The sequence below is a fragment of the Crassostrea angulata genome, chromosome 8 (genome assembly GCF_025612915.1).
Source record: "Crassostrea angulata isolate pt1a10 chromosome 8, ASM2561291v2, whole genome shotgun sequence".
Lineage (NCBI taxonomy): Eukaryota > Metazoa > Mollusca > Bivalvia > Ostreida > Ostreidae > Magallana > Magallana angulata.
In genome coordinates, this window is record NC_069118.1 from 18,646,179 (window position 1) to 18,718,267 (window position 72,089).

General features: G+C 31.9%; 4 protein-coding genes and 2 pseudogenes across 5 annotated transcripts in view; 2 read left to right on the forward strand and 4 right to left on the reverse strand.

Moving 5' to 3' along the window:
* Nucleotides 1-1,196: 1,196 nt before the first annotated feature.
* On the reverse strand, nt 1,197-11,812 carry LOC128158519 (uncharacterized; annotated as a pseudogene).
* A 3,374-nt stretch (nt 11,813-15,186) lies between these two features.
* On the reverse strand, nt 15,187-16,809 carry LOC128158524 (uncharacterized). The gene is made up of 4 exons (XM_052821393.1): nt 16,703-16,809; nt 16,521-16,573; nt 16,058-16,195; nt 15,187-15,362 (listed from the first exon to the last, which is right to left on the reverse strand). The coding sequence occupies exons 1-4, from the start codon at nt 16,807-16,809 to the stop codon at nt 15,187-15,189; spliced, it is 474 nt and encodes a 157-aa protein (XP_052677353.1).
* A 10,972-nt stretch (nt 16,810-27,781) lies between these two features.
* LOC128158514 (macrophage-expressed gene 1 protein-like) lies at nt 27,782-33,095 on the forward strand (annotated as a pseudogene).
* Nucleotides 33,096-35,849: 2,754 nt separating this feature from the next.
* On the reverse strand, nt 35,850-41,575 carry LOC128158516 (uncharacterized). The gene is made up of 5 exons (XM_052821386.1): nt 41,420-41,575; nt 40,701-40,765; nt 39,114-39,251; nt 36,550-36,609; nt 35,850-36,383 (listed from the first exon to the last, which is right to left on the reverse strand). The coding sequence occupies exons 1-5, from the start codon at nt 41,497-41,499 to the stop codon at nt 36,130-36,132; spliced, it is 597 nt and encodes a 198-aa protein (XP_052677346.1). The 5' UTR covers nt 41,500-41,575; the 3' UTR covers nt 35,850-36,129.
* Nucleotides 41,576-56,322: 14,747 nt separating this feature from the next.
* LOC128158512 (macrophage-expressed gene 1 protein-like) lies at nt 56,323-59,119 on the forward strand. The gene has a single exon (XM_052821382.1). It carries the CDS (start codon nt 56,445-56,447, stop codon nt 58,551-58,553), a length of 2,109 nt encoding a protein of 702 aa, XP_052677342.1. The 5' UTR covers nt 56,323-56,444; the 3' UTR covers nt 58,554-59,119.
* Nucleotides 59,120-69,834: 10,715 nt separating this feature from the next.
* Nucleotides 69,835-72,089, reverse strand: part of LOC128158522 (uncharacterized) — a 4,840-nt gene continuing 2,585 nt past the window's right edge. Inside the window, exons 3-4 of one of the 2 annotated variants that reach the window (XM_052821390.1) lie at nt 71,885-71,944; nt 69,835-71,758 (exon numbers count right to left, since the gene is read on the reverse strand). In XM_052821390.1, the coding sequence (XP_052677350.1) occupies nt 71,541-71,758; nt 71,885-71,944 (278 nt within the window). In that variant the 3' untranslated portion in view covers nt 69,835-71,540. The remainder of the gene's footprint in view (nt 71,759-71,884; nt 71,945-72,089) is intronic. The other variant, XR_008240009.1, reaches the window with a different exon arrangement.

Below are 72,089 nucleotides of genomic sequence, written 5' to 3' on the forward strand. Positions count from 1 at the left end.
CAGTCTTGTCAGTTTCTACAACTGTTCTATAGACCTATGAACTTACTATAAGTTTACGTAGGAAATAGAGGGAATCAAACTCGGTAGATGTAATTATACTGCAATATATGTAGTAGTACTCTTTAAAAATACTCACATTTTCGTTGAGTTGCGTAATTAAATTAAAAATTCTTCATAACCCGTCTGAAGACAAAAGTATTGATCTGATAATTGGGTTTAAAAAATGTTTGACTTTACAAATATGAATAAGGCGTCAACGTTTTGATTTTAATAGAGGTAATTATATATTTTTTTTAAAGATAATCTAGATTGACTACATACTATCAACAGCTGGTAAACAAAGTCACAGCGGTAATCTTGTACTCACCAGCAGTAAATGGTACGTTTTCTTTACTTGAACCTTTTTTACATTAGTTATTACATTAGTTTATTTTCCACGATGACATCTTACACAATTTAGGCAAAATACAACAGGTGTTAAATTTTTTTCTTTACCATCACAGTATTAAGAGATCTTATGGTCTTTCAAAGAGATCTTATAAAAATTCTTTAGTTACTAATTAATTGAAGATAACTTTAATATAATCAACATCATTTCGATTTTTTTTTTACAAGTTCATGAAGTGTTTAGGTATTTGTATTATTTGTATGCATGTAAATTAGTTAAATATTTTTGACATAGCACTTTTATCTATGTGCTAACCTAAATTGGAAGCAAGCAAACAGGACAAAAGGTTAAAAATAACGGCTGCAATTCAGTGTTTTTCCGAACAAACAATATTCAAAATCAAAAAAAGGTCACGTGTTGCAGTTCTCATACACGAATAAGCAATGCAGTTTTTAATTGTTTTTAAATGATTGAAATTAAAAAAAAACATGAACTTATTCATTTCACATATAATTTAACTCAAACAAATTTCATAATAAAGTCTCGTTTAGCCACACACTCTCTGAGCAAAGCTGCATTGAGTATAAAAAGTATCAGGTTAAACAAAACATCCATTATAGCTCCTCAGAAATGCACAGCTACTTTTTACTTTCATGCCATAAAACCGACCGCCATCTTATGCATATTTTCTTAATAATGAACAAAGGTACTTCAAAACCATTATTTTCATTCAACTAAATAAAACATCAATCATTGAATACTCTAAATTATTAAAATCAAAAGTTTCAAATTGTTTTGAGGCACATAAACAATAAGATTTCAGTCTGTTCGTCTATTGTCCATTTCAGCAATATCTGTATAAACGTCACCAAAGGTAGTTCGTAGGCCAGTAGGCCGAGGAAATCGTAAGCATAGACATATTTCTCGTAAAATAACAAGTATTAATATAAAACTAAATACAGATCCAACAACAAAAACAACTACATTCCAACCAAAATTGGTTTTTGGTTCTGGTGTTTTGTTTGTGTATTGTATTTTATCTCTGTCTTCATTTTTAGAGGCTAATTCTGTGAAAACAGGAGAAAAAAAGTTTGGATTATCTTTTACTTCATATAATAGAAAATGGTTCTTCTGGGGTAGAAACAACTTAGAAAATAATGTTTATGTTCATTTGTACCTTGTGTTTTTGTTGTGTCCTTTATTTCATCTTTGGTCTAACATTCATGGTTCGTTGTTCCTATTATATACCAAGTTATTTACTAAAAGTGTTTACTGTATTTAGTAGTGCAGTAGTTCTACCAATGTAGGACCGGTAAAGTTAAAAAACAGAAAAATCAATACATCGCGAAAAATATATAGTTTAGAAGATTCCCCGATTATGATACAACCCTTTTAATGACGATAAGGCTGACATTTGATATCAAATAAACAAATTCATAATTGATGAATATAAACTGCTAGAGGAAATGTATATCTCTTTGATGTTCACAGCCCACGTTTATATTGTTGCCGTATTATTTATAAAGTGCACAATTTCATGAAGGTTGTTATAATTATATATTTTTGCTCTACGTGTGTCAAATTTATTTTAAATGTTAGGCATTAATTTCTATAATGTTTATGCTCTGACTGAAGAAATACCATATATTAGTTACAGACCCTGAAACGTGCTACTACACCTCTAAAACGAACCGTACCGTTCCGTGCAAGAAACGAACCGTACCGTTCACAAAACGAAACGTACCGTTCACAAAGCGTACCGTACCGTTCACAAAACGAACCGTACCGTTCACAAAGCGAACCGTACCGTGCAAAAAGCGTGCAAGATAATTTATGCAAGACCCGCCTCTAGACGGACAAAAAAGCGTACCGTATCGTGCAATAAGCGTGCAACTTCCATATACGGCTTATTGACCTAATGTCTTTAGATGAGTACGGACGGAGATAATCGCTGACCAGGCCCCGAGGTTATAAAACTTTTTTCATACTCGTACTCATACTCATACTCCGTACTCCGAGTATGTGCTCCACTGAGTACGACTTTAAAAACCGAGGTTATAAAAGTTTTTGAGTACGTTCTCCGCTGAGTACAATTTGGAGTATGCTCCAAAAAGGCGATCGATGAAATTTTACGTCTCTGAAGAAAGACAGAGAACGGTAATTCATGTAAATAGTCCTGGCATGTAGGCAAACTGTACATGTATTCAGATTAATTATTTATCAACAAAATATAGCACATTATTTACATGTACATATTACCTTCTCCATCTGCAAGCATGGAGATGTGTCTGCATCTATAACTTATGAATTTTTGAGCAACAGAGACGATAAATCCAGTGTAATTGGTAAAATTATCAACAAATTGTGTTCATGTCAAATCTCAATCTCTCTCTCTCTCTCTCTCTCATGAGACTCAGATAGTGATTCATGCATGTGATGATTAAGTATAATTATGTTGTAAGGAACGATATGAATATAAAAGAAAGAAGTAAGAATTTACACGGATATGAAGAGAGTATTTCAACATAGAATTTAGTTCGATATATCTTAAGTGTTCCTGGCTTTTACACGATTTTGAAATTTTACATGCCAGGAAAAGGTCAGAAACGACGCCAATACAAAACTGGAAAGTCACTGCCCCCAAGTGGGTATCTCTTAAGATATTTAGTGAGCAGTCCCTGTATTAGGGAAAACAGGGAAGAGTTTAATTCAAAAATAGAAACATATACTTGGGAAAATCACAAAAATACTGAGAAATCCGTATTTTCACACTCATATAATATACACTAAGGAAATTATATGGGTATTCCAATTTAATTGCAACATACTTAGTACTATATTTGCCTTTTAAAATTCTTGTGAGAAAAAAAACATCTAATATCTTGAAGGGGTGGGGTGGGGGTGGGTGTTGGAATTGCATCAATGAACATATGCCAAAAGCCAAGGACACACGTAAAGTTTCTCATTTTAATATTTTTGGGAATGTGCACGAGAGTTTAAGAAAATTCACTAATTGAAATATTTTTGAAATTTCCAATTTGAGGACCACGTTAAACAGAAACAACGTGTTTAAGGAAACTGTGTACTAAAGTTGCTGTACCCCTTTTTGTGGGGTTTTATTGATGGTTCAAGTTTTTCTCACTTAGTCAAGGCTTGAACATGTGTGTTTAGAATTTTTACATACATACTGTGTCATTTTTAATCTTAAGTAACGTCCATTGATAATTTTGAGCAAGCCTTTTCCTATTCATCTTTAAAATTCGAAATACATGTGTTAATTTTGATGCATTTGACATAGATATTTGGTTACTTTAGATAAAAAAGGAATAGCTATATGAATTATCTAAATAGTTACTTGCTAATAAAATTAAACAATTTAAGAGATGAATATTCCCACAGCTAAGCTATATAGAGAAAAATCTCTCACATGAAAATGCGAAGAAGCTATTTTAAGTAGTACATGTATTTTCAATCGATTGCATAGAATAACAATAATCCTCTCTCTCTCTCTCTCTCTCTCTCTCTCTCTCTCTCTCTCTCTCTCTCATAAATTCTAGCTTCGATCATGCAGGTTATGATTAATTTAAGTGTTATCTTTTTTTTTTTTTTTTTTTACATAAACAAGCTTTTAATTAACTTTAAATTACCCGAATTCTCAAGCAGAATATATACGTCGATCATACTTAATGTTTTTCCATAACTGTGTATTTAAGAATAAAATTTGATGTCATTACACCAAATTTTATTTGTAGAAAGATACTTATATAATACTTAAGACTATGGGGTCACCGGGACCCACCATCCTTATATTCGAGCGTTTATAATCAAATGTTAAACCAAACAATGCATTTCACCTTACGTATACTTAGACATGTCTATGTTCTCGATGTTTTAATTCGAAATAAATAATAAAGATCGTAAGGTAGGTGATGTTCCATGGTAAAATTTCTTTAATATTTGGAAAATAAAAATCAAATACTGGTAGATGGTTCGGAATGGATACTCTACCTTCCCGCAGTAAAATTAAAAAGAAGTTGCGGCCTACAATGTATATTAGACAAAGAACACATCTAGATCTCTGCAGCTACATGTAGTATGTATGGTCACCTAGGAAGCCAAATATGTACGTCATAATTTTAAAAATATTGCCAATACAAAACTTAAAAATTCGAAATATTATCTTTATGTTTACATCTAACGCCCTTTAACCTGCGTTTTAATTACTTACTGCTGATTCTTGATTACTTTCTATATTTCCAAGTAAGATTGCTTTTTGTTAACTTTCAAAATAGGTTTTTATTATCGATATTTCGAGATAAAAAGAAATGAACCTTGTTCAAAATTACTCTAAATTTCACAGCGTTTTTGACACTACAGAGGAAAGGCGATTTATAAGCCAATATTTTCCACATGCAGACAGTAACTGTTTTATGAAAAATTAAAAAAAAACAACAATCGTATAGATAAACCACAGGAAGTAGGATTCCCCCCCCCCCCACTCACACACACCAACACCAACTCCTCTTAAAAATATTTAGTTCCAGGGGTAGATCCAGAATGTGAAGTTAGAGGGGGCGTCAGTATAAGACAGGGAGTATGGAGAGGCCGCTTTGTGGCCTCCAGATGGTCCAGGGCAAAGTCCTGTTGGTGACCCAGGGGGCAAAGCCGGCCCCAGAAGCTCCAGGATTCTAGAGATTTTGTAGGGTAAAAAGGAAGTCTTTAAATAGACGTTTAAGATATTTTTTTTCTCGTGATTACCTGTATACTTAAAGTATTAATATTATTTACAATTTTTAAAGGTTTGTAGATTTAAGACCTACAGTCATCAAATTCCTCTGTCTTGTAGAAATCCAAGAAACATATCCTTTTATTTTTTTTCTTTCGAATGACTGTAAATTAATCAGTTTAAAAATCAAGTTCAATGGGACAATGTAAATTAATGAAGTTTTAATAAAAGATAACTATATATACCAGCTTATATTATAATAACAATGGAAGAGTCGTTAAAACACTAGTTAGTATAACCAATTACTTAAAGGTGGGTATATGGGTGACTGGTCATATTTGAACCCAAGGACAGCGTAACCAAAATGTTTTTTCCTGGGTTTTTTTAGTTACACCATTGAACACACGCGTTTTCTTCATATTGAAACAGTCTAATGTAGAGAAATCCCCCAAGTTAAAAAAAAAAAGATAATTAAGACTCGCAAGTTGTACATTTTCTTTGCCAGAAGGAGTATGATTTAACTTTATTTGGACAATTTTTTTAGGGCTGTGGGGGGGGGGGGGGGGGACGCCGGGTGCGACCTCCTTTACTCCGCCACTGATTTACCGCTTATTCTATAAAATGTTTCCCTTTCCAAGTTTTGTGGCATGCAACATAAATGATAATTGCCTAATAAGTAAGTAATAGAAAGCGTTAGACTTTTATGCATCCCCCATCCTTTGTAATGTTTAGAACTAACCTACATTTTCACTATAATCAAAAAATGGACCCAGCAAGTACATCTGATTGAAATTGATTAATAACGATACATGTACATTGATTTCTTTGTTTTAAATGATGGGGTGTATGGGTCGTATTTGACAAAAAACAGAATTCTTAAAAAGTCGAGCTAGTCAACGGTAGTATTTTGTACGTAGTTATACATGTATATGTACATTAATTAATGAAGCAAACTATCTAAAAGTTATTTTGATAATCTTGGTTGCAGTTCGTCCTTTCTCTTATCTTAAATTCACCTCCTTTATATCTAGATATGTCATTCATAAAATGGTAAAAACTTTCCATTTTAATTCATATACATGTAAATATGATTAAATTAGAGCGTATAATACAGCAACGTTACAATATGAACAATATTATATGTTTGCACTGCATTTTATTTAGATTAAATGTCTTGAGTACGACTTTGAGAAAGCTTCAAAGCTTACTCAGAAAATCGCATTTTTGTACTCAGCCGGAGTACGAGTAGGAGTATGAAAAAGTTTTATAACCTCGATATCTTGAGTAGGAGTACGATTTGGAGCACGGAGTACGATTTGGAGTACGAGATCGTACTCAAGAAAGTTTTATAACCTCGGGGCCAGATAAGTTCAATATTTAGCTAGATTTTTTATACGGGATAAGATAACACATACTAAGATTTAAAACTGTTATTCTTATTAAAACAGCTACAAAAATATTTCCTTTCTTAGACCGTAATCATTTCTTTGTTTTTCGACAAAACTTGCATCGCCGATTTCTTAAACATTGTAAACTATTAACGTTCACACAATTATATTTATGAAATAATTTTATTAAATGCAAGCATTGAACGGGAAAAAGTACACGCATTCCATAAAATAACTTTCAACTTTATTTCCCGCATAGCTGGTAATGGCGTCGTGATTTCACATGAACAAAAATCACTCGCGCGAAACACGAGTACAGAAGCTGATCTTTGGTTCTATACACAACAGGTGTTATTGTCTTTCTTTGTTTTTTAGCAGTTATTGTACTTTACAACTAACTGTGTATATTTGGACGCTTAAACAGGTGTACACGAGATGCCGGTATTCACACCTTTCCACGGACACCTGTTAGGTAACTCATCACAATATGTCGTGTGTATAGTCTAAATATATCTTACTTATACTTTGTTAGTTTCATGGCTTTTCTTAATCTCTAGAAAACAAAAGAACTGTCTGTAGAAATGAACACAAACAACTACACGTAAGACTATCGGCGCGTGGATCCGTAGAACAATTCAGCGACTCTGTACATGCGGGATTTTCACATATTAACTTGCGATAAAATATCATTTAGCGGGTACATTAATGCATCAAAAAAATGATTAATTACATCATAAATAGTTGAATGAGATAACAAGTACATGTAAGCACAAACACAGCTCTTTTTAAATTTATTTTCAATCTAGTAATATCTGTGATGTGAAATAGCTTCGAAATTTTAACCGTCGAGATCAATATATGTACATCGTCCACTGTACAAACTTTTAGTCATTGTGTTGAAATCGTTGTGAAAACCATGAGTCTAAAATAAATGAATTTAATTCATACAAATAAAAATCTAATAATTAAAAATTGTTTGCACACAATCACATACACCCTCAAATTGAGAGAGAGAAAGAGAGAGAGAGAGAGAGAGAGAGAGCTTGTGTGTTGATTATAATACTTAAATTTAAGTTTTATTACTGAACTTTATTATTTCGCTTTAAGTTTCTATAGTTGGTCATTTGAGCGGGATTTTATCTCAGGACTCCACGTGCTTCGCCTGTCAATCAGTTTAAGTATAACAGTACAGATCACGCCATGCGCCGCGTGCTACTTGGCTCCTCCTCTAGGGCTAGAAGAAAATTATCGAGTGAAACATTTTTGCTTTATGTTTTCTTAAATCCCTATTGAAAAGAGTGTTCCTATTTTAAATTTTTCAACAATAATTTCTTTCCGATTTCATGATTTTAATTCAGGTGCTGGCGATCAGTGTCGTTTTCCCTCGCTGTCGTATTATTTTGTTACTTGATAAATTCTTATATATTTATCACTTTTAACATTCATTTGTTGATTACCGGGTATTTTTTCGTGTCCTATTTACAACAAGTTTGTGTGTAAAAAGGTAAATAAAATATAAACAGGTTAGTCAGCATTTGTATAACGTCAGCTAAATCGCATGCATACAGTGAAGAGCGGAAACTTGTTCAACAGAATGATAAATAGCGCCATTACATATATAAAAGTTATTAACTTGTTGTGTATATCCACTTGTGTACATATCGTAAGAATATGTTACATGTACATGTATAGTTTAACGAAAAATCAAAAACTAATTGTCATATTTTGACTATACACGCGATCTTAGATCAAATAAGAGAAGCGATGACGGGTTACATGTAGGTATCATCTGTGTATACGAACAATTACAGAAAATCATAGAATCAATATTTAAATGAATAAAATTCGTGTCAAAAAACTATATAACAGTTTAATTCAAGATTTCTTATCTGAAATTCATTGATTATCTTATCATTAATTTTACATCGTCTATTCACTAAGGCAATCGGCGATCGGCAGCAGTACTACAGTAGTACGCAATAAAGAATGATCATACGAATTATCAATAATAACAACTAGCCGAGAATCAAGACAACGATAAAGGAAACTGAAGAAATATCGGAATAAAGTCGGGGAAATTTTTTGTAGAAATTTTTAATTGATTAGAAATATTTAATGACTTCAACTCAAGTACATGTATAGAAATAAAAACTTAAGACGATTTGTAAAATTATCGACAGCTCGCTGAATTAACAAAAATATATGGGATTAAAGTCAAACAGTTCTTTTAATCTATCTTAATGATTACATTTATCTAAATTGAATACTAATAATAACAGATTGATCAAAATTAAAATTACCCCTGCTTCCCGGTTGTCACTAAGTACACGTTTCGCGCAACGTATCAAAAACGGGGGAACGGATGGAAGTCCTGATTTTAAATAGATCGATTGAAATACTTTTGTAATATATTATATAAATAAAGAAAAATTCTTGTCATAATTACCACCATGCTGAAGCAGATCGGGCAAAAACTAAACTAAATTATCTCGAGAAAAATCAAAGCGTGCAGGCCACGCCTACCTCATTAATAAAGCGCGCAAACCGTTCACAAAGCGTGCAGCTATTTTTAGCAAAGCGTACCGTGCAAGAAGCGAACCGTTCCGTTCACAAAGCGTACCGTACCGTTCACAAAGCGAACCGTACCGTTCACAAAACGAACCGTACCGTTCACAAAGCGAACCGTACCGTTCAAAAAGCGTAACGAACCGAACCGTGCAACTGGTGTAGTAGCACGTTTCAGGGTCTGTATAAAAGAAAATAATAAACAACCTTCATTTGCAATTTTTTTTTTACTTAAAGTTTACTTAGAGTAGACCTACCTAGTATCTCAACTGGTATCTGAGTAGTAGAAATACAGCCGTGGACATGGTGACATGTTAAACACTCACACTTCTGGAGACACATTATGCCGTAATATAATGGAGGACATATCTTTGTACAGTTGACACCAAAATACCCGGCCGGACATCCTAGACATAGCAACATAACGTTTGAATCTGAGTTATGCAAAGGCTACAAAGGCCTAAAAATGTAATAAATGTGTGGTTACTTAAAAAAACCAATGTGTAGCATATTTAAAAGAGCTTTACAACTCAGAAACAGGCAAATAGTTACAGGAGCTTGTGCGTAATAATGCTTTTTCAAACTGTTTTTTAATTTTTTTTAAAAATTAGTAATAACGTTTTGTGAGAGGCATCGTTTAGCAATCAGAACTAACACCGTTTTTTAGGTATTAAAACTCAAAGAAAAAGATATACACTTTCTAACGACGTTATTATGCTTTTTAAGAAAACTTAAGGTAGGTTTTAATAAATGATGGTTAAAACCATTTAGAAAGTGTTAAATTGCAGACTACAAAGCGTGTTACCAAACAGTGTATAAATGTAATATTTTATTTTCAAAGGTACACCGGTCTTTATAATCTTTATAACAATATCTAACTTTTAACCAAGGAACTGTACGAAATAAATTTTTCACAAAGTATATTCAATGCAATAAATTAGTTGATCTTCATTCACTGTCTTCGTTTATATTTATATCACAACCTAGATCGCCCTAATAATGCACGTAATCGAGAACATTCTAGATACATTTCTGTTAAAACTTATTTCTAGTTTAAATTTATTTTTAATGACCTGAGGTTTAGATCTTCCGTTGTATGAATAATGTTAAAATGTTTTATAGAAACCTTGGTTATAAGTTAATACATTTTTGTGTTATTCCTTTTTCTGACCTTCATTGTAATATACAAATATTCCTGTTTCCTGTTCAATCCAACCTTTTTCCTTTTCCTTTATTATTTTATTTATTTTTTTGGAATAGACAAAATTATCTTGTTTGCATTATAATATCACCTTTTGTAAGGACAAAACACTCATTTTATAACAGTTACAGCTTTTACGTCCCTTGTTTGCGTTATCTTGCCTAACTTTGCGTACCAACGTTCTACAATACAAGTTATTACGCCTTATATTTTTAGAAAAGATAAGTGATACTCAAACGCTCTAGTAACATTACTGGAAATCGGGTTAAAAAATGCAGCATTAAAATGTCAGTTACAAGGTCATTTGCAATGAAATCTTATCAATAACTCGTTATCTGCGTTAAATCTTAAAAATTGCATAGCTTTAATTCTTTGTAAATCATTGATATAATACATGCATGTTAATTGATAAGGCTAGAAATAGCTCATAAAATATTACAATTTCATAACAAGTACACGTCATTGGATAACAACAACACTTGATTTATCACATACAAAGCAAAGACATGCATATGATAAGAAAATAAAATTGTTCATATAGGAAATGTTATTTAAGTGTTTCCAAATGTTTTTAAGTTGTATTCTATTATAAAAGTGTTGCAACGGAGTTGTAAATGTAAATGTGATGTCATGATCAGCTATATATATGTGAACGTGCATATTGATCTTTTTTCTCTTCTATAACTTAAAAGTACAATACCTTTGCAAACAACTCCATCATGGTAATAATTGATCAAACATTTATGACTTTCTCCTGCAAAAGCTCTGAAAACAATGAAGTTTAAACGGTTCTTAACATTTTAACACGCTCTCTCTCTCTCTCTCTCTCTCTCTCTCTCTCTCTCTCGCTCTCGCTCTCTCTCTCTCTCTCTCTCTCTCTCTCTCTCTCTCTCTATTACACAAAACAAACTAGGAAATTGCACAGTAAAAATATCTACATGTATATAACATTTCTTTACAGGACAAGGCAAACTTAATATTAATCTAGAAACACAATTTGTAAAAAAATGGCAGGCCTCAACAATACGCATTGTTTAGGAATTATAGTATTTTAACCGCCAAAAAGTTGACCAATTGCTTTTTATTTATTTCTTTAAAAATCAATACATGTAAAATTCAAGTGAAACACCAAAGCCAAAATGCTATGACATACATCAAGTATATCAAATTATTTTTGTACAGTAATAAATGCAAGTGCAATAGAACAAAACATTACAAATTCAATTAAGATGTTAAAAATTACTTTTCTACTTTAAAACATTTGAAGGTCAAATACAAACCCATTTAATTGTACAATTTACTATAAAACCCCTATTTTATTTAGCTGTTCATTTCATTTAAAAAATATCCAAATTTATATCCAACTTAGCATGCCGATTCCTTGTAAAACGAAGCAAAAACATTCCTTATACATGTACATTGTAAAACACGACAAAGTGCAAATGAAACACATCTAAAACATACCTTTTTGTGAAATAACTTAAATTGAGCGTCATCAGCAATGGAATTGCAACTGTTCATCCACAAGCAGATTTTGAGTACATGTTTTCTTCAAATATGTACTATTTACACGTATAAAAATAAGGAAATAGTTCATATATAAATAGCTTACAGAGGCGAACTCTACCGGCAAGGCGTGTGCGAATAGAAAATGTGGACCATCTGCACATTCATTCAACTGGTTTTTCATTGGCGTCAGTTACTTGGACCAGTTACATGTATGCCAATAAAATGGTTTGGAAGAGTTTACGCTTTTTGTATAAACAGCTTTGCGGTTTACAAAGTGTAAACTGCTCCAAACCATTTTATATCGCATAAAACAAATAAATATTGAATTCATTCTTTAATGGCAAAGATTATTGCTAGCGCTCTCGAGTGCTTGCAACTACGTTTGTCTTTTTCACTGGAATATGCATGCTCTACTCCATAGTAGGGGGTTCTGGGAATACTTCACCACTGTAGAAAAACTGTAACATGTAAATAAATTTCGTTTAATTATTTTCACAATAATTTTTGTGTTTTATTGTAAATGTCAAAAAGTAACAATAGCTTAGGTCATATAATGCAAAGTTATTTTGAATATTATAATAAATAGCTAGCTTTATCTAAACTACCTTCAAGCTCGGAAAACAACCTCAGATATGTTTTACGAGCTTGCCGGAAAGGCCCGAGAAGATACGATTGCTACAAAATAGTACCAATGGTTCTTCAAAATGTTCACCTCGAAATTGAAATTACAATACATACATAATGAATAAGGCACAGAGGTATGCCATTGCCGCTCTAGATTCACAATTTTAAATTGAGAACCCATTCCAGCACAATTCCAGTACAATTCCAGTACACCACTGTGCCTTAAAATTCCTATGTTACAAATGTAATTAATCGATTCAGAAAATTAAAACCTGCTTTTGTGGTTCATGATGTATATAGGGCTAGCTCACCAATCCTTTTAAAAGATAAGCTTGTTTTCCAGCTTTCGGTAGACCCAGTAGCTTTCATGTTTAGTTCTTTTTTACACAGCATAATTAACTTCCAATTATAGTTTTGGACACATAAATGATGATTTAAGATACTATGTGTACGATGTAACGTATTGCAGAAGTATGGTTAGGTGCCTTCAGTACTAATATATTGCTCTTTAGGAGAGGAAAACAATAAATTTGTCATAAAACTTGGTGGAAAATTACTACTGCACTTGTTTCTGTTTTTAAGGCTGTGCTAGCTATGATCAACATTTTAATATCTATCATTCAGTTTGAATAAGTACATACTTTTAGTGACTGTTAAATCTGTATCTGTTTGGTACATTTTTCAATGTTTGCAAAAAAACAATTTGTAAAACTTAATCAATCAACATGGGGGTATACATATTCAAAAGACTATCAAACAAAAAAAGTCTGTTCAATTTAGATAAACAATGAATTTTTGTTTAAAACAAGAAATATTGCTTTTAATGAATGTTTCATATAAATAGTATGTAAACAGTATAAATTGTGAGATAAATTTCCAAAATTATAAAATCTGATTATTTTTAAAAGTTGTGTGAAGAATAGAAAAAAAAAATTATGTATATTTTCTGTAAAAAATCAACAAGACTTTTTCTTTTAACAACTCTCCTTGGATCCTTCGATTCTTTTAAATGTTAACCTAATGTAATGAATTTTACTGCATAATTCAATAAATTATAAAATCATGCTTCATCGTGTTAAAATCTGACAGTTGAATATTTGGACATTGTGAGCTGAAGCTTAAGCTTACTGGCCACTTGGGTAAGTTATTTGATCTGTTCAATTTAACAAAAATTTTAAAACACTTGGTCTACCCTAAAAAATAATTTTCCTAAAATGAAAGGTGTGTCACAGGAAGAATCAAAATGAACAACACTGAGCCTGGCACCAAGGAAAAAAGAGACTTTAATACAGAGATTTGATCTCAAAATTGTGATCAAACTGAATAATGGGTCTGGGATGTGAAAGTTCACTTTTGAAGGTTTGTCCATTGCTGTGACTGCTGTTGTGTTCATAATTGTTGGTGTAGCCATTACCGTAGGGCGAAATATCAAGCAAAAACGTAAATAAATCAGCTTTATAGAAACACTGATCAATTTGAGTAAATTCTTTATCGTAAACTTAATCATACCTTAAAGCTTTAGGAAGCTTTGGATAAGCTCCAATAGATTTAATTCTTTTTAAAAATATGTTTCTTTGTATGTTTACGTTTTTTAATGTAAAAAACAAAATAATAAGATTTGTCTATTTATATTTAGATGTTTATTTTCAAAAAGTATAAATGTGCACATGTAATTGATAACAAAGTTACCATTATTATGTTCTTATTATTATTCATTACAAAATGTTTTATAAAGTAAAACCTTGGGGTTTTATAAAAGCAAGATGAAAGACTTTAAAGTATAACAATAAAAACAAGCAATCATTTGTTGAAGCTAAACAATATATGAATATTCAGTGACATTTTTTTACTGTTTTAACATTACCCTATAAAATTCATTATTTAAGTTTTAAAAAAAAAACCTTATTACTGTTTACATAGAAATTCTTATAATAAAAAAGAATATTGTATTCCTCTGAGGATTATATAAAGAAATATAAGTACATAATTATGTCACTTATAAGTTTTGATAAATGCACAATGTTGCTAATACAGTCAATAACTTGCACATTTCAGAGATGTTAAGCAGTTGAAAGTTTACGTGTACGAGTACATTTAACTAGGAGAATATCCTAATTTCTGCGTCATTATTTTTGTATTCCGCGTAATTTTACAATTAAAATTCAAGAGTGCATGGGGCTATAAACTTGTAGATTTTTAAACTCAACATAGAGAACAAGCGTAAATCAGAAATCGTTCAAAGTGAATGAGAGGAAAAACTAAAAACATCTTTATACCTGGTTTTATCAAGAATTTCATAAAGAAGTTCATATGTACCATAAACAGTAAAGATATATAATAAACATGTTGAAAATATCGATTTGTTTTACTCGTATGCGTATACGTGCAAGTTGGAAGCTTTTCGTTTTTCGCTATCCTCGTTACCTAAATAGTTTTAAATTAGAATTTTTCATGATTTAGAATATTTTCAAGATCATATAATGATGTTATCAACTGTGGATAACCATTATGGTGTATTTAAGTTTAGATGTAAAATTACTCATATTCATAAAAATATCTACAACAAATCATAAACTATAAATTAAATAGAAAAATTGATTTTATTTCATTGAATGTGTTGTATTGATAATATGAAATCAGTTTAAAATTCGTTATTACAGTATATTCATTTCAATAGTTTGAATAATTTTAAAAGCTCATGAACAAAACTTCATTCTACTCTCACACTGTCTATTTCAGCAATATCCTCATAAACATCATTGCCGACTGTTCGTTTGTCAGTTAATTAGGGAAATTGGCAACATAACCACAACTCTCGAATTATTACAAGTATTAACATGAAGCATAATACAGATCCTATTGAAATAATTATACTTCGACCAGAAGTGGTTAATATGTTTCCGGATGCTTGCTTTTTGTCCTCTATCTTTTTCCGAGTTTCGTAGTCATTGCTCGTTGTTTCTGGTGAAAATGAATAAGCGTTTAAATTTTTTCATTTGCTATAGCACTATTCTATTTCTGACAATGTACAGCAAAGTAATACTATAAAACAAATATACTTAAGCATCCAATGCTTATATCTATATTTTCATACTGATGTCTATTTATATGAAATATTGTGTATCGCCGCCAGAAAGCTATAATTTACGCTCTTAGTCAGGGATATGAAACAAACATGGAACAGCCATATCAACATGTTATTAAGTTAGCTTCCACGACAGTAAATATAGTGCCAGAAACTTTGTGGAGAGAAATCATTTTATTACGGAATAGATATACATTAATGCTTTTTTTTTCAAAAGTACATAACAAATTGGTTATATGAGATTGAACGTTTCATTTAATTTTACAAAAATGAATATACTCAAAACACGTGGAGACGTTTATTTTTGAGCGCATAGCGCATGAATTAGCAAAGTGTGTTCATAGAAAATTAAACGTCGCAGATTTTCAATGCAAACATAAGGAAAAATATACACTGAATGTAAATATAAAACATCAATTTGCAAATCATAACAAAAAAGATTCATCACAAGATTGGTAATTATTAGCAAATCATGTTATTTGTAGATAATATTCAGTAGTCATTATGAAGAAGTAAAAAACTAGCCTCAATCGAATGGTTACATTCTTTTTACATGCACTGAGTGTCTTACCTTCTGTAAGAGGAGTAGAAGAACAGCCGTAGACGTGGTGACAAGGCAAACAGTCACATTTATGGAGACACAAAGTGCCGTAACTTGATGGCGGACACACTACTGTGCAGTTATCACCGTAATAACCAGCCGGACATTCTATATATCAAAATGTAAACTTTATGTGTTTATTAAGAATATTATAAAATTGACAAGTAATAACCATATGATACACTTTGATAGTTGATCCAATATTACCTTGCATGACATATTTTGAGGATTTATACCACGTACACGTGCATGTATGTTTAATGATAAAGTTAAAAATAGTATAAAAATACATGTATTAAAAACCAATCATCGTCGAAAACTACAACTACTTTTTAATTGATATAGTGTCTTACCAGGTAAATGATTATTTAGCACAAAATATTTATATTCATATCTCTATATACTACTTGCTAATCTTTAAATAGTGCAATACCTCTGCACACGTTCCCGTCTTTGTAATAATTGGTCGCACACTTTGCAAGAGCCCTGAAATTCATTTTAAGAAATGCAATCATTATAATATTATCTTACTGTAAGTTGTTTCTAAATTAAACATACAGATACATTAAAAAGAAGATAAAAAAACCCCTGCAAATTACAGATAACAAAACATACCCTTTAATGCAATCATTAAGATGTAGGGTCATCAACAATGGAATTACAATTGTAAAACCAAAAATATGCTTCGAGGACATGATTTCTACAAAAGTGTATTTAAACATCCTTAATCGAACATATATATGAAAATAATATTGAGGAAATTTTATGAATTTGTGAAAATGATACATGAGACAATGATAAGTGGTTATATGTAATGTTAGCAACATTATTTAATGAAAATGGTAATAGTTATTTCAAGATTTCTAAATATTAGAAATTTATAGTTTTAAAATTTGGTTTATAATTCAAAAGAAACCAGTTCTTCTACGGCATAAGCATATCAAGTTAAAAATTTAATGGTTTTTATCTTAATTACATATATCACATAAATATTCTCAATTTTACATACATGTACATATGAAGTTTCCCTGATAAATGTAATAGTGTGATACCGTATCAATAGTAGAGCACATAATCAATTTGTTTTTCATAACTACATGTAAGGGTTGTTCATTGAATTGTTTGGCTCAAACAGCTTTATCTCCATTTTGTTTATGCAAGGATTTCAATGCTCGGTTTGTAATAAATGTACTAAAAAGAAATTAGGCGGTTAAGAACGTTGATTCGACAGGATTTCGCACATATTTTGAATCAAAATTGTTTTTTGGTTTCTCTGGGATGTATAATTGGTAGGATAATGTTTAATTTTAATATGGGTCTGAATATAGGAATACGACGCAATTAATACAAAAACTACTTATTTATAACTACAGCTGTTCTAAAATAATTTTGTTGTTTCTCGGTCTTCTTTTCACGAAATTGAAACGTGTGGAGATGGCATACCATATTTCAACATTAAATATGCGGCGTTTTAAAAAAAGATAGAGAAATGACCCAGAGATGACCAATTTTATACTTCTTCAAAACATTTTTTGGAGAAATGACAATGTTGTTTTAAATAGCACTTTTATCCAGAACTATGAAATCCCACATAGCTCACTGGTTTCGTGCTGGATTAGCGAATAAAGACTGTGTAGTATTTTGGGTTCGAATCCTGCAGGTCTTTTTTTTCTTCTTTTTATTTTTTTATATCCTAATATATGTTGATATACCGATAACATCATACATACTGTATATGTTTGAATTTGTTGTACATGATTTCTGCTATATGCACAACATTTTCTTTTCTTATCGCTAGTATATTATGATATACAATATAACTTAAGTTAGTAGATATAACTGCATTGCAATATATCTGCATTAATTAACATAAGAAATATAATTACGTTTTTCGGTTTACCTCCATGGCCTTTTTTTAAGGTAAATCGACAAACATAGTATTTATAGGCAATTTGTAATTATAAGTTTTTTTATTAGTAAAAGTATACATGCACTTCAACTCCAAAAACATTTGAGTTATCAAGTTTTGTAAGAGTCGGTAGCATTTCGAGTTATAGACATTTAAATCACAGATTATTCGTGTCGACGATTTCTGCAAACTTAAATTATTTTCTTTATTAACTTTAAATATAAAAAAAAAATTAACAGAGTATACATACATGTTACATGTATATACATGTTCAAAGAGAATTTAATGGTTAAGTCTTTTTCCATGCCAAAGTAAAATAATATCTTTATAGGTTTTTTATAGACTGCAGATATGGTAGCCTCACGGCAATTAAAATATATACATGTATTTGTTTTTTATTTGTTTGTCTAATGTGAGCACATGGAAATGTGTCGCAGGATGATGAGCACAAATAAAAGTAACTCTATGTTCTTTAGGATGAGCACAATAAAAAGTAACTTGTTTGCTCAGGATGGTCAGAACGCGGGGGTGTTAAGGAAGCCTATGGAATCTGAGTTATATGTAATTCCGTGAAATCACAAATCTTAGTTATTATGTACATATTCAAATATCTAAGCAACGAAACGTAGACCAAACAAGAAAAACAAATAAAAAATACTGAAGATTTTTTTCAATTTTTTTCAGAAATTAGTTTATATTACGTAGATTTACACAGTGATGACGTCATGTTGAATGTCTTGTGAATTTGATCGGAACGCATTGTAAACATATTTAAAATATAACTTATCTAAGAACTCTCATAAAATTTTGATGTGTGATGTATTGAGAATAGAACATAAGAATACCGGGAGAGATATTAGTTTTATCAAACCAGGACTTTCCTCTGTCGTTGTTTACGATATAAAAATCCGACTAGAACAACACTACCCCGTATCTATTGACATTTTATATGTATCGTTAGTTTTATCAATGCTTAAATTGAAAAGTGCTGTTAGAATCGCAGGTTGTGTGTTGTTTTGATGCAACATACCATTTTCCGGGCAAACTTTATTCAAGTTGGGGAGGTTTTACTAGAGCCGGGTAAATAACTATTTAATTAAGGAGAACATAGAATTCTAGCAGCGGTTCTGATTAAACTAAGATGTTTTGCCTTCACTTGGTATGTTTATTTTATTTTGGAAACGGCGAGGTAGTGTTGTTCTTTTTATGTTAAGGAATATACGTAAGGCATTTATAGTTGTCACGTGATAATGCACCAATATGACAGTGATGTACTACCCGATTTTATTGCACTGATATTGTTTGAAAAGAAAATAATAAGTGTTTGATCATATTCAAAATAGATATTTAATTTCATGATTTTGAATATAACAGTCAAAATAAGACGCTAAATTGTCATATGCTTCCTTAACACCCCCGCGAAGAAGATGCATTCTATGTGTTACAGGATGCCTGCTCTAGCATAGAACTCAAGTACTCACAAGGAGCAGAACTAGTCAGCCCCTGTCCATTGCTGACTTAGTGAACTTTAGTAAAATGCTTTCTAGCTAAAATACCGCCAAGTCAGATCCTGTACACCTGTTAAATGTTGCTCCTGTTACATGCTCTTAAGTTTATCACAAATTGGTGGTAGCCGAAGGGTACTACAGCTGAAGCTGTTTTACAAGGGCATAGTTCCACCTGTATTGTTTTTCCCCATCCCTTCCAAAGTGAAAGAGCTGGGACGAAAAATCTAATATGTATTCATTGTCTGAAACCCACGGTTTCAGCGCGAAACAGAATAGGTGCAAACCATCCCGGATTCAATACCAGCATCAAAGTTTATAGGGACCCACGGATGATGAAGAGAGGAAAGACAAGTAATCAATCGTGGGTTTCCGACGATAATATGTCTTGACCATTCAGGTACGGTAGTGTCATAGGCTTTTGTGGTAGGTGCTATTCTACAATTCTGCTTGTACATATCCTGATGGTGTGTACGTTTAATAGAAGAGCAAAAACTTCTACAACCTATGGGGGAAGACTAAAGCCTTGGTTTGCCAAAAAGATGTCAGAAGAATGTACTGTGGTTTCATCAATTATTGTTGAATTCCAATGTTTGTCGATTTCGTTATTAAGTTGATCGACGGAATCAAATGTTTATTGAAGTGCAATATTTATTAACATTTTGTATCAATCGGATCATTGGCAATGAATTTTTTCTCCTTAAAACTGTGTTTTCGTTGAATCCACCAAAATGGATACCAACGATTATAAATGAAACCAGAGTATATGGTCCATTATAATTCTGATTCAGAGTCAACTGTTTTGACCTTCAAACATAAGAAATCAGCTGGCCTTGGACTCAGTGATCCGACAGGTTAGCTTCTCAGAAACTCTGACGAGCTGGCTATATGAATAAAAACCAAACAGTGCCGTAATTAGGGAGCTCTTCTTGTATGCTCCCCATGGAGTTGACGGTGCTACGGATTGTACATGTCTCACTGTCCCCAAGGGGTTATATTTAGAAGTCGTGCGAGGGGATGTACTTTGCGAGCAAGATTATAAACTTCTACCTTTACCTTTACACATACAATGTCGATAGGCATTGCAGGCCATGAGCATTTGGTGGGGAGGGGGGTGATTGACTAGGATTAAGGTATCTCCCTTTAGCAATCAAAACAAATCACCTTTTTTTTGGGGGGGGGGTATAGATTAAAGTTTCAATGGTGATGGTGAAGAAGAACCGAGCTTATCAGAGCTCATGATTGTACTTTGATTTCTTTGCTATAAAACATGTCCTTACCCTGCAGTGCAGCAGATGAGAAGTTTAATTAAATACCTCTTTAAAATATGGATCTGGAGGCGACGTGCAGAGGCAACAGCAGCACAGGTCCATTCCCAACACCTTGAATATGGTCCAGCAACCCTAAATACAAATACAATAATGGTGCACCATACATGTACGTAATTAATATCTGGAGTCAGGTATCCCTGACTATTTCTTTAATTTTATCTATAAATATGAGAGGTTTTTACATAGTTTAAATATTGAGCGATTTCCATATTTCACTATTTTGACAGGTTAGTTTTGAATTTTAGGAACTTTTCTATTATTTCAAGAAAATGGACCTGATTCGTATTTTTGTATATGCCAATAAACCTTTGCGACTCAAACAATGAATCCGCAGCGGTTTGCTACTGAACAGATACAAGACAATACAGACTTTATAGTGAAAACAGCAAACATGTTTGTGGTGTAATTCCCAATTGATTATCAATTTCAGAAGTTTCATTTTCATTAGAAATAAAATGTACAAAAATGATATAGTTACTGTATTGAAAACATTTTTTTGTGATAAAGACAATATTGACTACAAAAGTGTCCTTCTTTATATATTTCAGGATGATGATTTGGATGATTATAACGCAATGTGTACAATCACTAAACGTTGCTTTTGTTTTTTCTAATAAGGAGAAAATAATTCCGCCTATTATTCCCGATATGAACACGTGACCTCATGACATTGTTCCAGTTGTGACGTCATAACAACATAGACCCAAAAAAATCTGAGCAAAGCAAACAGAGAAATGATTGTGACTTGTCATTTAGTTTTTACTCTGTCAAATGGGCATATGGATACTTGTCCTCTAGATTTATGGGTAATTATATTCGATATACTTAAATTCCATTTTACTAATCATAAATAACACACAGCGCTTTACTAACACTTTTTTTTTAAATAGCGGATGCTGGTCCCTAAAGATAGCCGCCGTCGCAGCCACCACCCCCACCGCCGCCCGCCCTACTCATCATCAACCCACGGAACCCGGGCAGCTCTGTGGACCCCCAACCTCCTGAAACTCATCGTCGACGACGGCTCAGAATCCGGTTACCATCCCCCTGACTTTGCTTTGCTATGATGGAAACTCTAGGTATGTTTTTACCCAAATATAAATACTTAAACATTCGTTTATTGTTATAAATAATGTATAACAGTACTGGTCAAATAATGTTCATTACCTTTAAAAAAAATAATGTAATTTTCATCGCTTTTATTTACAGAATAAAGGAATCAATGTCCTTCGGCTGGCCCTGATTTGGAATGGTACAGAATCAGGCCGCTAGTTATCAAATAACATCCACAATAGACCTTTAAAACATTTTGTTATAAATTGGTGAACCAGAAGAAATTCTATAAAATAAACGTAAATATATCGAGAACAAATTTGTGTGAGAAAATGTAATAATTATGTAATAAACATGGTTTTAAAACATTGGTGGCTTTTGGTTTTTTTTTTTTTTTTGCTTTTTTTACTAAACGTAATAATGACAATGTCTAGAAAGTGCTATCATAGCATACTAGAAAAACGATATAGCCAACACTGCAATGCTATATAATGCAAACATCCGACCAGTTTCAATACTTCACAAATATTAAGTATATAGAAATACAGGTTATATCATATGTATACTAATACCCTTAATGAAGTCGATCGATCTAGAGGGCAGATGTGAAAGTATGAGTTTGCATCGGCAAATACAGATTTGATTATATTATCACCGTGCAAAATTCACACGTTCAATTGTAATTTATTTTGGACTTTACTTTTAAATTCAACATTTGTTTGGTAATGTTTTCTCACAGTTTATTTCTTACAAAGTTACTTATTTTTTTAGTGATTGACACTTTTCGGACTCTATATGTGATTTCAAAGAGACAGAGTGTCATGTCTCAAGGACTGTTAATCTCTTAAAACAACATAGTGCAATTATCAGTTTTTTCATGTCTTGGACATCAAAGACCTATTGAGTTTATTTAAATATTTTATATCTGTGAACCTTTCACTCAGCTTACTAATGTCATCACCTGTCAATTTATAGTCATTGTTCAAATTCCTTTTTATAATAATGTACAATTGTCAATCGGCAGTCTGGAATACGACGGCCAGCCTCGAACACGTCCGACTCACCCAGAGTCTTGAGTCCGGAGGCCACTACTGGCCATATCCGACTTGTTTATAACATGTCTGTCTGTTAAATTGTTATAATGGTGCCATCGTTGAGTCTCGACCAATAAATGTGGAATCCTGCATCAATTGCCTGTTTATTTCTCTGGAACTGTATACTGGTGGACCTTCCGGAATACGGCAAACCTACCCTTCGTTTTTACCTTACGGCCTACAACGCGCCACAACCTTATATCTTATACCCTTGACGCCAACATTCCCTCACCCCGTCCGTACTACACACGACGGATGCAGACCCAGACCCAGAAGAATTCCCTAGGACCGTAAAAGCTACGCGGTCACAATATTTTGAAATAACTTAAACTATAATTGATATGAAATGAAATTAATTATGAAATACAAACACCTGACTCTTTTAGTTGAACGTGTGTTTCACTTTTCGCCATCTGAATAGGATTTCTTTAAAAGAAAAAATAAGTGCCAGATTTTTTTACGGGAGGCTCATCAAGGTATTCAAATCAGATAAGACAAATGTTATTTGTTTGTTTGTTTTTTTTTATAATTTCTTTCATAACAAATCATAAATATATATGAAAAAATATATACAGCAAATTTCCAATACAAATTGTTCACATATTTGTATTTATTTTATCGTTTTTTGAGTTTATCCATGTAAATGTGTGAAATTTTGGAAACATAGATTAAAGGCAAAGAACTATTTGATCCATGCAAAAACTTCACATCAAATTTTTAAAGAGAGTGTAGATAGAATGTTCTAACGTTAAAATGATGAATGTTCTACGGACCCGGTTTAACGATAGCTAGAATGCGTTCCGTGTATTGTCTCGGTAGCAAAGAAAATACTGGAGATAACTCTAACTCAGTGCATTTAAAATAAAAAATCCCGAGAGCTCCGAATGTCAACATGGTGTGTTAATAAACCGTTGGCGAAAAAGTGTTTAATTCTTCCATTGTATGGATTAAAATTTTAGGTGAAAGGTATTTACAGTCTCAAAAAGGTTTGTTATCATAACTATTAGTTTAACCCAGTCTATGCTACGCTGTTACGCAACAATTTTTCAAAAGAGGAGAAAAAACAACAAAAAATAGAAGCACAAGGACCAGAATTATATTCACATTCATTTTATTTCTAAAGTATGTGAATGTGCCGATGTATAAAGATCTACATTGCATTTCGTAAATGTTCGACAGGCAATGTCAACCCGTGCACGCACGGGTCAAAAATCTAGTAATGACTAAATTAACAATGCTTTGATTCTCTTCATTAATAAGTGCTGGTATTATCAAATTAAAAAAAAAATGTTTATTTGATGACCTGCTTAATTCTATTTCTGTCAAGTTATGATAATAATTAAAGCATAAACATGTTCAAAGCATAGAGATTTACAATCAGTGGATCGTTCATCAGCTACACGTAATAATAACTACATCTGAATTTAAAAAATTCTATTTAATCAGAAATCAAAGATCAATAAATTGATAAATACTGTGTAATGATTATGCGTTCTATACAAAGAGCAGTATATCTACTAAAATTGCACTTATCAAACTTCTTGTGTGCATGCAATTTTTTCCTGCAATGATCGCCGCCTTCATAACCCGCATGAATATCCTTATTGTTTAAATTTACATCTTTCTTTTAATAAATTACATGTATTAAATTGATTGTAAAAAGTATGTAAAATTAACCGAATTACTGTTAATGTTAATGTACATCAGTGCGTTAGATAAAAAAAACCCCAGCCAAATCGACCTCTATGGAAATTTAAGTCTGACATCATCATGATTATTTCGTCAGTCTGGGATATTTTTAGGCTACTAAAGGTTTCGACCAATCGATAAACAGGGCATGAAGGTTTCAGTCCTTTGCTTTGAAAAGAATGACAAAGACCGTTGTTAATGAAATAAAACATGTTTATTACTCCTGAGACCATTCTCCTCCTTAAAGTGTGTCCATAGAGCTTTGTCCTATAATTGATTGTACTTTGATTGCTATTCTAAAATAATTAAGGTGTTTTTGATAAAAACCTTTCGAATTGTAATTATTTCTTAATGTTTCCTTTTCGAAGATTTAAGGTGGATCTCTACACCAAATAAGTGTAGGAGATTTTTGTTGCATGCATTTGTTACCAATACTAGGCACAGTTTTCAACAATAATAGACCTCAAAATATAATACACTATTTTCTAGAGAATTTTTAAAATATCAGTCTGGTTCCAGATAACCCCTTATTTATCAAATTTTTAAACATTTCTGTTTTAAAATTCTTATGAAAGTGAAATGTTATTAAGCTTAGAAATGAAAAACAAAATAATCATGAATTAAGTTTGTATGAATTTTATTGGAATCCACATAATTATGAAACTGAAATATAAAAAAAAATTCTTTTAAGGCAAACTGATGGACAAGATCCCACAAAAACCTGAAAATATAAACAATATTCGTTGGTTAATGGGATGAAGAAAAGAAATTGAATGAAATTGAAAAAGTAAAGGAAATACTTAATTATTGCAAAAATCTTGGTATGAAAGATCCTGGTTAAGAGTCGTCTTTCTTTATTTTACATGGTCTCAAATATCTTGGGATCAATTTTTTTATTTAAAAAAATCACGAAGAAAAAAAGGAACAAGTCTATGCTAAATATGTAGATATAAGATTAGTAGTGCTTATGATAATGTTTGAAGCTGAAAAATTATATTTTTGATGAATGCATTATATATATTTAACTCTTTAAAACAAAATATTAGTATAGTTAATTATATTATAGATTGCGTTTTACTTTTTAATATACATTAGCAATTATAAACAACAACCATACGCATATCAATACATACATTAGATGTCCATAGTGATACACATGCATGTGTGGAAATGAAAAACATGCTCCTTTTCAGAATTCTGTCTTTCCCTCATTTGGCTTGCAAATCCGGGCTTCCACTGCTATTGCTACCTAGCTGTATTTATTTTAATTAAAATACATTAGTTTAATGTCACCGTTTCATTAAAAGTCTTTTACTGCAAATGTTTTTTTTAATTTGGAAAGTTAGGATCAATTCAAGAGATCGTACTACGGTACTTTCGATTTATATTCATCATACATATATAGTTTAAATGAAAATTTGACATCTGCTTACCTATATCGATAATCCGCCACATATGTATGATTGTCTGTTGCAGATGACATGACAAAAATGTATTGCCAATAGCAGCAGAGCAGGGAAACGGTATATTATTTAGATTCCACGTTTTCCGTACAAAACAGCTGATAATCAATGTTAGTTAAAAGCTTTAAACAGGAAGTAAATTGACATTCTTTTTAAGCGTTTTGATGATTTCATTCCTATCTCATCTCCTTAGTTAGAAGAGTTCAATTAAATGGTGTATAGCTATTTTGTACCACGACATAATGTTATCAATCCGGAACACAACGGCGTTTCGAACGGAAGTCAGACATGTTGTGACGATGTAGCCTTCCACCTTAAAGTTTCTTGGTGGTGCCCAACAAAAAAAATAACCCAGTGTAAAAAAAAACCCCCACATAAGATCAAAAGATGGTCGTTTATCGGAATTTTATATACAGTTCAAATAAAAAATGAACACTTTGTGTCAAGATAGATATTCTTTCTCTGCTAAATTGTTAAAAAGTAGCTAAAATTAAATAAATGCCTAACTACGTCATTAAAATTTTAACCCTGTCATTAAGAAAATGGAAAATTACTGTACGGGTATACATGAAAGGTGGTGGTCAAGAATTCATATCATCATCTGCGGTCTTCAATCAAAAACATACACATTTCTAGTGTGTTTTTTAATCCTCCGTGAATTTTGAGTTTGAGCCAATGACCAAACGTGCCATATTGCATTTCTTCCACGTTTTAACTGTAATCGACGTTCTTAATCTTTTGATTAACTGTTTTCTCTCTTTTATTTTCCACTAAAGTACTTTAATTTCCTGGTATCCATGAATGTTGTCACCCAAAGAATGATTTTCATAATGATATATGTCTCTAAAGCAAATACTTTTATCGATAAAACAGATAACACATTATTTCAACCCAATATTGACGGTTGACAGTTAACTTTAAAAACATGACCTTGTGGGTTATCGTAGTAATTTCTGTAAAACTCCCTTTTACAAACTTCCCGATGATTTAACTAATGAGAAGAAAAATCTAAATAAGCACATTTGTTAAAGATTTTGATGTTGAATATATTTGGGACATTTATCATTTTTTTTTGGGGGGGGGGGGGTGGTGGGTAAAAATGTACATGAAAAAAAAAGATTAAAAAAAAGGATTCAAAGATCCTCATTAATGTCATTTGACTTGTACGATAAATCGATGAGGAATTCACATGACTAAAATGAGGTTTCAAATTTGCTTTGATAAAGTTACTAATGTTTGAGATACCCATCCCCTTTTACAAAAATAAATCAAAGTACTGAAGTACTGAAAGCCGGGCTCATCTGGTGTGTCTTTATGCATATTGTGTAGTAAAGACTGAAATCTCTCTCTCTCGCTCTCTCTCTCTCTTTCTCTCTCTCTCATGCTTTTACTGTCGGCAAAGCGTCAGAGAGCTACCAAATTTTGTAAGCGGCTATAAACAAAAATATGTCTGTCTAGTAGGAAAAAGTTCAACAGTTGCTGCCTTGAATTTTGCAACAAGCGTTATATATTCAATACCCATTTCTTCAACGCGCAGCAAAGTAGTTCATGGAAATTCATGCGCATTTGTCCAAAATGCATAGTCTTGTTTATAAAACACGTTATTAATAAGAAAATTCTTTCGAAATTAAAAAAAAGAAGAAACAAAATGCCAACACTTTTGACAAAACGTGGCTCTTTGTGTAACTATTTGGTATAGCGGAAGCTTTTACTTTGACGCTGTTTGGTTTTTTGTTTACTTTTGCTATTTATAGTAACATTGGCGTTTTGCCTGCCTACAGCTAGGACTCTGCTTTCAGCAGAGCCCGGCTAAAAAAAAAAAATAAAAGATAGTAATTAAAATCAGTCGACAATTATTGTATGGTATGCATGTAACAGTTATCTTTATCAATAAATTTATTTTCTGTCTCAAACTTACGTTCTGTAAAGTAAATGAGATTATAAATTTATTAAATAATCAAATAAAACAAAAATTAATGCGAATTGCGCACAAAAAATATTAAAAAGTATTCTACAGTTCATTTTAGATTTAACTTTAAACCGTTCGAGAATCGTGTGGTTAGATCAATAATTAGACGCACTGAAATGTTTTTTAAATACATGTATGACTACTGAAATTTTGACTGATAAGAAATTTTACTTCCTCTTTTAATTTTTTTGTTATCACTATAAACGTTCCCCAAACCCTATCTACCCAGACTTGCTGAAACAATTGACCAGACATGTTAGTTCTGTGCTTGCTCTGTTTGGCGATTTCACTCATAAATTCAGAGGTGTCAAACTTTACACATGGAGACCCAAGAATATGTTACGATGAAAAAGGAGAAAAACCTTTTATGTTTGAAGTTCTGCCTGGGTTTGGTTGGGATAATCTCGTCAACGAAAATCGAGGTGTTGTTGTGAATTTCAATTATTCAAAATGCAAGACAACAGAGGACAGGCGGTATCTTCTTCCCGACGGGGTCGTCACCATTCCTATCAAGACGAGTCAAATGAACGTTTTTTCCAAGCTCTATGACCACTGGTCTCAATATGAATCAGATACAGCAAATTCGATCAACATTGGTGCTTCGGGAAGCATAGAGGGAGTTAACATTGCTGCAAGCTTTTCTTCTGAATATGAACACATAAAAAACATCAGTTGGAAGATAAGTCGTTCACGACCAAAGTTCAGGCGAGGTTTGTCCGATATACAGCCAAAGTTCTTCCAGATGTACAGCTTGACCACTCTTTTCGTTATCGTCTGCTAAGAATCGCAGGACATATTCAACAGAACCGGAAGTTGTCTACCAAGTACAAGAGCGAACTGCTGGTCCGTGATTTCGGTCACAGGATGAATGACCATCTTTAAGTCTTCCTTAAAGATAGCTTAAAGGTGTTTAAAGGTAGCTTAAAGACGATCTTTAAGCCACCTTTAAGCTACCTTTAAGCTATATGTATTGCTTAAAGGTGGCTTAAAGAAAGCGTAAAGATGGCTTAAAGGCAGCTTAAAGACTATCTTTAAGCCACCTTTAAGGACAACTTATAGGTCCTTAATGTCCAAACTTCTTTAAGCCACCTTTAAGCCACCTTTAAGCTACCTTTAAGCCACCTTTAAGCCATTAAAAAAATTTTAATTCAATATTGTGCTTAATTTCCATCAAAATGTATTAACTTTATGAAAGAAAAGGTATTAAAACGGTTTTTGTTCTAGAAAGAAAAATCAAAAAAAAACACCAAAAAAAAAACGGCCACGGTGAGAATTGAACCCGGGACCCTTAGTTTACTAGCATCATCACACATCCTCTGCGCCACGGCATCTTACATATTTATACGTGTTTTTATATCCTATATATCAGTGGATATTGAATCACTGTATTGAATGTGTTTACTTGAAAAGATTTTGACAAACCATTCAGTTTGTAACAATCAATTATATCTAATTTATAAATTACATGCAGGCATGTATTTAGAATGAAATACGGAACTTGGTTTTCAGTGAACAAAAATATATTATACCTAAATGGAAACCGTTAGGTTCACTATAGTAGGCTTTCTTAGTTAATAAATTTAAACCGAGTAGATATACGTAATTCATCTAATTTATAGCTATAAAAATGTAAGAAAGAAAATGAAATCATTTCTTTTATTAAATGCATTGATACTATTAGGGTATTTGTTCAATTTCCCGCAATTTCCCGGTTTTCATGATCGCGGCGCCGTTCCAATATGTTTAAATATTTACATGTAATTGTATGTGCATGATTTTTAAACTATCAATTCTATAACAAACAAAATTACCGATTACCGGTGACGTATTTACTGCATGTGGCAATTGCAAATGACTTGTACATACAATTGTATGATGTGCCAGGCCGGGTATATTTGACATATTTACCCTTATACATATATTTAAATAATCAACCCCTATTTATGATCACCGGTACATTAATTAATTAGCCTCAAGATTTTACTCTTACATACATGTATCGTTAATTTGTAGACGTAACATATTTAAAACCCAGAGCTAGGAAATAATACTTTGAAAATGAATTACAAATGTAAATTAACTTTTATTCACTAGACTTATCGTATACTCGTACATACTAAGATTCAACGCCTTTAGAAACCCTGACGTGCACCTGGGCACACGACACACCTGTTGTGTATATCTTGTATATTCTGTGTTAGTTCCAGGGGTTTTCTTAAGTTGGACAAACAATAGACTTTAATGAGATATACACAAACATGCACCTGGGCACACGACACAACTGTTGTGTATATCTTGTATATTCTGTGTTAGTTCCAGAGGTTTTCTTAAGTTGGACAAACAATAGACTCTAATTAGATATACACAAACGAACATAACTATGTCTAGACAAACAAAGCAGTAATATCCTGCCCGATATAACAAAGGCAGTTGAGAGTCTTTTCATATTTAACATGTATCTAGCAGATCTAGAGTTAGAAATAATGAAAATTGAAAAAAAAAATACAAACCTTAAACCGATTAACAAATTAAATCATGCATTTTTGGTTCATTATCTTTATTTTGTTTAATAACCAGATGAACTGAGAGAGAGAGAGAGAGAGAGAGAGAGAGATATTTTTTTCACCGATTAATTTATAATAGGAAACAAACATAGTTTAATTAGTTTTATGCATATATTAAGATACAGAGACTGCGCTCATCCTTACAATAATTTTGAAACCCCCAAAAAATTATAAAGAATTTTATAACGGCAATCTGTGTCCATCAGAGCAGTGCTGATGATAGCGATCTGTGTTTAATGGAGCGACGATTAAAACCGCCTGGAACCCCCCCCCCCCTTCCTTGAAAATTGTATTATCACTCGGATGACCCCCTCCCATCTCTATAAAAGAGCTTTTGCATTAAATATATGTTTTTATTGTTCAGCTTGATCAATATTGACTTAAAGGCCACTTAAAGACAGTGTAAAGGCAGTGTAAAGAGAGCGTAAAGGCCACTTAAAGATGCTTAAAGGTGGCTTAAAGGTAGCTTAAAGAAGTTTGGACATTAAGGACCTATAAGCACTTGCTTAAAGGTGACTTAAAGGCGGCTTAAAGGTTGTATAGCCTTTAAGCTCCTTTAAGTCACCTTTAAGCCACCTTTAAGGACTTGATTAAAGATGGTTTTTCGCCCTGTGGGTACACACGTTCTTACCAGTGTCGACGCCGGGGCTTCCTTGTCAAAGTGGATCAAGTCGACTCTTCCTTAAAGATACTACAACAGACAGAGTAAAAATTGGGTTTTCAGCAAGCATTTCCCTTTCTGGTATAGCTAGTGCAAGCATCAAAGATCAATATTCAAACACAAAAACGGAACTTGAGAAGTACATGAAAAGTGTCAAGAATTCGGACATTAGAACCATTAGAACCTATTGGGGACCACCAATGAGTCCGGAAAATTTCACGCGCAGCAAATGGACAACTACCATTGGGAATGATTTGGTTGCTGTTGACAGGAATGGGTTTCCACTTGACTATGTTATATCCACGACAACATTACCTTAGCTTTCTGAGAGTCTGGTGGTTCAGAGTGTTCGACAGGCGATCTCGTCCTATTTTAAACACAACACGTATCCAGGATGTACGAACCCTGATTTACTTTTGTAAAATCTCAAATTTGGACGACGGTTCATGCCATGCGCCACTCACTAATCTGAGCTTTGGGGGAGTTTATCAAGAGTGCCTCTTCCAAGGTAAACTTGTCAATGATGAAAACTTGTGTGACAAACTTGCGACCAAGAATCCGCAAACCCAGGATTTTTCGTGCCCAGACGGATTTGAGAATGTTCTTCTTTACAAAGGAACAACGCATACAGCTCAGCAACAGCACCAATGTCACAGATGTTGGATATTCTTCAAATGTTGTCATGATCAACTATTTTATGCTTCAGCAACATACACATCGTACTGGTGTCGAGCAAAGCCAAACTCTGAAGTGCATGAGGATAGTGGATATCAGTTTGGGGGACTGTTTTCAGACAGAACCAATAACTTTGTCACGCAATCAAAATCATGTCCGCAGTATTTTAATCCTTTGCTGATTGCTTCCAATGTCAGAATTTGCATAAGTGATGTTCTATAGTTGCCAGCATGGGAATCCTCTGGTTGATGGCAAATTGAGCACAGTGTGTCCTAAGGGATTTAGTAACCACTTAGCAACAATAGAAAAGGATTGTGAAATTCAGTATTGCGTGCGGACTGGTCTACTCTCTGGTTTAAAATTCCCAACCGTTCATATCCCACCATTTTCTGACGTCCCAGCAGAAGGTATAAGAGAGCCAGCTCATTTCATTATATCCCATAACTCTGAGAATTGGGTTCAACTTGTTGACTCTGAAATGAAAGGTAAAACACCTGAAGAGTCAACATGGACAACACTCACCTCGGCACCCAAAGAAATGGAAACTTTAATGAAGGCATTCACCGAGAATCACGTGGTCAAACTTAACGATGATTCAGGAATGTCAAAAGGCGCCATTGCAGGTTTGTCCGTTGATTTGACGACTGCTGTATGTCTGATTGTCGGTATAGCCATTGCCGTGCGAAGAAATCGCAAACAAAAACGAGAATATAACAGAATTGGATGAGCCTCAGTTGAGGTTGAATTCATTATCAAAATATAATTTTATGTCAAGGGCAACTAACTCAAGAAATCCATATTAAATATAATTGTCATTGCGTTTTAATTGTTTTAATAGATATGGATGTAAATCAATGAATAATTAGAATTAATTGGTACATGTGATTATTTTTTTTCACTGCAATATAAAACGTGGGTTTTATTCAATATTACGAGACTTTAGCAAAAATATATTCAGTAATCTTGCTTTGATTTGATGGTAAATGAGATGAATGTAGGCCTCGGATTAGGAACTAATCATATCAAATTCAAATATAACAAATAACAATTTCAAGAATTCATTTTAATTATCTCAACATTTGTTTTATTGATGTAGTGTATACAAAGCTATTGATATGCTTCATATTAAAAAGAAATAAATTAATCATTTTTCCTGTACCCGGGGGTTTGTATATTTTTTCTTTTAAGTATACTGCCATTATCATTTTTTAACTTCTATATTTTAACAAAAAAGAAGTAAACCTTTTATTGCTATGTCTCTATCAAAGAGATAAAGATTGGAATGAAGACAATCATTACATAACCAAACGTTTGACTTATAATTCAATAGTATTTAAGATCCTATAATTAGTTTTTGCAGGTTGGCTGTTTTTACAGGTTTACGGCGATGGTATATTTCGTATAAAGTTGCTTTAAAAAAGTCCAGGGAAAATTAAAGGAAAGGTAACAGGTTTGCTTGTACGGAATACTGAGATTGAAGTAAACAAAAGTAAGACACGATGAAAATGTGTAAAGAACTTAACTTATTATTTCAAAGAAGTTGAGTTCTCTGGATGAAATTTCATGCATTTGTTTAAATGTATGACCTTTACTTAGAATCCATACCAGTTGCATAATTTCGTTTTATGCTGAAATGTTTTTGTTGTACTGCTTTTCACGAGTTTTGATGTTTCATTTTTAGGAAAAAAGTTGCGTACCTATTTTTTAGTTTCAAAATTTCCACAGTTAAGACCGCAATAACCGTTTCCCGAAAAATCCGTTCAGTGTATCTCCATTGTGTATTGTTAACTTAAAGGTCTTTCGATTGTCAAATGACGTAATTGTGAGCATTCCGGAATAATTTACCGTTATCGGTTGTAATATTAGTGTTATGTGATGCATGGTTTTACCAATATTTCTTGATTTAACTTGTGTTTAATATCTCTTAAGCTATGTAAAGTGAAATGAGACTAATGTTTTACAATTTATAGAGAGTAGTCTGAGTTGAAATCGCTGAATTCAATGAAAAACTGATATGACCATACACAGGAAAAGTTAACATGGACTACAATTATTATGAATTGTAGTCCATATTAACTTTACCTAACAACGTAAAACTTTCTTTGCAGATTTCTATAAAAGAAGTAATGAGTTACAAATGTACCAAATAGCATCGAGTTTGAACCATTTCAAAAGTTATAGGCGTTTGATGTTGCTAAACTGAACCTATTCTTAGTTGAGAAATTATCAAAATGCACTCTAAATGTGATAGATTTCTTACTGGCAAGTTTAAATGGCCTTAAAATGCATTAAATATAAGATTTCGATAAATTTCTTTAAAAAGTTGGTTTATTATATAGAAATCAGAAAAAAATTGTAATGTTTGATTGGAGAGCAGTCGTCGCTATAATTGCTCTAATAAGCGTACCAGTGTTAGCTCCTACAGTACAGCGTGAACAAAATATTTGCAACATACCAATATTTAAGTTTAATTTGAATGTTTACACATTAATCTTCAAATTTAAAAAAAAGTATTTCACGGAAAATTTTTCGAAATAACGTAATTACATGTATATCAAATTGAAGAGCGTGCTAATATTCAAAAAATAATTTTTCGGACTTATAATGTACCTTACTTTTCTTAAAAACGCATCACCATTTGGCGCTTTGTTTTAAAGCTATGATGTCAATATTGTATTCAAATTTCTTTGTTACATGTACAAAATGTACTATTGTTTGTGTGCCATAACAATAGCAAATCACAAATTTAAGGGGTTATGCGGATCCTTGACGACCAGATCCGAGCTTCCATATATATAGTCAAAAGCATTTGTATCAGGGCACATTGACGGCAAAGTTCCTATTTATGTTATGGTATATGTTTTGCATCCACTTTATACACGTCTATCTATTTTTAAAATCGGGAGGTAAAAAAGGTGAGAAAAGATCATTTTTAGCTAAAGTATCATAACATGCACCTCCTATGGGTGTGGGCTGCTTAATTTATTTGAGACCTATAGTGTTTGGCTTTTATACTACTATATTTGTAGTAGTTATCTTGAGAAGTAACATAAGGGTAACGGTATTCAAAAATACTCACATAATTTTGTTGAGTTGCGTGATAAAATTGAAAATCCTTCAGAACCCGTATCAAGCTAGTAAAACAAAAAGATTGATCTGTTAATCGGGTGTATTAGAATATAGCTCACAATAAAAGTGATTATTTCTATTTGTACTTTTTTTGATAAAACATAATGTAGATTAATACTATCAACAACTGGCAAACAAAGTCACGGTAAACCGTTGTAGTTTAGTACTTACCATCAGCAAATTGTACGTATTCTTTGCTGTGTTAATTGAACCTCTTTTACATCTTTTTTTCTTTTTCCTCGATGACGTCTTACACAATTTTATCAAAGTAAAACGGAGGGTTTTATCTTTTCTTTTATTTCCATCACTGTTTCAAAAGCTTTTACGATTTTTTGAGAGATCTTATTAAAATTCTATGTAGTTACTTATCAATTGAAAATAACTTTAAAATTATTAACACCATTTCGAATTTTTTAAACAAGTTTATTAAGTGTTTATTTAGGTATTCGTGTGCGTGTAAAATATTTGAATATTTTTGACATAGCAAGAGTATGAACAAAAAATAATAAAGTAACCTTTATTAGAAACGAGCAAAAATGACAAAAGCGTAAAAATAGCAACTGCAAAGCAATGTATTTTCTAAACAAACAATACTCAATTTGAAAATATCGAGTTTTGCAGTTCTCGTTAACATTACAGTTCTGTTTACTTTAGAATGATTGAAATGAAAAGAAACAAAACTATTCATTTTACATTTAATTTTAACATGAATCAATTTCACATTTGTCTCATTTGACCACATTCTCTCTGAGCAATGTTGCATTGCGTCTGGTTGAACTAGACGTTCATGATAGATCAGTCCATCCGCCTTCTGGCAACCGGTCATAAATTAAGTGTACATACTTTAGCAATAAAGAAAAAAATTACTTCAAAAACCTTACCGTTCTTCAACTAATTAATACATAAATCATATAAATTTAATCTTAAAATCTAAAAATTATTAATTTCATGTATTAAAATCAAAAAATTTGAATTGTTTTGTGGCATAGAGAGTTTTATTTTATTCTGTTCCTCTATTTTCCATTTCAGCAATATCGGTATAAACGTCAGAAGAGGTACTCAGTAGGCCAGTAGGCCTAGGAACTCGGCAGAATAGACATATCTCTCGTAAAATTGCTAAAATTAAAATGAAACTTAAAGCAGATCCAGCAAAAATGACTACAATTCTATCAAAATTTGTTTTGTGTTCTGGTGTTTGCATTTGGTCTTTGCATTTTATATTTTCTTTGTTTTCGTTTTTACAGCTGATTGATTCTGTAAAAAAGAAAAAAACCTCGTACGTTGTGATTATTGTTTGGTACGTTATGATATTTGTTTACTCCATATGAAAGGGGTCTAATTCTGCTGATGAAAAGCCAGCTTAGAAAATAATTGAGTTGAAGAACGTTTATCAAATTAGTATTTTTATAGTTATTTGTACCTGGTTTTTCAGTTGTGTCCTTTATTTCGTCTTTGTTCACAGATCCATGGCTCGTTGTTTCTACAAGTAAGATAGATTAAAAATATTTTATCTCTTGTTTACTTTATAAGTAGAACTGTAGTTCAACCAGTTTAGGGTCAAATGATGATAAGTAAATGGGAATCAGTGCCCACTCTACGTGATACATACAAATTGGTTATAATACAACCCTTTAAAGTAGTCCATCCATAACTAAGGCAAAAACAATTTTGACTGATCTATACTTCATTAAAACTGTATTTTTAAAGTTTTTATGGGGCTGACATAAACCAAACTCGGTAGTATGTATGTAGTCAATTAAATGAACTTTTTGCACTTAACTTTTTTTAAAAAGTTGTCTGCACTTTATAAAAATTTTTAAAAATCATTTTCGGAAAATATGTATTGTAAATTATGAATTATTTTAGCATATTCGAAGAAAACGAAAGCTTTTGCAACTTTTTACCACGATAAATGTGAGCAAATTACTTGTACTAGAATCTATATTTAAAATTGCATTTTTTCCATACTCATCAATGTTAACTTCAACATATGATAGTTTTTTTAATATTTAATTTTTTTTTTAATTTCAAAGGTGAATCTTTATAATTTAATAATCCCCTTTAAATCACACTAAGATTTAGGGGATCAAACTTTTTATATATTAGATATGAAACATGATAGTTATGAATGGACTACCTTAAATAGCAATCAGACTGATATTTGACATCACAAATCTTAAAATTTTGAAATATATTTCAAAATATCTAGACTTTTAACTGGACAATGGAATTTTCTCTTAATTTTTCAAAGATATATAAATTGTTATCTTTAAGATAACATAATCACAAGCTTGACCTTTTTTTTTGTTATAATTATATTATATATAATTTTAAGTGTGTCCAACTTATTTTAAGTGTTAGCAAAAATTTTCAAAATGTTTATGCGTAGAAAGAAAATTCTAATATATTTGTTTATCTTGCAAATACCTATTACATTGACCGAATAATGTAACCTAATAAACCAAAGCTATATTCCTGCATTTATCCGACGTTCAAATCCATTTTGACGTAATCTTTCTTGGTTCGTTTAAGCCATAGTGTCATGGTTTCAAATGCAGCGAAAATTAAAATCAAAGTACTAAAGTATTGACGGAGGTTGATTTTATTGATTATTATTTATCTTAAAATCAAAGATGTATAATTTCGAATGGCAAGTAGCTTCTAAGCTATATTTAAATAATTACGCACAATTTTTCCAATCTATACTACTATATTTATATAATGGACTCGAATTTTGTTGGGCTTTAATACCGAGAAATCAGAAGAAAACTGTCTTTTGTTTGATATATCTTAAACATCATTTGTATTTAAGGATTACCAATATGTTTTTATTTTTTCTCATCAAGCTTCGCGAATTAATAATCAACAAAAATTCTTTAAAAAAAATCCGGAAATCATCTGGATTTTTTTTTAATTTTAAAATTTTGCTCATGCGCATTGCATTCAATCTAATCCACGTTTCCGCAATCTCACATTTGCATGAAGAAACTCAGAAACGATAATACAAATACGCGTAAATTTTCATTGAAAATTTGTTTTTTTCTGTTCATCAAAGAAAATACGAGAGATACCTCTAACTCAGTGCATTCAATACGAAAAATCCCGAGAGTTCCGAATGTCAACATTGTGTGTAAATTTGAAATGAGTAAACAACGTTGGCGAAAAAGTTTTGAATTCTTCCCTAATATGAATTAAATTTTTAGATGAAAGGTATTCATAGCCTTGAAATGGTTTGTTATGAATAATTTGACTGTTATTTTCAAAGCAGCTTCATTTATTTTCTTCAAAATCGTTTCAGAGCGATTTTGCAATTTTTGGCTACATTACGGGTATATGGGAGGCATTTTAATGAAAGTGTAATGAAATTAATAGCATTATTGCAGGCTTAAATCTTGGTTATGTAAATGTCAACAATACGGTATGTCGATGTATCTATTATATAAATGTCCGAAATTACATACAATGTCAACCCGTGCACGCACGGTCATAGTCTAGTATGAATTATAACTCCATATGAATCATGTTATGCAATATTTAAAAAAAAAGAAGTAACGCCACCAAACTCGAAAGCAATATTGAACTCTGGTTTAGGAATCCATACGGCTACAAAAATACCTAAATTATTTGTACCATTTAATCTGAGGATTTTCAAGATATTGATAAACAAGTTTTCTTGAAAAGCAATTCTTCTGAATACATTACATCGAATTTATCAATGACTTTCGAGTATTTAAAAGTACTAAGTCTTGTCAGCGGTCGTTTGATGCGTGAAATGTGATATGTTGCAGGATAAACAAATTACATGATAACTGTCTTGAAATATAAGCGATATTGGGCCCAGGTCGAAAATGTCTCCTACCTTCGTCCAAATATCGCTTATATTTCAAGACAGTTACCATGTATTTTCCATATCAAAGAATACAAACTACATGTAATGATTTAATAATTATAATTTCATCCTACTTAGAGTACTTAGTGTCTTACCTGTTATAAGAGTAGAGGAAACACAGCCGTAGACATGATGACAAGGAGAACAATCGCAATTCTGGAGACACATAATGCCGTAATATAATGCAGGACATTCAGCTGAGCAGTTGGTACCAAAAAACCCAGCCGGGCATTCTAAACATTGCAACATAACGTTTTAATCTGAATCATACAAAGATTTAAGATAACACGTAATAATTCTAAGTGCGTTTTAATCTAAAAAGGGGTAATTACGTTTATTGAAAGGCATAAATTAGCAGAGAGAAGCATACTAATTTTTGTAGGCATTATATATAACGCCTAAGACATGGTAATGCTTTCTAACGAAGTTATGTTTTTGTATCTTTAAAAATACAATGAAGACAGTACTTTTACAAGAACCCTCTCTCAAGTTTTCGAAGTACAGACTAAAACGCATCTTACCAAACATTGTAATGATGTAAATTTATTCTAAAGGAACATTGGTCCGATCTCTTACCTTAAATAACCATGTATAACTTTTAACCAAGGAACTATATGCATGTATAACGAGATTTATTAAAAAGTATATTCGAATTCAATTAAATACAAAATCGTCTGTTTCTGCAAAAACCTGGTTTATATTTATGTCACAACTTAGATCATTTATTTAATAATGACTAGGGGTTGGGACTTTTCATTGTTTTAACAAAAGTTACGTTCTTAAATAAATCTCATAATTATATCAAAAGAGTTCATAAGTTTTAGTTTCAATATCTGACACACATTGTAATATCTTTCTAATGCACTTATTTCAGAAAGACTTTTTTTTCACTCTTTTTTGCATTATATCGCCTTGCTTTGCGTAACAACGCCCAATGAAACTAGTTATTACGCCTAATACCGTGAAATCATTAGATTTCGAGGTGGCTTAATTCTGGTGGAACTCATGGGTATCTCCCATTTACAAGTAAACATCCTCTACGAATTTATGAATTAAACTTTTAAAGTCATACTTACATTTAAAGGTATAAGAGAATGGACGAAATTTCGTCCCCACAAAAATGTAAATTTCATGCAATCAACGAAAATTGACTCTCTCGAATTCAAATGTTTCCACAGTTTTTTTAGAACTGGAAAATGATACACATGGGGTTTTGTACAATTGCTTGAAAACAGGTTAAAAATTAAACTGCATTCTAAAAAATGTCAATAACAAAGTTATACGCTATATAAAGACTTTGCAATAGTTCCTGTTCTTCATCGTTCTAAATATGCATTGTGTAAAACTCTATAAACCATTAACACTATGCATGCATGTAAATTGATAAGGTTGGAAATAGCTCAATAATTATTACATAACATGTACACGTCGTTGGATAACAACTCTTGATTTATCACACACAAAGTAAAGATATGAATTCTTTAAAAAGTTTGCTTATTGATAAAGACAATGTTTTTCAATTGTAACCAAATAAATGTAAGATGCATTTTAAATGTATGAAATAATCATAAATGTTATAGAATGGATCTTTAGATGTGATGTCATGGGATTAGTTTAGGCTATCCACATTTTAACAAACTGTTAATATATTTTCAACTTTCTATAACTTAAAAGTGCAGTACCTTTGCAAACACCTCCATCATTGTAACGACCATCCCCACACGTTTGAGTTTTGTCTGCTAAAGCTCTGAAAGCCATGTCTTAATGTAAATTTAGTTTGAACACATGGAACAGGCAAAGTTTCTCTCTCTCTCTCATTCCATCTATCTATCTATCTATCTATCTATCTATCTATCTATCTATCTATCTATCTATAATAAAAAAAATGAAAAGTTTCAAAATATATTTCACTCTTTTCCCTGGACGTCAAGACAACGATAGTGCTTATATACACGTAATTTGATCCTTAAACAGTTGACAAAAATATCATTATTTGTTCCACTCCTTATATAACTAGTAGAAAAAATGTGAAGAACCTACACCAAAATGCCACGACATAAACATACGTATATAGCATTTTTTGCACAAAAATGAATTCATTTGCAATAGAAATATTACAAATTTAATTTGGTGGTTAACGTTAAAAATGACTTTTTCTTTTAAAAGAGTTCAAGGTCAAATACATCCCATTTTCTTTTTTTAATTATTTACAAATCTGTAATTTCAATATTGAATAATGAACATATAATAACAATTGATTCGATTCTTTCTAATATAAAATTATCTTTTCACCTAGCTGTTCATTCGATAAAATCAATAATTATATGCAAATTGTTTGTAAAGCAAAAAGGAAAATAATGCCAAGATAACATAAGTTATAAAACAAGTAATTAAAACATACCTTATGGTGATATTATTTAATTGGAGTGTCAACAGCAATGGTATTACGACTGTAAATCCACAAGCAAATTTTGAGAACATTTTTTAAAGAAATGTAATGATGCCCATTTAACATCATGATCTCTTGAAATGAGGAAATAATTCCTATATAAATAGCATCATGGAAATAAGTAAATGTGTAAAAATATTATGAAAATTATAAACAACGACAAATTAAAACGTATGACCGGAGTGGGAGATCAGAGGTTAAATAACTAATTAAATATTGACGTCACAAACGTTGAAGGTTGTCAACTGCAACGGCTTTGGCAAACATCAAAATGAACGGTGAAGGCTGCTGTAGGGGTTATTCCATTATCTTGAACTAATTCCTAATGATAACGAAGAGAATGTGAGATAAATCTGATATACAAACAATACTGGAAGTTTAAACTGTAAATAAATATCTAAAAGTAGGAACCATTACTTTTTAAAAATATGTGCATACAGTTTTCGTTACTCGCTGGCGTTAATATGGAGTACTATATTTAAAAAATGTCTTCAAGTTGACGGTAAATAACTAGTGTTTTTTTTAATTTCACATTTCCTTTTCGTTACATGTATCATATATCTACATATATGTATATGGCTCTATTAGATTTGACGTAATGCTTAGGAGTATGCAAATTGAACAGAGTATCGAGAAGGGTGAGGTCTTATTTACGGGTACCTTTACGTTAAAAATTATAGAGGTGCATGACATATTCGCTTTACCCCCGAAATAAACAATATGAATATGACAAAATAAAAATGATTAAACTGTGATTTCATGTCACTGTTGCAGTATTGATTGTTGTAGACAATGCTGAACATCATTTCCGATGCTACGCATTATGAGTATGAATTATGAGTAACTGGATTTAAAAAAAAGTCTTCACCCTTAATATCTTATCTCCAGTTAATCAAGTACTTACAAATGCCTTGCACATGCGATATGTAGTTTTCCTGCTTTTACGATAGACCGATACAGTATTAACAGTTAGGAGCACACCACAATTAATTTTCCATAGCTAAGTGTCGTTAAAATGCTTTTCCTGTTTAAAGGGCAGAACAATTGTAGCATCATTTAGATTATACAAATCTGTCATACTCGACGTATGTGCTTAAAATATTTAACATTTTCAACGGAGCAAATTTAAATGTATCAAATGCAATTTAAATGACAAAGCTTGCTAGAAAAATTTCATATAATTTTTGTATAAATACGAAAACTGAAATGTAAAAAATCAAATTTAACAGAAAAATTGGTATGTTGCCCAAAAAAAATCATGCTGTAAGGGCTAAAACAGATACACTTTGAGATGAATGCTCCCAATCAATTTTGTTACTGATTAAATATCGTATAGCATTTTACAATAAATTAACCTTTATCCTTGAATTATTTCGTGCATTGTAACATTTCTTGGCCATTTAAACTCGCCAGACTGACAACTATCATATTTACAGTGCATTTTAATTTTCAACTTATCATCGTTTTTCGATAATGGTACAAACGCATAAGGTTCCTGTTGCGTACATGGGACGGCGTACAGTATGGTTCAAATGAAATTGTATCCTCTTCAGTAGTTTCATCTGTCTTTGTAAAAGATGGCGAATGTGGTCTGAAAATGTTAAAAAATTAATTGAAATTAGTGTTTTCAATATGATGAAAATGCAAATTACTAGACTGGCATATGACCAATTTTCACCAAGGACCATATCTTATTACACATACGTTGTAAGTCATTTAATCATCATTCGATAACCATTTAATAGTATACTCTGCTTCAGTGAGTAATTTTAGATCTGTGTATCTTATGGAGTATTTTAACAGAGCTAATATTTAGCTATTAATATCCTCTGCTTTTCACGTTTTAATATATTGTAACAGTTCCATGATTGTATATTACCATATACTAGAATTAGTAATGTGCTTGTACTTCTTATATGTGTGTGTTTATAACGTAGATGCTTATTTTTGATTTTGTTATTTGTATGATTGTAAACATGTTTTATTGCAGGACCACGATGAAAACTACCTACATGTATTTGTTATATCCTGGATAAATAAAGGTTACTAGCATTATTGTTATAATAATTAAAAAAAAATTAAAACACAAGCGGGAAATAGTACTTGCTGAGAATTGACCCTGATCACGCCCCGACCAAAATTATCACCTCATAATACTCAAAGAATGATCCCTTATTCCTTAAGTAATACAACACAAAATTCAACAAACACATTCAATATAAAAAAAAAACATCAATAATTTTATACACATTAAAAATTAGAATTTTTTTTTATTGTGATAAATAATGCATAGATATACATTATATTTAATTATATTCTTAGTGTAAAAGCAAACTTATTTCTATCAAACAATGTAAACAGAATTGAAATCATCATTCGTTTTTCAGCAGTACTTGAATGAGAAAAATGGGAATTTCTGTAAAGTGTTCTCAATCTCAATAATTTATTTTTAGTAGAAAAAATACCATCAACATATTTATGAATAGTGCAAATTTATAGTATAATGAAATATATAATTTATTATACAAATGGAAAATGAAAAAATAAAAATAACAAACCGTCAACCATCTCAAAAATCCATAAAACGAAATACAAATTCAAAGCAGAGCAACACGGTAAAGATAGAGGTAGGATCAGGTGCCTAGGAGGAGTAAGCATCCTCTGCTGACCGGTCGCATACGCCGTGTGCTCCTTGTCACAATTTGGCGTGTCATAATTGAGGTAAATGTCAAAATCGGGAAAATGTCATAATAGGGAATAAACGAAACGTTGATGATTTGGCTTGATTGTGATGGTCAAAATACAAAACTTGAGCCAACACGGACCTCCATTATATTTGAGGTAGGATAAGGTGCCTAGGAGGAGTGAGCATCCTCTGCTGACCGGTCACACCCGCCATGTGCTCTTTGTCGTAATCCGGAAAAATTCCGGAATAGTTCGTTGACAATTAGGTGATTTATCATGGTCTAACAATTAGTATGAAAACGTCAGTCAGCATGCGACCCAGTGGAAGATTGTATTTGCTGACAGGTCGTTGTATCGACCACGGAACTTACGAAAAGATGCCTTTGAAAGAAACATAAAATCTTTCGTTCTTGAATTTTTCAGAAATCTCGCTATTTGCTGGGATTTCTTATTATCTATTTACACATATTCCGTGACTCGGATGCTAATTCACACCTTTTTTATTCCAAATCTTTATCATACTCTTCTTCTACAACTGAAAGAACACTGAATGGATACAATTAACCCTTAAACTTTACACCAAATGTGGTTTTCTTCTTTGTTAATAAATGCAAGTCATATACAGTACAATATCTTTCTGAATGTTGGACTTAAACCATAAAACGGTACAAATCCGATTATCTTCACGCTCAGCTGATCGAGTACACAAACAATCAAAGTGAAATTTAAGATGTATTTCCATGGTTAAAAAATCACACAATACTTCGAATTGTCTCAATTTTCATCACATGTAGGATCTGTAAATGTACATTTTACATTAAAATAACATCTGATGTAATTACCTTTAAAAAAACAAGACACAGCATATGTTTGTATCGTATTTATGCATTAAATAAGTAGAAAAACATGTAAACTCTGATCATTTTTCGTGTATTTCCAATTCGTCTCCTGCTCCCAAGTGTGTTTCAATTTATTTTCAAATTAGTTGGTACATGTAGATCTTATGTTCTTTATCATTGTTTTAAAGGGGATAGAAACCAGAATCAAATATTTATATAATATGACTGTTAAGCTTACGTTTTCATGAAATCACATGCAGGATGGGATTATATTGGTCACTACAATGCTACAATTCATCATTCAGTTTATTAAAATAGGTGATCAATTTGTAGTGTCGGTGGTACTTGTTTTTAAATGTATATGAGAACTGACTCAAGAAAATTGCCAAAAGTTTAATAGTATTAGGTGAAAGATTTCAAACCACTGCTTTATATGAAAATCAATATATGCAGGTGTATTCAACGTTATGTGGTGATATGTATGATTATAATAGCATGTAGATACATGCAGTATGAATAGGGTTTCTTATTAGAGGAGATTGAAAAACAATTAACCTTCTAAAAGATTAAGTAAATATATTTTGTTGAAGGACAACCAGATGAATCTATGGTCAATAGAGTAAAATGGAAACGGTAGGTTCAATTAAATGTCTATTGATTTTTTATTTCTTAAAACTCAATAGATTGGCATTATGAGGTATACTTTTTTTTCTCAAAATTGCATATTTTTCTAACTTTATAACGAAATGTCCTCTTGATAGAATGTTAGTGAAAGTTAAACGCTATAGATTAATTACAACCATTTTTTGAGCCTTTGATCTGTGATTTATGATGCATTTACCTTATTAATATATACATATTGAAAGGGTTTTATCTCTTTTAAGACTATAACATAATACTTTAACAGTGTTATATAGATAACAAAAAAGAAAAGATTTTGAAATATGCACATTAAATAAGATGCAACCCTGGAATTGATATAGATGCTCAACATTTAATTATATTAATAATATTTCACTGAATTCAAAGTGCTTGACATCCCAAAGTAAGATTTTTGTTTTTCTTTATATATTCAGTACCGATCAGACCCAACCTAACAGAAAGTAAACCCCAACTAAACCCCCAGGTTTGATTTCTGGGTTTACTCTGGGTTTACTGAGGGTTTACCAGAATGGAGCAAGAGTAAACCTAAAGTAAACAGATAGGTAAAGTTAGCTACTAGTAGCTGGCTACTAGTAACTGGCTACGAGAAGTAAAAAAAGCTAGCTACTAGTAACTGGCTACGAGATTAAATAAAAGTTAGCTACTAGTAACTGGCTACTAGTAACTGGCTACGAGAAGTAAGAAAAGCTAGCTACTAGTAACTGGCTACGAGATTAAAGAAACTTGGCTTCTAGATACTTCTTACCGTCCATGGGAGAACACATACCAAAGATTTCTATTTTTGTTCTTAAGATGTACATTGCACTATATCACTATCAATTGTCAATATATCTCAAGTAGCTGTATATATATACTGAAGATATATGCCTGACTTGCTAATATCAACATTCTGCCGAGTCATCCACATAATATTACCACACAATTACTCAGATATCTCTCTTTATGTAGTCAGCTACTTGTGCGTTCCGTTACAAATATCTAAATTTTTTGGCGGTTTTGTCAATATATCTCAAGTAGCTGTATATATAGATTGAAGATATATGCCAGACATGCTAATATCAACATTCTGTCAAGTCATCCACATAATATTACGACACAATTACTCAGATATCTCTCTTTATGTAGTCAGCTACTTGTGCATTTTGTCACAAATATCATTCTTTTTTGGCAGTTTTGTCAATATATCTCAAGTAGCTGAATATATAGATTAAAGATATATGCCAGACATACTAATATCAACATTCTGTCGAGTCATCCACATAATATTACGACACAATTACTCAGATATCTCTCTTGATGTAGTCAGCTACTTATGCATTTCGTTCTAAATATCTTTATTTTTGGCAGTTTTGTCAATATACCTCAAGTAGCTGAATATATAGATGTAAGATATATGCCGGTCTTTCTAAAATCAACATTCTGTCAAGTCATCCACATAATATTGCGACACAATTACTCAGATATCTCAATTTATGTAGTCAGCTACTTGTGCATTTCGTTACAAATATCTTTATTTTTTGGCGGTTTTGTCAATATATCTCAAGTAGCTGAATATATAGATTGAAGATATATGCCAGTCTTGCTAAAATCAACATTCTGTCAAGTCATCCACATAATATTACGACACAATTACTCAGATATCTCTCTTTATGTAGTCAGCTACTTGTGCATTTTGTTACAAATATCTTTATTTTTTGGCGGTTTTATCAATATATCTCAAGTAGCTGAATATATAGATGTAAGATATATGCCAGTCTTGCTAAAATCAACATTCTGTCAAGTCATCCACATAATATTACGACACAATTACTCAGATATCTCAATTTATGTAGTCAGCTACTTGTGCGTTTCGTTACAAATATCTTTATTTTTTGGCGGTTTTGTCAATATACCTCAAGTAGCTGAATATATAGACTGAAGATATGTGTCAGACATGCTAATATCAACATTCTTTCAAGTCATCCACATAATATGATCACACAATTACTCAGATATCTCTCTTTATGTAGTCAGCTACTTGTGCATTTCGTTATAAATATCTTTATTTTTGGCAGTTTTATCAATATATCTCAAGTAGCTGAATATATAGATGTAAGAAATATGCCATTCTTGCTAAAATCAACATTCTGTCAAGTCATCCACATAATATTACGACACAATTACTCAGATATCTCTCTTTATGAAGTCAGCTACTTGTGCGTTCTGTTACAAATATCTTTATTTTTTGGTGGTTTTGTCAATATACCTCAAGTAGCTGAATATATAGATTGAAGATATATGCCAGTCTTGCTAATATCAACATTTCTTCAAGTCTTCTACATAATATTACAACACAATTACTCAGATATCTCTCTTGATGTAGTCAGCTACTTGTGCATTTCGTTATAAATATCTTTATTTTTGGCAGTTTTGTCAATATATCTCAAGTAGCTGAATATATAAATGTAAGAAATATGCCAGTCTTGCTAAAATCTACATTCTGTCAAGTCATCCACATAATTTAATCACACAATTACTCAGATATCTCTCTTGATGTAGTCAGCTGCTTGTGCATTTTGTCTCAAATATCATTCTTTTTTTGCGGTTTTGTCAATATACCTCAAGTAGCTGAATAAATAGATTGAAGATATATGTCAGACATGCTAATATCAACATTCTGTTAAGTCATCCACATAATATTACGACACAATTACTCAGATATCTCTCTTTATATAGTCAGCTACTTGTGCATTTCGTTATAAATATCTTTATTTTTGGCAGTTTTGTCAATATATCCCAAGTAGCTGAATATATAGATGTAAGATATATGCCAGTCTTGCTAAAATCAACATTCTGTCAAGTCATCCACATAATATTACGACACAATTACTCAGATATCTCTCTTTATGTAGTCAGCTACTTGTGCGTTCCGTTACAAATATCTTTATTTTTTGGCGGTTTTGTCAATATACCTCAAGTAGCTGAATATTTAGATTGAAGATATATGTCAGACATGCTAATATCAACATTCTGTTAAGTCATCCACATAATATTACGACACAATTACTCAGATATCTCTCTTGATGTAGTCAGCTACTTGTGCATTTTGTTACAAATATCTTTATTTTTTGCTGTTTTGTCTATATCTCTCAAGTAGCTGTATATATAGATTGTAGATATATGCCAGACATGCTAATATCAACATTCTGTTAAGTCATCCACATAATATTACGACACAATTACTCAGATATCTCTCTTGATGTAGTCAGCTACTTGTGCATTTTGTTTCAAATATCATTCTTTTTTGGCGGTTTTGTCGATATATTTCAAGTAGCTGAATATATAGGTTGCAGATATATGCCAGTCTTGCTAATATCAACATTCTGTCAAGTCATCCACATAATATGATCACACAATTACTCAGATATATATATAATATTATGTGGATGACTTGACAGAATGTTGATATTAGCATGTCTGGCATATATCTTCAATCTATATATTCAGCTACTTGAGATATATTAATAAAACTGCGAAAAAATGAAGATATTTGTAACGAAATGCACAAGTAGCTGACTACATAAAGAGAGATATCTGAGTAATTGTGTCGTAATATTATGTGGATGACTTGACAGAATGTTGATATTAGCATGTCTGGCATATATCTTACATTTATATATTCAGCTACTTGAGATAAATTGATAAAACCGCAAAAATATGAAGGTATTTGTAACGAAATGCACAAGAAGCTGACTACATAAAGAGAGATATCTGAGTAATTGTGTCGTAATATTATGTGGATGACTTGACAGAATGTTGATATTAGCATGTCTGGCATATATCTTCAATCTATATATTCAGCTACTTGAGATATATTCACAAATCCGCCAAGAAATGAAGATATTTGTAACGAAATGCACAAGTAGCTGACTACATAAAGAGAGATATCTGAGTAATTGTGTCGTAATATTACGTGGATGACTTGACAGAATGTTGATATTAGCATGTCTGGCATATATCTTCAATCTATATATTCAGCTACTTGAGATATATTGATAAAACTGCGAAAAAATGAAGATATTTGTAACGAAATGCACAAGTAGCTGACTACAGAAAGAGAGATATCTGAGTAATTGTGTCGTAATATTATGTGGATGACTTGACAGAATGTTGATATTAGCATGTCTGACATATATCTTCAACCTATATATTCAGCTACTTGAGATATATTGACAAAACCGCCAAAAAATGAAGATATTTGTAACGAAATGCACAAGTAGCTGACTACAAAAGGAGAGATATCTGAGTAATTGTGTGATCATATTATGTGGATGACTTGACAGAATGTTGATATTAGCATGTCTGACATATATCTTCAATCTATATATTCAGCTACTTGAGATATATTGATAAAACTGAGAAAAAATGAAGATATTTGTAACGAAATGCACAAGTAGCTGACTACAAAAAGAGAGATATCTGAGTAATTGTGTGATCATATTATGTGGATGACTTGACAGAATGTTGATATTAGCATGTCTGACATATATCTTCAATCTATATATTCAGCTACTTGAGATATATTGACAAAACTGCCAAAAAATGAAGATATTTGTAACGAAATGCACAAGTAGCTGACTACATAAAGAGAGATATCTGAGTAATAATGTCGTAATATTATGTGGATGACTCGACAGAATGTTGATATTAGCATGTCTGGCATATATCTTCAATCTATATATTCAGCTACTTGAGATATATTGATAAAACCGCAAAAAAATGAAGATATTTGTAACGAAGTGCACAAGTAGCTGACTACATAAAAAGAGATATCTGAGTAATTGTGTGGTAATATTATGTGGATGACTTGACAGAATATTGATATTAGCATGTCTGACATATATCTTACATTTATATATTCAGCTACTTGAGATATATTGATAAAACCGCAAAAAAATAAAGATATTTGTAACGAAATGCACAAGTAGCTGACTACATAAAGAGAGATATCTGAGTAATTGTGTCGTAATATTATGTGGATGACTTGACAGAATGTTAATATTAGCATGTCTGGCATATATCGTATATCTCTATATTTATCTACTTGAGATATATTGACAAAATTGCCAAAAATGAAGATATTTATAACGAAATGCACAAGTAGCTGACTACATAAAGAGAGATATCTGAGTAATTGTGTCGTATTATTATGTGGATGACTTGACAGAATGTTGATATTAGCATGTCTGGCATATATCTTCAATCTATATATTCAGCTACTTGAGATATATTAATAAAACCGCAAAAAAATGAAGATATTTGTAACGAAATGCACAAGTAGCTGACTACATAAAGAGAGATATCTGAGTAATTGTGTCGTAATATTATGTGGATGACTTGACAGAATGTTGATATTAGCATGTCTGGCATATATCTTACATATATATATTTAGCTACTTGAGATATATTGACAAAACTGCCAAAAAATGAAGATATTTGTAACGAAATGCACAAGTAGCTGACTACATAAAGAGAGATATCTGAGTAATTGTGTGATCATATTATGTGGATGACTTGACAAAATGTTGATATTAGCAAGACTAGCATATATCTTCAATCTATATATACAGCTACTTTAGATATATAGACAAAACAGCAAAAAGATAAAGATATTTGTAACAAAATGCACAAGTAGCTGACTACATAAAGAGAGATATCTGAGTAATTGTGTCGTAATATTATGTGGATGACTTGACAGAATGTTGATATTAGCATGTCTGGCATATATCTTCAATCTATATATACAGCTACTTGAGATATATAGAAAAAACAGCCAAAAAATAAAGATATTTGTAACGAAATGCACAAGTGGCTGACTACATAAAGAGAGATATCTGAGTATTTGTGTGGTAATATTATGTGGATGAATCGGCAGAATGTTGATATTAGCAAGTCAGGCATATATCTTCAGTCTATATAAACAGCTACTTGAGATATATTGACAATTGACAGTGATATAGTGCAATGTACATCTTAAGAACAAAAATAGAAATCTTTGGTATGTGTTCTCCCATGGACAGTAAGAAGTATCTAGAAGCCAAGTTTCTTTAATCTCGTAGCCAGTTACTAGTAGCTAGCTTTTCTTACTTCTCGTAGCCAGTTACTAGTAGCCAGTTACTAGTAGCTAACTTTTCTTTAATCTCGTAGCCAGTTACTAGTAGCTAGCTTTTCTTACTTCTCGTAGCCAGTTACTAGTAGCCAGTTACTAGTAGCTAACTTTACCTATCTAAAGTAAACCCAGGGTAGACAGAGAAAATAAATCCGGTCAGAAGTATTCCCCTGAAAACAGACGCTCACTGTGTATTCGGAATATACAAGGAGCTTGAATTACAAGCAGTAGGATGGTAAGATAAAGGACAAGTCTGCTTAACACTTCGGTGCGTACTGTTGACCTCAAAAGCAATTTCCAAGTAAACCCAGAGTAAACCCCGAGTAGACCCCAAACGTAAACCCGGGGTTTAGATTGGGTTTACTCTGGTGTTAGGTTGGGTCTGATTGGTACTGTAGGAAATAGAATAGAAATAACAAGTAGTTAACTCAGTTAACACAGTGTTAGCTAACCAATGCATTTAATTGCTTTTGATCAACAGATTTGAACCACTGAATTATTTGCTAATAACTTGATTAGGATTTAACAAGTCGTTATCTTTAAATGTATTAAATGGTTTACTCGCGCACTTTGAACAATTGACCAAATTTGACTGTTAGAAGTCAAGTTAAATGAGAGATACAGAGTTAAGAATTCATTGTAACGTAAGCAAAGCTCAATTCTTATATTTGTTAACAAATAATGTAAAGTGTGGAATAACCATTTCTTTGACAAAATGACTCTTGGAAAACAAAGTAAACTGATTCAATTTGTTCATAAATAATATTATCAACTGAAAAAAGTAACATTTATTTGAAACTTTAAACCAATTAACCACTTTTGTAAACAATAACAAGGTTCGAGCTTTGTTTACAAAACAAATATTTCAAACGGTATCTTGATCACTCAATATCTTACTTTTAGATTTTGACAAAACATACCCATATTAACTATTCCAAACATTAAAAATGGTAAAATAAAATTTGATAAATTTTGAGCTGAAACGGTACCCAAGTCCCTTTAACACGATGTTGAATTTAGTCACCTTCTGCAAAACCGGGCCTAGTTGATTGAGTGCACAATCACTGTTGGATAAAAACGTTATCTTATTGATTATATTTACATTGTTAAAACTGGAACAGCTGTTTACACTGCTCTGTCTGCTCTTTGTAATCGCCTTTTTTCTCGTGGATCTCGCTGCAGTTGGCAGCGACCGATTACAATTGTCTCCATATGAGGTATCCGGCGAATTTTACTATTTGCACACGCATTGCTCATTGCACTGCTTTATTTACTATGCAATGACAACCTCATTTAAATCTTTAATTACACGTTGATTACTAAAACGCTGCTCTTTTATCCGTTTGCCTTGAAAATAAAATATTTATATAGTTACATACATAATAATTGAAATCATGTCTTTCTTCACATATATGTAATAACATTTATCGGAAGTATAATTTGCCTGCTAAAAATAAAGCTTACGCATGCCTTGCTATTTAGGAAATCAACAAAACAATGCTATAATTATATAATTTATTGCATGTATATGTAGTGTAATGCTTTTGTATTAACAGAGGTGACCAATGATATTACATACCGATCATTCCTTTAAAAGGAATACTTGTGTACTCTTAGTTGTAAGCAATTTGTTAAAAATCCAATATGTCTTCTGTTTTGACTGGTTAAGAGTCCGTATAATGTTATGTAGGAAGTGCACCTTTGCTTGATAGAGTGTCCGTATGCTAGCTGTTTAATTTCAAAATGGAAGTTCGTTTGAGTAAGATTATGGATACGCTGGAGAAAAAGGCTATGGCGTTGAGAAAAGGGGCATGGTGCTGTCAAAGAATGGCATGGCACGGAAGCACGCTAATACGCTTTAGATTTAACACTAGCATTGCCAATTGATACAGTTGTAATCCATTATTTATCCTATTGAAAGCTGCAAAGAAATTTTTACCTTGCCGGGTTAGATTATAGTGATTATCCATGTTTGTCTATGTAAGGTTCTATCATATTTCAACTCAAACAACTCTCCAATTGTTAAATATGACTGTCATTTCTCTTTACATACCTTACAACAAAAGTTAAACACAGCTATAAATCATTACCTCATATTAAAGGAACCAAGACCAATGTTGGCCATAAACTTAATGTTTTACGAAGCTTATCACAATGCACTTTCATACCAACATGTAACAGACCATGTCTTATTCAAAACTAGGTTGCCATGCAGTTGTTTGTCAATGACCAAATTTAGAAGAAGAGAACTTTAATAACATTCTTTTAATTTCTTGCATTAAGAAAACAATAACTTTAAGTTTAAGAACAATAGGGAGATGAAACAAATCAATATGCATTTGTATGTGTACATGTCACTGATGATTTTTTGCCAAAATATGTACAATACGTAAGCAGATTTGTTGGTAAATATTTTCTGCCAGACTTTTTAGGCAAACGTCTGTTATTGGCCGAATGTAGCATGAGTTTTTAATGGTCGTATTTTTTACCAAAATAGTGGGAGTTCAAAAAACTTTTGATATCTTAATTTCAAATATATGATTATATGATTCATATATATCACTACAATGTATAAAAGCATAAACGGAATATAAAGATCTACCAAATAATTAGAAATTTATTTGGTCCCTTTGTGGGATTTATTCTAACATATTGCTATTGCAGCGACAAAATGTGATAAGCAAATTGAATTAACCCTTTTATGTTTCTTATACTTTTGTAAATATTTTGAGCCAGTAATTTTAAGAGTGCTGGATGATTTTAGCTATTTTTGAACTATATTAACCTCCTTCAGAAAAAGAGCTTGGGACAAAGAAATAGGAAAATCTTTGAATTTTAAAGCTTATATGTTTGAATTTTTCTTAAGAAAAAATGACAACTTCTGGTCAAACATATCATAATATTAAGAATTTTAAAGGGGCATGGTCACGATTTTGGTAAAAAAAATTAATTGCCGATTTTAATGTATAAATGCTTTAGTAAGGCATTTTAATTATGCAGCCAAAATTTAAGTATCATACGTTGAGTTATAAGCGAGTTACAGAGCTTAGAATTCTTTGCTATGTAAACATAACTTTTGAATTTTTGAATATTGAAATGAAAATTCCAGTTTTAGACATAAAATGAATGTGTTAAACGCTAGGAACTGTTTAATTATGCTTAAAACGATCAAGAAGATAGACAAATTAGCTTGCAAAAGATTTTTGCTGGTAGTATATTAAGCATACGAAAACAAAAACAGGGAACGAGCCTTGTTTACATGACAAAAAATTGTGAACTTTGTATCTTGCTCATAACTCTACGTCTGACTCTCAAATTCCACATGATCATTAAAAATACATTCGTAAAGCATTATAAATAATAAAAACAGTAAAACTGAATTGCACCAAAATCGTGACCATGTCCCTTTAAGGTAGACCTGATGGTTTATTCATTGATCACACAGCCTTCTTAATGAATTGAGATAAATAGAAAGTGTTCGAGGAAAAAGACCTGCCACTCTAAATTTATTTATTTTTTTACAAAATAAAGAGTAAAGTTTTTAAAATTTTATCATTTTAGGACTGTTGTATGTAAAACCAAATTATTTCTGTTGAAAAAATGTTTTTCTAAAAACAAATCCACGTTTACACACTTTCTAAATTATGTAAGTTAAGATTAATGTTATTCATCTATTCTTTTTGAAGATATTTTCAAACATTGTTAATTCAAGTTTAAAAGGGGTCCTATCCTTTTTTTTGCCTCTAATATTATTTCTTTTCGAAAATTTTCTTTCAAACCCTTCTTCAACAGAATTCAATAACAATTTCAAAACTGACTAATGATAAATTTAGTGAAAAATCATTGGTCAATTTTTTGGTTGTCACTTCCGATCGCGAGATACTAAAGTTTTAATGTTTTGCTTGTTCACAATTTTCAAAGGTGGCATTCCATAGCCGCAGTGTATTTAACATTTTTAACAGTTTTTTAAATATACGTTTTAATATCGTAAAAAATTATAATAATAACTCCTTTATTCCAATATTGATATGTCTTTTGAAATACCTAGAGTGGGTAAGACGAAATTTAAAGAGAAATACAACGATCACTTGTTTTAAGGTGCATTAAGGTGGAAAACCTCTCGTTCCGCGCAACGATATAGCGTTAATTTTTTTTTCATTTATTCCATAAATTGCGTTTCAAATGAATTTTAATGATAAATATCCAGTGTCTTTTTAAAATAAATTTGAAGGTAAAAATTAGAAGGGGGCATGGTCACTATCTTGGTCAAAGCAAGGCATTTCTAATGACTATCCAAAATTTGAACGTCAGTTGTAGAGTTATTAGCAAGATACAAAACTTTTATTTCATAATATGTAAACAAAGCTGTTGCCATGTTAAACATTTATTTTCAATATACCGTGAAACAATCGTTAAAGCATAGTAAATATCAAAACCGAACAAAAAAAAATCTTCGCCAAAATCGTGTCCAGACCCAATAAAACGTTATTGCTGCTAAGATACACTGGCATCTCTCTTTTGATATCACTCATGGAAGTTCAATTTATTGACTGATGAGAATATTTTACTCCCAAGTAAGGTTATATTGATATGCGTTCCCAAAAGCCAGTCTACCAAGTCTTGGTAACACAACCAAAGGGATATGTTCACACTAGTACTGGTACTGTACTTGTTTGGTTTGACGACTGCATTCGTAAATGCGGAGAAACCAAACTTTATCAATGGAGACCCGAGGACATGTTATGATGGAAAGGGAGAAAAGCCTTTAATGTTCGAAGTTCTTCCAGGATTTGGTTGGGATAACCTCGTCAACGAAAACCGTGGCGTTGTTGTGAATTTCAATTATTCAAAATGCAAGACAACCGAAGACAGGCGTTATCTTCTTCCAGACGGGATTGTTACTATTCCTGTCAAGACAAGTCAAATGAACGTTTTTTCCAAGTTGTATGACCACTGGTCTCAATATGAATCAGACACGGCGAATTCAATTAACATTGGTGCATCGGGACACAAAATGGGAGTAAAAATTGCTGCAAGTTTTTCTTCTGAACATGAACACATTAGGAAACACCAGTTGGAAGATAAGTCCTTTACTACCAAAGTACAGGTAAAATTTGTTAGATACACAGCCAAAGTTCTTCCAGATATACAGCTTGATCAGTCTTTCCGCAACCGTCTGCTTAAAATCGCCGGTCATATACACCAAAACCGGAAATTTTCCACGAAATACGAGAGCGAACTACTAGTCCGCGATTTTGGTACGCATGTTCTAACAAGTGTTGACGCCGGGGCTTCCATTGTCAAAGTGGATCAAGTAGATTCCTCTTTCCTTAAAGATACCACAACAAACCGAGAAAATATTGGGTTTTCAGCAAGCATTTCCCTTCCAGGTATAGTAAGTGAGAGTATAAAGAATAAGTTTTCAAACACAAAACTGGAACTTGAAAAGTACATGAAGAATGTCAAAAATTCCGATATAAGGACTTATGGTGGCCCACCCATGAATCCGGAAAATTTCACGCTGAGCGAATGGACAACTACCATCGGGAATGATTTGGTTGCTGTTGACAGGAATGGGTTTCCTCTCGACTACGTGATCTCAACGACAACATTCCCTGAGCTATCTGAGAGCTTGGTTGAAGAACTTGTTCAGAGTGTTCGAAAAGCAATTTTATCCTACTTCAAACATAATACATATCCCGGATGTACAAACCCTAATGCACCTAACTTTAGCAAAATTTCAAATCTGGACGACGGCTCATGTCACGAGCCATTTACTAATCTAAGCTTCGGAGGAGTTTATCAAGAGTGCAACTTCCATGGAACTCTTATTGATAATGAAAACATGTGTGACAGTCTTGCAACCAACAATCCTCGAACCCAGGCATTTGCGTGTCCAGAGGGATTTGAAAAAGTTCCCCTCCACGAAGGCATAACACACAAATCTCAGCATCAGCACCAATGTCGCAGATGCTGGGCATTCTTTCACTGCTGTCACGATCAATCCTATTACGCCTCAGCAACATATAATTCGTTCTGGTGTCGAGCAAAACCAGACTCTCTAGTACGTGAAGATATTGGATTCCTATTTGGCGGACTGTATTCGGACAGAACAACTAACTTTGTCACACAAACAAAATCATGTCCACAGTATTTCAATCCAGTGATGATAACATCGAACGTTAGGGTTTGCATAAGTGATGACTACGAACATGGCAAAACGTTTGCAGTACCTTTTGGTGGGTTCTACAGTTGCAGAAATGGAAATCCCTTCGTAAATGGAACAGTCAATAAAACATGTCCTAAAGGATTTAGCAATCATTTGGCTACTATCGACGTAGATTGTGAAATTCAGTATTGTGTGCGGACTGATCAATTTTCGGAATCAAAATTCCCAACCGTTCAGATCCCGCCATTTTCCGTCGTCCCAGCAGAAAGTATTAAAGAGGCGGCTCATTTCATTATTTCTCATAACTCTGAAAATTGGGTTCAACTTGTTGATCCTAAAATTGAAGGTAAATCACCAGAAGAGTCAACATGGACAACTCTGAACTCGGCACCAACAGAAATGAAAAATTTATTGAAGAAGTTTACATCCAACGTCAAACTAAATGATCAGTCGGGAATGTCAAAGATCACAATTGCAGGTTTGACTGTTGGTGTGACAACTGCTGTCTGTGGTATCGTCGGTATAGCCATTGCTGTGTGGTGTAATCGCAAACACAAACGAGAATATAAAAACTTTGAATAGGCCTTAGTAAACTTGAATTTGTTGATAAAACATTTTTTCAAGCTCTACAAAGTTAGCAAAATGAATCAGACACATACCGTGCTTTTAGAATGCTTATATGTTCTTCTAAAAAAATATTCATCAACTGTTCATATAAATATAAATCTTCATCAAACTTTGAACCCCTTGTGTGACCCAAGAGTTATCTATGACCACAGTCTAAACAACTGAAAATCAACAAATAGTTATATGCTTGATTAAACTATACTGGTACTGTACCAGTTATCGGCTAAGACCAGTTATCGGCTAAACTGAGAGTTCGGGTTAATAGCACGTGACTATCTGAGATTCTTTTATTTAGTCCTCTGTTTTGAATAAAGAAAAGTAAGTTTGCTTGAAAACTTTCTTGAATATGTTTTAAACATAAGCTTAAACGATCATTGTTTACAGCTGATTTACATCTTTGCACTTTCAGCAGTGGGGGAAGTGACGTAATATGTTCAAAATAGATTATAACCCCTTTGTGATACATTATCATCTCCCTTCTTTGATATGACATATAATAGCACTACATATAACATGTAGAGACAAAAGGAATTCACAGGAAGTAACAGTTATTTAAAAATTTAACATTATAAAGATGACACATCTAAGGTTGTATACTGATATATTCATTCCATGTGAAAGAAATGAATAAAGAAAAAACATAATTTTTGTAGTGCTTCCGGTGTCGACCGGAAGTTACGCCGAACAAAATAAAATAGTTTAAAAACATGTACATATAAAGGTCTATCATCCTACAAAATTTGGTTGTTTAAGTCAACACCGTTTTTGAGATCTCATCGAAATAAGGTGTTTTGTCTCGGGACAGGAAACGGACAAACGGAAGTGCTTAATGAAAATTTTATTAAATATTTTTTGTAAACTTGCCCTTTGTATTTCATTGTTCATCGAGGACACTACAGATATCAAAGACAAAAAGATAAACTGATAAACAGCTCGATTTGTTTAAATTCTTCCTGTGTGGACCGGAAGTGACGGAAGACAAAATGAAACTGGTTAAACACATCCTCAATCAAATGTCTATCATCCATTAAAGTCTTGTGCTTTGATCACTTATAGTCTCTGATATCTCGTTTGTACAAAATGTGTTTCAAAAAAGCTACCTGAGATATTTGAGATATCTCACCGGAAGTAGAATTTTTTTGTTGATAAAACATTGCATTGATAACGTTTGTATAGATATATATACTTATATATCTATTCTATGGCAAAAGAATATTTGCGTACAAGTAGTTATTTTTTAAGTGCTTCCGGAAGTTATGCCGAACAAAACAGAATAGTGCAAACATATGTACGTACATAGGTCTATCATCCCACAAAATTTGGTTGTTCAAGTCATTACCGTTTTTGAGATTTTGTCGAAATTAGGTTTTTTTGTCTCGGGACAGGAAACGGACAAACGGAAATGCTCAATGAAAATTAAATTTGTTATTTCTTATTTACTTGCCTATATAACTTTATTATTAATCAAAGTAGCAAAAACTATCGAATGAAAACAGTTTAACGGATAAACAGCTTGATTTGTTTGAACTCCTCCGGTGTGGACCGGAAGTGACGGTCGACAAAATAAAACTATTTATACATATCTTCAATCAAATGTCTATAATCAGGGAAAGTTTCGTGTCTTGATCACTTACAGTTTCTGAGATCTTGCGGGTACAAAATGTGTTTTAAAAAAGCTTCCTGAGATAATCGAGATATCTCACCGGAAGTAGAATTTTTTTGTTTGTTTAACATTGCATAGATGACCTATGTAAGGATCTATACTAATATCTTTATTCTACGGAAAATTAATTAAATACCTAAAAACAAAAATTTGGAAGTGCTTCCGGTGACGACCGGAAGTTACGCCGAACAAAACAAAATAGTTTAAACACATCTACAACTATAGGTCTATCATCTCTCAAAGTTTGGATGTTCAAATCTTTATCGTTTATGAGATCTCGATGTGACAAGCTTTTTGTCGTGGGACAGGAAACGGACGACAGGAAATAAATTTTCAAAAAATGAAAAAAACGCCTCGAGATATTATCATTCTCTATCAGTCCTGAAAACTTGAAGTAAATCTATCCAGCCATCTCTGAGAAATCTTGTGGACAAAAACTGGGAAAAAAATAATAATAATAACTAGACTCTTGTTGCTATAGCAACAAAAAGGTCTTCCGTTCCTCATGTATAAATCTGAACAAAAGATCCATTTCTTTTGTAAACAGAAAATGGATATTATTTATACTAAAAAGGAATTCCCAAGAAATAAACAAAACAAAATGACAAAACGTCATTTTTGAGTACTTTCTGTGACGACCGGAAGCTACGCCGGATCATACAAAACATAGTAAACATATTTTCATACATTGCCTTGTATTTCCTCAAATTTTGGATGTTCAAGTTTTTGTTAGTTATAATATCTCGTTGAGAAATGGTTTTTGTCTCGGGACCGGAAACGAGCGAACGGAAGTGATTAAGAAATTGAAATACGTATTTTAGTACATTTACCTATGATAAGTTATTGTTCATCACATTGAGTAAAGTGCTAAAATAAATTCTAATTTAAAAAAAAACCTTTTATTGCTTGAACACTTCGAGTGAAAACCGGAAGTGACGTACGACCAAATGGAACCGGTTAAACACATGTTCATTTAAATGTCCATTATCCATACAAGTTTTGTGTCTTGATCTCTCAAAGTCTCTGAGATCTTGGGGGTAGTTTTTTTTTTTTTAAAAGAAGGCTACCTGAGATATTTGAGATGTCTCAACGGAAATAGAACTTTTTGGGTTTTTTTTTACCATCTGTGGATGACCTCCTGTATTTTTATAACTAAAATGTTACTTCCATGCTAAATAACAACATATTTTTAAAAAATCAGAATTTGGTGTACTTCCTGTGACGACCGGAAGTTACGCCGGATGAAACAAAATAGTGTTAACACGTGTCCATACACAGGTCTATAATCCTACAAAGTTTGGTTGTTGAAGTCGTTACCGTTTTTGAGATCTCGTCGATATAAGGTTTTTTGTCTCGGGACAGGAAACGGACAAACGGAAGTGCTTAATGAAATTTAATTTTTTTATATCTTGTTACTTTCCTATTTTAGATTATTATTCATCGAAGTAGCTAAAACTATCAAATAAAAACAGTTCTATGGATAAACAGTTTGATTTGTTTGAACTCTTCCGCTGTGGACCGAAAGTGACGGAAGACAAAATGAAACTGTTTAAACACATCTTCAATCAAATGTCTATGATTAATGAAAGTTTCGTGTCTGAATCACGTACAGTATCTGAGAACTTGCGGGTACAAAATATGTTTTAAAAAAGCTTCCTGAGATAATCGAGATATCTCACCGGAAGTAGATTTTTTTTGTTTATTTAACATTGTATAGATGACCTATGTAAGGATCTATACTAATATCTTTATTCTATGGGAAATAAATTAAATATGTAAAAAGAAAATTTTTTGAAGTGCTTCCGGTGACGACCGGAAGTTACGCCGAACAAAACAAAAATGTTTAAACACATCTACAACTATAGGTCTATCATCCCACACAGTTTGGATGTTCAAGTGTTTACCGTTTCTGAGATCTCGTTGGTACAAGCTTTTTCAACGCGGGACAGGAAACGGACGACCGGAAACGATTTTTGACAAAATGAAAAAAACGCCTCGAGATATTGTCATTTTCTTCCATTCCAGAAAATTTCACATAAATCTATCCAGTCATCTCTGAGAAATCTTGTGGACAAAAACTGGGAAAAAAATAATAATAATAAACTAGACTCTTGTTGCAAAAGCAACAAAAAGGTCTTCCGTTTTGATATACATGTATCAATTTAACTGTAAGACATTGCTTCTCTCACATAGAAAAAAAATGTGGATATGATAATTATTGTGAATGATATATCCAGACGTTACTTACATGTAAAACAACGAGAATGAAAAGAAATCAATTTTTGAAGTACTTTTTGTGACGACCGGAAGAAACGCCGAACTAAACAAAAATGTTAAGCAATTGTACAATCATTTGTCAATCTTTCCTCAAAGTTTGGTTGTTCACGGCTCTGCCAAATCTAAGATCTTTTTGAAACAATATTTTTTGTCTCGGGACCGAAACGGACGAACGAAAGTGATTAATAAAAACAAAAGCTGGTATTTCTCGTGCATTTGCTTAATGTACATCACTGTTTATCAGGCTAGATGAAATTCCAAGAAAGTCAGTTAAACTTGTTAAAAACAGGATTTGTTTGAACCCTTCCGGTAAGAACCGGAAGTGACAGTTGACAAAATTAAACCCGTTAAACACACCCCAATCAAAATTCTATCAATCATGAAAGATTCGTGTCTCAATCACTTGCAATGACGAAAATCTCGCTGACATCAAATTTGTTAAAAGGAAAGCTACATAGGGATATTTGAGATATCTCACCGGAAGTAAAATTTATTTGCCAATTTAACATTATATAGATGACATATGTAAGATTGTATACTGATATTTTCATTTTATGTAAAGTGAATAAAACAAATTTTTGAAGAGCTTCCAGTGACGACCGGAAGTTACGCCGAACAAAACAAAATAGTGTATATACATGTTCATACATAGGTCTATCATCTCACAAAGTTTGATCGTTCAAGTCGTTACCGTTTTTGAGATCTCCAGCAATCAAGGTTTTTTGTCTCGGGACAGGAAACGGACAAACGGAAGTGCTCAATGTAAATTGTAATTAATATTTTTTGTACTTGCCCTTTCTACTTAATTTTTCATCGACTTCACTACAAATATCAAAGGAAAACAGTTAACCTGATAAACAGCTTTATTTGTTTGAACTCTTCCTGTGTGGACCGGAAGTGACAGAAGACAAAACGAAACCGAGTAAACACATCTTCAATCAAATGTCTATCATCCATGAAAGATTTGTGCTTTGATCACTTATAGTCTCTGAGATCTCGTTTGTACAAAATGTGTTTCAAAAAAGGTACCTGAGATATTTGAGATATCTCACCGGAAGTAGAATTTTTTTGTTGAGTTAAAGTCGCATAGATTACCTATGCATAGATTTATACTTATATATTTATTTTATGGAAAAGGAATTTTATGCGTAAAAGAAGTTATTTTTGAAGTGCTTCCGGTGACGACCGGAAGTTACGACGAACAAAACAAAAGAGTGTGAACTCATCTACTGCTATGGGTCTACCGTCCCACAAAGTTTTGATGTTCAAGTCTTTACCGTTTTTGAGATCTCGTTGATTCAAGCTTTTTCAACGCGGGACAGGAAATGGACAAACGGAAGTGCTCAATCTAAATTGTATTTAATATTTCTTGTATACTTGCCCTTTGTACTTCATTTCTCATCCAGCACACTACAAATATCAATGGAGAAAAGTTAAACTGATAAACAGTTCGATTTGTTTGAACCCCTCCTGTGTGGACCGGAAGTGACGGAAGACAAAACGAAACCGGTTAAACACATCTTCAATCAAATGTCTATCATCCATTAAAGTTTTGTGCTTTGATGACTTATAGTTTCTAAGATCTCGATTGTACAAAATGTGTTTAAAAAAAGCTACCTGAGATATTTGAGATATCTCACCGGAAGTAGAATTTTTTTGTTGAGTTAACATCGCATAGATAACATATGCATAGATTTATACTTATATATTTATTTTATGGAAAAGGAATTTTATGCGAAAAAATAGTTATTTTTTAAGTGCTTCCGGTGACTACCGGAAGTTATGACGAACAAAATAAAATAGTTTAAACACATCTACAGCTATAGGTCTATCATCCCACAAAGTTTTGATGTTCAAGTCTAAGCCGATTTGGAGATCTCGTTGATACAAGCTTTTTCAACGCGGGACAGGAAACGGACGACCGGAAATGATTTTTGACAAAATCAAAAAATCATCTCGAGATATTGTCATTCTCTTTCATTTTAGAAAATTTCAGATAAATCTATCCAGTCATCTCTGAGAAATCTTCTGGACAAAAACTTGGAAAAAAATAATAATAATAATAAAAAACATTACAATCACTATAAGGTCTTCCGTTGGAAACGGAAGACCTTAACTAGACTCTTGTTGCTAAAGCAACAAAAAGGTCTTCCGTTCCTCATGTATAAATCTGTACAAAAGATCCATTTCTCTTGTAAACAGAAAATGGATATAATTTATACCGTAAAGGATTTCCAAAGAAATAAACAAAACGAAAAGACAAAACGTCATTTTTTGAGTAGTTTCTGTGACGACCAGAAGTTACGCCGGATCATACAAAACATAGTAAACATATCTTCATACATTGCCTTGTCTTTCCTCAAAGTTTGGATGTTCAAGTTTTTGTTAGTTATAATATCTCGTTGAGAAAAGGTTTTTATCTCGGGCCCGGAAACGAACGAACGGAAGTGATTAAGAAATTGTAAATACGTATTTTAGTACATTTACCTATGATACGTTTTTGTTCATCACATTGAGTAAAATTTTTAAAAATTCTAATGTTGAAAAAAACCTTTTCTTGCTTAAACACTTCGAGTGAAAACCGGAAGTGACGTACGACCAAATGGAACCCGTTAAACACATGTTCATTAAAATGTCCATTATCCATACAAGTTTTGTCTATTGATCTCTCACAGTTTCTGAGATCTTGGGGGTAGTTTTTTTTTTAAAAGAAGACTACCTGAAATATTTGAGATTTCTTACCGGAAGTAGATCTTTTTTGGGTTTTTTTATACCATGTGTGGATGATCTCTTGTATTTTTATAACTAAAATGTTACTTCCATGCTAAATAACCAATATATTTTTAAAAAATCAGAATTTAGTGTACTTCCTGTGACGACCGGAAGTTACGCCGGATGAAACAAAATAGTGTTAACACGTGTCCATACACAGGTCTATAATCCTACAAAGTTTGGTTGTTGAAGTCGTTACCGTTTTTGAGATCTCGTCGATATAAGGTTTTTTGTCTCGGGACAGGAAACGGACAAACGGAAGTAATTAATGAAATTTGAATTTGTTATATCTTGTTACTTTCCTCTTTTACATTATTATTCATCGAAGTAGCTAAAACTATCAAATAAAAACAGTTTAACAGATAAACAATTTGATTTGTTTGAACTCTTCCGCTGTGGACCTGAAGTGACGGAAGACAAAATGAAACTGTTTAAACACATCTTTAATCAAATGCCTATGATTAGTGAAAGTTTCTTGCTTAATCACGTACAGTACCTGAGAACTTGCGGGTACAAAATATGTTTTAAAAAAGCTTCCTGAGATATTCGAAATATCTCACCGGAAGTAGAATTTTTTTGTTTATTTAACATTGTATAGATGACATATGTAAGGATCTATACTAATATCCTTATTCTATGGGAACTAAATTAAATGCGTAAAAACAAAAAAAATTCAAGAGCTTCCGGTGACGACCGGAAGTTACGCCGAACAAAACAAAAATGTTTAAACACATTTACAACTATAGGTCTATCATCCCACAATGTTTGGATGTTCAAGTCTTTACCGTTTCTGAGATCTCGTTGGTACAAGCTTTTTCAACGCGGGACAGGAAACAGACGACCGGAAACGATTTTTGAATAAATGATAAAAACGCCTAGAGATATTGTCCTTTTCTTATATTCCAGAAAATTTCACATATATCTATCCAGTCATCTCTGAGAAATTTTGTGGACAAAAACTGGGAAAAAAATAATAACAATAAAAAACCTTACAATCACTATAAGGTCTTCCGTTGGAAACGGAAGACCTTAAAAACCTTACAATCACTATAAGGTCTTCCGTTGGAAACGGAAGACCTTAAAAAACCTTACAATCACTATAAGGTCTTCCGTTGGAAACGGAAGACCTTAATAAGGAAGTACGAAAAGAAAACGTTAAATTTTAGCCGATAACTGGTACAGTGCCAGTATACAATATATTTTTGCATGAGAATGATCAAAATTTTTTTTGTTAATCTATTTGACCACCCCCTTTGTTATAATCTCATCCTTATTTGATTTTTTTCTATATATATTAAACCACCTGAGGATGCTTCTAATGTAGTACATGATCACAGCTCTTCTGCTTCACTGAATCTCGAAAAGATATTTTTTATTTACATTCCTGTGTAAAAATTTGACCCCATGGTAGCCAACCAATCTCCAAGAATCATGATTGGAACAACCTTAAATCTACACAACCTGAGGATGCTTCCACACAAGTTTCAGCTTTTATTGCCAATTGGTTTTTGAGAAGAAGATTTTTTTTTAGGTTTTTCTTCATATACCCTCGGTGGTGGCATCACCGTACCCCCAGGAATTATGATTTGAACTTGAATCTACACCCACCGTGTACTCATTGTCATGATCATGAAAATCGGAAGAAACCATTGTCAGTCAATCAAGAAGCAAAATACAGATCCTATTGAAATAACCATAAATCTTTCAGAAGTGGTGAATTTGTTTCTGTTTGCCTGCCTTTTGTCTTTTACATTATCTTTTGTTATGATTGAAAGGTGAACAAAATTTTCTAGTATAAACTGGGGTTTTTTTGTAAATAGTTAAGCATGTTTCATTTGTTTTCGATTGATTAGTATATTTAAAACAATAACATTTGTGTGGGTTCGTTTCTATCTTAATATTAAATTTTTAAATTTTAATATAATGCCATACTTTTGCAATCGATTTTTTCAATTAAAAAAAAAATGGTCAAACACTGAAATGCTTTCTGAAGGGTCCTGAAATCCATTTAAAACAATATTGTTATTACATTAGATTCCTTATTTTACGCGAGTATTTAATTCCGCGATTTAAAGGTTTTGCATCAAATCGCGAGAATATAAATTCGCGAGCGCCAAATTTTTTATCATAATCCAAATAGTTTACATCTGTCTGAAAAATTAAAGCGAGATTATGAAATCCGCGAGATGTGCTTCTCGCGATTTTAGTCGGATATTATTTCTTCCCGTTTAATTATGAATTTACATTATCTAGTTTAATCAGAAAATTTCGTTTAACTTATATGAACATACATAAAACATAACATACTGCAAATGGAACCTTTTGTTGTAATTGCATGTACTTAGGTATAGAATCCTCATCAATAGAATAACAATGGTAAATCGACCCCAAAAAAATCAAGCACATGTTTTCTCCTGCAATTTTTGATATATGATAGTTAATTTGTTTATGTTATATCAACATAAGTATGTTAAGGCATTGAGAAAATTTTGTAAATGTAAAATGGATAAATTTTCACAATGTTGGGTGATCATATGATATTTATGACATCATTTAAGGACTTCGTCAATGTCGTTTTTAGATAGTTATAGTATTTGCATTTTTTTTTTAAAAGTCTATTTAAATATTTTTTTTTCTTTTTTTTTTAAGGAATACACTCTTTTTTTATTAAGCACTTTAACTATGAGGGAAAAATTATAAACCCTATTAGACTTGCCCCTAATTTGTTGAGCCAGTGCTTTTTCTTGATGTCTCAGTCGCCTGTAAAATTTAAAAGTGGGCATTGAAAAGTAATGCCAAAATGACATCTGCCCCGTAAATAGCTCATAAAAGAATAACCTACATAGCATACTTCTTCAAGAAAACATTTTTTACAATGTATAAAGATATGTTAATATGAAGGAAGAACATATTATTTTAAGAAACAAAATACATTTGAATTACATTGTTTATGTATTGATATAGGTTCAAACAGGGGTTTATGCTATATGATTATGATAACATTGAAATGAGTAATATATATTTTATTTTAACATATGTTTGACTTCCTCTAAATTATCTCTTCAATTACAGAAAACCATTAAACATATAAAAGGTAAACAATTTAAGAAAATAACCATTTCATCAAAATAAAACAAAATGTATAAATGTATATCATTAATATAATAATCAATAAACAGCTACTTTTAGTGATCTTATCAGTTTGGTCATACACTTGATCTTCAGATTGTATCTCAAGGATTTAAAAAGAGAACACATTTTTTCAAATAGCTCTAACCATAATTTGATTTAATGTGAATAGTTAATTGAATAGTTGAATAGTCAATGTTTCATTGAGATTGTCTGCTTTAAAAGTAATGGTTATTTATCTACAAAACGATTAAAAAGTGTATTTTCTGTTCTTATACCAGGTAATATAAAAATAGTCCATTATCTTTGTAATGGTTTCCAACTTCGTAGAAAAATGATCAAACACCGTAATGTGCTGGCTGTAAAGGTCCTGACACCCTTTTCCAATGATATTGTTATTACCTAATTAAATTAGCAAGTTAAATAACTTATATAGACTTATATAGACATACAATTGAAATAAAACATCACATAATGCAAAGGAAACACAAGTAAAACGTACCTTTTGGTGTAATTACTTAGGTATAGAATCCCAAGCAATAGAATTACAATGGCCAATCCACGAAAAGACCTAATTACATCTTTCCTCTTGCAGTTTGTTGGCATTCCATTGTAATTGTATTATACGAAATTTCCTATTTTCGCCAGGCTAGCTTAGCCTGTTAATGGTCGTGTAAACCCAATTTCTTTTGAGGGTGGACAGGGCTTTTTCGGGTCCCTATCCCCACCAAATATGAAGACCTAAATATGGGATACACGGTGTTAGCCCGCCGCTTGAAAGATATCAACAATGCAACAGAATATGACTGTCTTACCTTCTTGCCAGGCTAGCTAATCATGCCAATGTTCAGGTCAGGTCAACAAGTAATCATTTTTACTTATTAAACTGTTTCTTTGAATAAAAAAGGAAGTTTATATGAATTTTTGAATTAACGTTTATTAGCATGGTGACATTAATTTGAATAGCAAACCGACCACAGAATTTTATTCGCTATTCCAATAGTATATAGTCAAAAACGAATATAACCCCAACTTCTGAATGCCTTTAAAAATATAGATAAAAAATAATCTCCAAAAACTAAAGTTTCGCAATAAAATTTAAATAGAAAAAAGTTAAATTCGGTGATTTTAATTTTGGTGAATTTCAAAATTCGCCGAAACAAAAAAACCACGAGCCGTACAGTATTTTATTGCATGAAATGATATATATATATATATATCACATATATATATTTCCACACAGAGGTGTCACTTCTTTCAATATTTTAAATACTTTTAATTTATTGTAATTGTATTAAACTGCCCTCATTGTCTTCATTCCGGTTTGTTGATACTCTAGACATATATAATAAAAAATAATATATTTGTTTTATCAATTTATTAATATCATATCATTAGACCTATCGTAAGTGTTCAGAGATAGCTTACTGTAAAGCTTTATATCACAATAGCAAAAATAAGGGGTAAATAAAGGGAAATAATTCTTCTAACATGAAGAGCTACTGTACTATAGGTTTTGAAGAAATTTATGAATACATTTGTAAATAAACTTAAACATAATGCTGATTAAAGGTTGTCAAAAATTACTTTGTCAGGAATTTTATTATCAGTAATTTAAATGGTTATAAGTTCAGTTGTTAGTAATTTAAGTTGTCAGGAAATCTATCTGAATTTTTTTAGTAGGTTGGGGAATACTAGTTTTGATTCTTAAGGCAATTCACTTCACTTGCAATGATTAAACTCTTCATAACATTTATCAACTTGGTGTGTAGCATCAAACATATCTATAAGATCTGAGATAACTGGCAATGCTACAAATTAAATAACGCTATCTAACAAACCAAAGTAATTTCTTATAAAGCTTTAGAAGATTATCAATGACAACTCAAAATGCCCTTTTCTCCTGACGATTCTTGGGAGGAATAATTATTAAAGATTAAAAAATATAATTTTACAATTTCATCAATTATAAAAGTATGTTAAACTTTTTAACTTCTATCTTAAATTGATGAGTTATCTACTTAATACGTCATGAAATAGTACCTTCTTTTTTTAGGTGGAACTACATAAAATTAAAATTATTAACTGTAATACTTAAACAAAGCAACTGGTACCAATTTAAAAGAGGAAACATCTACAGGCTTTGTATAATAAGTAAATAACTAAACTTTTCTCTAATCTGTTGGCTATTTATTAATGCAAATTCAAATTATTGCGCCAAGTGAACTACTTGATGTGACACAATGGTAGACTATATGCACTAAGTGAATAAAACATAATATTTATAGTAAGGTTTTACATGTATCATCAATGAAGCTTATACGACATCACTGTTTTCAATTTCATCAAAACATTATAGTCAACATTTCAACAATTAAAAAATTGTTTCTAAATCACACAGTATAATCAATATAACAGTACTACAGGAAATCTAGCTAAAGTCAACTTATAGATTTTAAGACATAAGTTTATGACAAAAAAAAAGAGACAAAACATGGACCTAACAGGAGTATCAATGCTCATTATTCACGCAAAATTGTGTAAATTGTAAAAATACATCCCCTTTAATATTAAAAGCACATTAAATGATGTACAGGCACGCAACATCATTGGGAGGGGATGGGTAGACATGGATGAATTGCCTTCTTCCTCCTTCTCTTTCACCCAACAAAGATATTTCTTAAATTTACATACAAAATTATTAAGAACTTACTCCCACCCCCCTGCAAAGATTTAAAAAGACTTATCAGCCAGCATATCCTTTTACCCGCCATGTATAAACCATAACATAAATAATTCGGGGTTTTCCCCCTTGATATAGTTGCAGTTTTTCGACTGCTCATGATTTCATTTGACACTCTTTGGTTTTAATATAGGTAGATCATTATGACGATACAGCGAATAATTCATTTTCAAAAACTCTATAGAGAAATAGATACAAAATTATTTATTCATATATAAATGAATACACTTATACTAATTATGGTTTTTGAAATAATATAAAACAAGAAATAACGTGTTTAACAAATTATTGGCATATAATTATATCTGAAAGTTTATGACAGATTATTTCATTCTGTTAATGTTCTTTCATTTTGCATTTAAGCAATATCTGCATAAACGTCATCACGAATTGTCCGTCTTCCAACAGGTTGAGGGCAGCAAAGATACATTTCTCGAATAATTACTAATATCAACATGACACATAAAAAAGATCCAACGGAAATAACTGAGATCGTATAAGATATTTTCACATTTTTTGGTGTTTGCTTTGAGCTTTTCGCTTTATCTTCGTTTTCATGTTCATAGGTGGCAGTTTCTGTACAGTAAAAAATAAGAAGATTTGTCACAAAAACATTAATATTTACTTTCGTTGGTCAGAAAAATAGTTTTGTTTCTATCAAGCCCAACAATACGTATATTTGTTGTTTACGTTAATTTGTACCTGTTATTTTATTTGTGTCTTTTGTTTCATCCTTGCTTTCATTAGAAAAGGTTGATGTGACTGTAATATATATATATATATATTATATTAGTGGTTTTTTTTATTTTAATATATTAAAATAAAAAAAAAACACTAATCGCAAAAGGTTAGCGATATATATATATATATATATATATATATATATATATATATATATATATATATA

What these genes read in the sequence shown, in the direction of transcription:
- LOC128158524 (XM_052821393.1), bottom strand. Translation starts at nt 16,809, where the DNA reads ATGTTTAAATACACTTTTGTAGAAATCATGTCCTCGAAGCATATTTTT. An exon ending in CTTAATGATTGCATTAAAGG is followed by an intron (nt 16,574 to 16,702) that starts GTATGTTTTGTT and finishes AATGAATTTCAG; the next exon opens with GGCTCTTGCAAAGTGTGCGA. An exon ending in TTCTACTCCTCTTACAGAAG is followed by an intron (nt 15,363 to 16,057) that starts GTAAGACACTCA and finishes CATTTTCACCAG; the next exon opens with AAACAACGAGCAATGACTAC.
- LOC128158516 (XM_052821386.1), bottom strand. Translation starts at nt 41,499, where the DNA reads ATGTTCTCAAAATTTGCTTGTGGATTTACAGTCGTAATACCATTGCTG. An exon ending in TTAAATAATATCACCATAAG is followed by an intron (nt 40,766 to 41,419) that starts GTATGTTTTAAT and finishes CATGGCTTTCAG; the next exon opens with AGCTTTAGCAGACAAAACTC. An exon ending in GGACACAACTGAAAAACCAG is followed by an intron (nt 36,384 to 36,549) that starts GTACAAATAACT and finishes TCTTTTTTACAG; the next exon opens with AATCAATCAGCTGTAAAAAC.
- LOC128158512 (XM_052821382.1), top strand. Translation starts at nt 56,445, where the DNA reads ATGTTCACACTAGTACTGGTACTGTACTTGTTTGGTTTGACGACTGCA.